At 43.8% G+C, this 72,089-nt stretch overlaps 1 protein-coding gene across 4 annotated transcripts; it reads right to left on the bottom strand.

The window, feature by feature from the left end:
• Positions 1-224: 224 nt before the first annotated feature.
• Positions 225-34,306, bottom strand: atp2b1a (ATPase plasma membrane Ca2+ transporting 1a). Of its 4 annotated transcripts, none has more exons than XM_034578022.1 (22): positions 34,133-34,306; positions 24,590-25,077; positions 16,914-17,111; positions 16,487-16,744; positions 16,152-16,277; positions 15,127-15,288; positions 14,920-14,958; positions 12,973-13,128; positions 12,645-12,859; positions 12,096-12,338; positions 11,770-12,011; positions 11,010-11,247; positions 10,119-10,298; positions 9,944-10,031; positions 9,736-9,842; positions 9,433-9,624; positions 8,749-8,962; positions 8,445-8,656; positions 8,170-8,277; positions 6,989-7,177; positions 6,288-6,377; positions 225-3,544 (listed from the first exon to the last, which is right to left on the bottom strand). In XM_034578022.1, the coding sequence occupies exons 2-22, from the start codon at positions 24,780-24,782 to the stop codon at positions 3,158-3,160; spliced, it is 3,837 nt and encodes a 1,278-aa protein (XP_034433913.1). In that variant the 5' UTR covers positions 24,783-25,077; positions 34,133-34,306; the 3' UTR covers positions 225-3,157. The 4 variants fall into 4 exon arrangements, with proteins under 4 accessions (XP_034433913.1, XP_034433915.1, XP_034433916.1 ...); XM_034578025.1 differs by having other exon boundaries at positions 3,362-3,544; positions 6,200-6,377; XM_034578026.1 differs by having other exon boundaries at positions 3,396-3,544; positions 6,196-6,377.
• Positions 34,307-72,089: the final 37,783 nt, after the last annotated feature.

Here is a 72,089-nt window from a genome sequence, read left to right on the forward strand (position 1 = left end):
AAGTTTGCAAAGACTTTGTCAGTTTATACTTTATTTAACACTGATTTATCTGCTTCTGTTCATGAGCTAATATCCACTTGTTATAAAACAGTTGGAAATTGTGCAGTTATGCAGAAAAGCAGCCGAGAGAAAAACTCCCCTTCACTCGAGACTTTCTGCAAACATAAACAGAAATGTAGGATTTCCACTGAGCACAGAGACAAAAGACAACATGGCCCTGCAGGTAGGCTAAATACATTTTTTATTTTTAAAAACCATACACATTACTCGACAAGTTTCAAATGTAAATCCAATCACGATATCCATTTAAAATGCTCAAGATAAACAGACATGAAGTACTTTTATTTCCAAATGTTAAAAGATAAAAAAATAATAATCCATAAAACAGATGGAAAAAAAAAAAAACATTCGTTCCCGTTACAGGAAGAAGCTACAGAACTAACTCCTCGTGTAGATTCCGCTCGACTTTTTCCTCACTCTGCATATGTATATCCTAGCTGCTGTTTTGTCATCTGTAAAACAAGAGGGGAAAAAACAAAACAAAACAAAAACCCATCTCCTCAGAGAACGCTGTGATTTGAAAACATTTTTTGACCTCCATGTTCTACCCCCCCCCGTCCACGGCCCTGCAGGTGGAGGCGTCCGGGAGGCTGCAGGAACAATCTGCAGCCTGCCGCCGCGACTCGACCCTGTGTGGTTCGACAAGCACCGTCCCCCCCAAAACAGTTAATTAAGCAACAAACAAAAGCAGAAGCCTGTTCTCTTTCACACCATTTGCACCCTGAGATGAATATTCCAGAACAACACACATTTTAGTGGCCAAACCCCCTCCCCGTAGAATGTGATTGGTGTCAAATCATCCAAAATCGCTGTAAGTGCGACGCAAAGGTATCATCAGTATCGTCATAAAAATACAAAGGTACATCTTTTATTGTGATTTGTATCAAAATCCCTTTTTTTTCTCTCCCCACCCCCCCACCGAGGAACGCTATGAAATAAAAGTACCCTGTGCTGTTAGATACCAGTGTATGCCTATAGTCTTTATTCTTGAAAAATGCACATGACCAAATTCTTTAGCAATTCCAGTACATCAGGTGTCAAAAATATCTCACAAACGGATCAAATGCAGCAACATGTATTCATGATGGAGTCTTTTTGGGACAGGACTGAAGAAAAAGAACAAAACAAAACAAAAAAAATATTTTTTTCCTCGGTTTTTGATATTTTTTCAAAAGGTCAAACAAGAAGAAGTTAGAAGAGTTAAATAAAGTTTTGTTTCCTAAAGTGTGGATCGAAAAGATTGAATGAAATATGAAAATAATTCACTTGCTTTTCTTTTTCTTTTAAAACCAGGACGATGTTTGACTATCTAAATACACTATCTAAATATCTGAAGTTAAAAGGTTTCTTTCTGTCTTTATGGATTTCTTTTAAATTAAAATACTTTTTCTATGCCTGAGTAAACAAATGTAAGTGTCGTACGTTGGCCCGACGTTTTGCTGGGAAATAAGTAACAAAAAATTGAAATAAAATAATCCACAGATCTTTTTCAAAAACTGATGACAGGAGCCATATTTATCAAGCATCCAGAGGCAGGAAATCCTAAAGTTTTAAGAACGAGGTTTATTTGGTTTGACCTGTTTCTTGAACGTGGTGAATGACAGAACCAAGCATCGTCTAAATTATTGTTATCATTAAAGCCAAGGCACATTCACGTTTACTCCAGGTGCACTGGATGAACAGTTTGTGATATAGCGCAACTTTCAACTATTGGTTTAAAAAGCTATTATTAATTTTTTTAAAGCTAATGAAGTGTAAAAGTCGTTTTAATGCTTTTGTGAGTTTTGGCAGAAACAAATTTTTAGCCTTAATGTTTTAGTTCAGCGATTTTTAATTCTCCGCATTAGTAAAACTAATAACAACTAGGTGAAGTTGTAAAACCACAGAAATCTAAAAAGGAAAACCTGGACTTTGTGCTGAAAGCAAGCGCAGGAGGCTTCTGAAGGACCTGGTGTCCGACTCTGAGGTAAGACTTTGTCTCCCGCTCCCATTTTCAGCCGTAGCTCCGAGATGCTTGTTAAATACGGGGCCCCGGGTTAATTCTCCAAGAAAAAAATAACAAATCCCTTTTAATGAGTGAACCTTTCAACATGTGGAAATTCTCAAACACAACATAATGAATGAAAAAGAGAATCCAGAACTCCAGAAGGTTTTGTGCACATGAAAAAACTATCGAAGAAATGGAAGTAAATATTTATAGCGATGTTAGTGTACAGAGGCCCGAATCGTCTTTCCCTGTCCCAACTCTCGTGAGAAGCACCTCGCCCGGTGGACCTCTTTTCTATACAAGCCTTAGTGTTTATCGGTTTGGCTAGAGGTTTCTATATTTATCTACAAATATATAACAAATAAAACTTGCAGGCAAAAATAGTTAAGTTTCAATAGAAACACCCTTTTTCCTGAAAATACAGCAGTATCTGAAATAATCCTCTCATTCATCGTTTTTTCTGTCCCACTTTTCTGCATCATACATCAGGAAGCTCTTTTGCCTACAAACAGAAAAAAAGTATCTACAAACTTTGTAAACAGACCTGCTTTTTTTCCAAAAAAAACATAAATAACTCAAAATATTAACAGCCAATGGAGCAGAAATACGTTTTGAATGAGCAAGGGCCAAAGAGATAAATATACAACACCATTCAGATAAAAGAGAAGCTAAGGTTCTTTCAGATTTCTTACAGACGATCTTCAAGCCAGGAGGGAGCGCCTCCCCTTCTCAATTAAAATAATAATAATAATAATAATATTAATAATAGAATAAGAAAAACAGGTCACTTTCAATCTGAGTTTATAATCACCCCTTGTTTACCGAGAGAAACAAAAGTTGTCAGGAGGGAGGGCTGGAGTCCTCGTGTGCGGGGTGTTAATAAGAACCAAAAAGAAAAGAAGACCAAAGCATCCACACCAAGCCGTACATTCCTCTGAATGTTTGCTGTTCTTTGAGTCCAGCCCACGCCGAGCTCACACCGGACTCCCCTCTCCGTCTAGCCCTTCGTCTCTCCACTGCGAGTGTTCCTGCGTTCAGTCCGAGTCGAGCTCCTTGGTGGTGGGTAGAAAAGTGGTGGTGACGTGCAGAGCGAGGGAGGGCGGGGTCCGATCAAAGGGAGGTCTCCAGGCTGTGTAGGGGGCTCCCCGGGGCCGAGGGGGTTCCTGATTTGGGGCCCTCCGGGAGGAGGTGGTTGCTGCTCTCCACAGCGTTATTGTTCTGGTTTGGGGAGGGCGAGACCGGCGGGGTGGGGGCGGCAGTGTTGCTGGGCGAGGGTGAGGGCGGCGTGGGCGAGGCGTTGCGGGGGCTGGCGGAGTTGCGCTTGGTGGGAGCGTCGTCCTCTGCGTCTGTGTCGTCTATGAGGGGGATATGGGGCTCAGAGTCCTCTATCCGAAACTCGGGGTGGGTCATGAAGTTGTGGATCGATGATCGCGACTCTGGCTTCTCCAGCCCCTCATAGAGGGAGATGGAGCTGCGGAATGCATTCACCACCCGGATCTGGGAGGGAGGGAGGGAGAGGGGACAGGGGCATACGTTTAGTCTCATTCAGCAATGACACACATGAGCTATTCATTTCAACACGTGGATTTTAAGCACAGATTTTAAAAGAAAACCTCAACACGGGTTTTTATTGGGTCAATAATAGGTGAGTTTTAGGGGCAAAAAAGATCATCAGTGAGGGGGGAAACTCTCAGAGACACGTGCAGGTCTTGTGCAGTTATTTCTAGTAGGCAAATTACAACTTAAAACCAGTTAAGTGTAAGTTGTTTTACCCCTTTTCTACACTAAGTCAGCCTCAAAACAACAGTCGAAGTCCTCACTACTTTATATTTAAAGTGAAAACAGCAGAAGCCAAACTCCTTCAGTTCAGGTTCACTTCTGTGCTGCTGAATTTATTCATTCTCCAGTACAAAAATGAATGGATATTAAAATGGCATTGATCTAGAGTCCGTCCACAGGCCTGAACCCTGACGCTAACGCACACAGCTAAAGTCACAATGACATGAGCGTCAGTAATGATTGACATACTGGACTGTGAACCTGTACCGAGCCAGCATTGGTAAAAATAAAAAAGTGTTTCTGAGAGAAAGAGAAAACCTGCGAGAACAAACCTGACACCTGACTATTAATTCAATGCAAGGTAAGCCGTTTTGTTTAGGAGTGGTAGTATTTCACAAAAACACTTTGTAGAGGCCTGTGTCTGATTAATCAAAATGCAAAAAAAGGTAACCAAGAGACGAGAGGAATGCTGCTCTTCAGACAAGAACACATCCAGAGAGAGAGAGAGAGAGAGAGAGAGAGAGAGAGAGAGAGAGAGAGAGAGGACAGAGAGAGAGGGAGAGAGGACAGAGGCCGGACACAAGAGTTTACTGTTGTTGGACATGCTTAGGATAGAGAGAGAGAGAGAGAGAGAGAGAGAGAAGGAGAGAGATGGACAGAGACAGAAAGAGAGGAAAAAAGGGGTGGTCAGTTACAGCTCATGTTTGTGGAGTCAAAACAAAGAAAGCTGCGGCAGCCAAGCATGTCTACAAGCCGGTATACATGTCCAAAACAGCACAACGAGAGAAAACTCACAAACGAGACCAGAGACTTTGAACCCATGCAGAGCGCGGCACTACCTTGGTGTTCAATGGTAGTAAACCTTTGAGTATAGCCCATGACACATTTCACAGAATCTAAAGAAGAATATGTGGGGGGTCAGTGGGAGTCATTCTTTTAGGGTCAGGTGGACAACACACAGATTCACACAGAAGAAAAGATGTCAAGGTAAAAGTGGCTGTTTTCTAAAAGCACCTGGAGGGAGAAAAGTTCAGAGTTTAAATTGGGAACAATCGTCTGCTCACACAAAGGAACACAGCACCTGAGACAGAGGCCGACGTATGACATCATTTTTTTTCAGGGAAACACAATTTGCTGTTAATGTGTCTGGGGAAAGTCCCACATGTTTACATTCAAGAGCACAGTCATTTATTCCATTAAGCTTGTAATGACATCTGTTAGACATTTAAAAATCCGCTGCTGCTGCTCGGGACGCTCCGCCTGGGAAGATCTGAAAGAGAGAACGAGTCATTGTCGACACGCACACGCATTCCTGCTGCGGGCACGATAGCGAGGTGGGGGGGGGGGGGGCTTTTGGAACTCCTCTGCACACAGTCGTCCACACTCAAAGGGCACGGGTGTTAGAGCTGCCAGACCCTGAAAAAACATAGGCACGACCATGCTTCTAAACCCACCGACAAACTGCTGCTGGTTACCCCGCTACTCATGAGAGCAGGCACACGCCAGAACGACCACGCCCCCCCTTTTTGGGTGAAACCAAACACCGTGAAAGCGGCGGCTAACAGTTGAAAGTTGTACCGGTACTTTGCATAAAAGCAGCGGCGTTGCAATACGTAAATTTAAATCTGCCGCCAGTCAAATCAGAGGATCGGTTTTCACCCACAAACGGACGTGGACATTCTGCTCTCATCTATGAGAGGTGTTTTTCTATAGGCCTCTTCTCTGCCACGCCACCCCCCCCCATTTCTTTTCACACAGCAAACTCCCAGAGAAGAGCCACGGCTGGAGGAGAAGTCTTCATTATTTCACCGACACAGACAATCCACTGACGTCCTGGTTTACTGCGTCTCTTATTGGTTTTCAGTGCCGTGATCATGGGCATATACTCAAAACATTTACCCAGCTGGTCTAGAGAGCTGCGACACAGACCCATGGGCACTACACGGGGGCACAGAGCAGACGGAGGCAGCTGCAGACAAACCTGGCGACTGTCAATTTAGAATTTGTTTGTCAAATATGAAATGCAAATCATCCCCCACCCCCCCTCCCCTGAGATAACTGTTAAACCTTTCAAAGCGGAAGCAGAACAGAAAACATGATGACACAGAAAAAAGACCTTGGCGCCAGAAGCGACCTGGTTACAGGGAACATATATATACACACAGCAGTGTTATCGAAGCAATATGGAAGATGTTGTATATTTGGTGCCATTTTTTGGGGGTGGGGGGGAAACGGGGAGAACATTTGGAGGAGCATGAGAGAGTAAAAGTGTCAACGTTAGGTGAGAAGAAGAGTGGAGGAGATGTTAGAAGAACAGAAGAAGTAAAAAAATAATAAAAGTCTCATGCACTAGAGGAGAACACGCACACTCACACCCCACAGTGGCAGAAGCGGAGTTGGCGGCAGTGGCAGTAGTGGTAGTAGAAAAGGCTACATGTGTAGGGCTAGAAACATTGGTTACATCGTGCTGTTGTTGGCTGGAGTTGGAGGCCTGCCGCCTTAGAGCCCCCTGAAAGGAAGTTCCACTCTGGAACGCACTCACTACATCCATCTGCAAAGAATCAGACAGCGTGACAGGAGAAAAAAGCCCAGAGGAAATAAAACACAACACAGCCAGAGGAGAAAAAAGAAATAAAGAAAAGGCACCAGTAACCATAGAGAGAAAATGTCACTTGGAAAATTGGATTCAGGTATTAAAGTTAAAGAGAGAGGGAAAAGGTTGGGTTTGGGTTTAAAGGCACTGATCGGAGAATGACCTCACTTTCACGCTTTTCTCTTCAGGATCCGTTCGTACTTACAGCTAGAGCCGCGCCAACAGTCTGTGAACCGTCAGCTGTTCCCTCCTGCTTTCTATCCAATCCTAAATTCACTTGCTGCGCATCAGTACCTTCAAACTAGTCGTGTTTTTTTTTTTTAGCAGATAGATTCAGGCCGAGTCAGAAATAGGCACAGGACCCTGCTTTAGCTCTGAAGCAGAACAGAACAAATCAGAGGAGGGCCGTTTTTTTTAAGGGCACAAGCCATTCTTTAAAAAGTGCCAAGTGAAGAGAACAAAAACATAGATTTTAAGCTGGAAGAGCAGTAGAGTTAAAGGGTTTATGGCTTTTGATTCCCTTGGTGTCGGGTGCAGTGTTTCGTGGGTACGCAGGGTTGGTTGGTTACCTGAGTCTGGATGCGATTGAGGCCTCGGAACCAGAGGATCTGGCCCCGGCGAAGCTCCCGCTCAGCGTGGTCGATCTCCTCCATGTCATCCAGCTCCTCCAGCTCCTCGTCCGGGATCTCATCCTTCTGGGTGCCGTGGCCCGCCGTTTTCAAGAATTTTAAGCGGCTGGTGGGTATTGTGGAGATTACCTGGAAGACATCGCAATGTACATGAGAAGCCCGGCCGGCTGGTGATGTCACGCTCCTCGGCGAGGGGGAAAGTGACATTTCATTACGGCAGGACGATCCACACTTCTGGGTACATCGCCGACATTAAGCAGCCAGTGACCCGGAAAATGAGCAGCAGTGCCAAAGGGCTGGTGAGAGACGGTCGGTTTGACGTCATTGGGGTTTGTTCCGAGTTACACACTTGGATGTCAACGTTCTCGGAAGCGGAATAATAAAAAGCAGATAATGATGGTGTTGTGACGAAGTACTTAATCTTTTTAACGGCTGCCGACACGTCAGCCAACGATCCGGTGATAAACACAGACACAAGACCTTTTCTTCTTGGCGTCTATAAAAAGCTCCCTCCTCCTAACTCGTTTTATATCATGATAATACATCATATTACAGCTGAGAAGATTTATCTTTTGATCAATTTGTTAAGTAAAAACTCACATTTTTTTAAGCTAAATTTCCAAACATTCTATGATTTCATCATCTTAAATTTGAAGATCTTTTGCTTTTCTGCTTCACAACTGATTTTCCACCAAATTACTTTTGCAGAATTGATCAGATGCAACAGGCTCTATGATGTTGCCACATTGGCCTCTGGGAGGTTTTCCACTTAACAACAAACTAACTGGGAAAATAATATGCAGATAACAAAAACAATTGATAGTTGCAACCCTACATCATATTTAAAAATGACTTCATTGTCAATGGCCAGGATATAAAAATATACATATATCCTGGAGGAGATGAGAAACAAATAAAAAAGTAAAATACAAACAGCTTAGTACAAATCAGGTTGATACATAAAAGTTTAAGTTATGTACTACGCACTATTATAAAACCATTGTCTCCCTTCTGTCACAGCCTCCTTACTAAGCCTATTCCAACACTAGAGGGCAGTACAATCTCACACTTTCTTAACTGGCAGACTTAAGGTGGAACCGAGCTGCACTGTGTCATCGTACCTGTCCCCATAGTAAGGAGCCGAAGCCTAAGAATGTGCACCACAGCCACTGGTCGATGGACAGAGCCACGCAGCTGAATGGCTTCCCTCCAAACTGCACGATGACAATCTAGAGGAGCAGGAAGACAGGTGGAATTCATTAGAGAGGAAAATTCCATTTAATATTTACAGGTCAACACCTTGTGGTGAGGATAATCTCTTTTCATATACGAGTCAGAAGCACATTGACCCAATAAAAAGTAGGTAAGTTATCAGAAATCTGCAGTCGCACTTTACCTGGATAATAAAGGTACCGAAGACGATACTACAGAAGATGAGGTTGTTGAAGATGCCATCGAAAACATTCCTTTCCCCGTGGATCTTGCGGGCGTTGATCTCGTTGAAAAGCTGCATCATTACAAAGGTGTTGAAGACGATGGTGTAGTGTTCAGAGGGCGGGGCGTGGAGGGGAGCGTTCCTGCCACTGTCTATGTCAAAGATTTTCTCACCTGCAGAAAACAATCAGGGTTTGGATCGATTTTACAGAGAAACTTCACTGGCTCCATTTGCACAAAGAGCTACGCCTGTTACAGCGTCTTACCAGCAAAGAGCAGAGAGAAAATGATGACGAGCTGGAACACGCCCTGGCCGAGGATGTTCTTCATCATGGTGCGGGAGATGAGAGGCTTGTTGCGGCCATATGGCTTCCTTAGCAGCAGGGCCTCTGTGGGGGGCTCCGTGGCCAGAGCGAGTGAGGCGAAGGTGTCCATGATCAGGTTGACCCAAAGCATCTGTACGGCTTTGAGAGGAGAGTCCTGGCGGAGGAGAGGCACAACCAATTAGGTCACCTTTTTATAACTTCTCAAAATATCATGAAAATCTGGAGCATCTATAGGAGACGTTCGAGTTGTCGTGAACCAAATGTTTTGATATGAGAGAGATTTGGTTTCTGTGAGGGTTTGTGGTTACGTGACTGGATTCTTTTGGAAATAAGATATTTAATGTCTTGAAAAAACTGCAGCGTTTTTTATTGGAGACACTCAAGTCACTCCATTAAGCTTCAGAACACATCTACTGTCGACTGCAAAAGACATATTAAAAAATCATTAAGGAATTTAACAGGTGCTTATGATTGCTAATGCATGAGGAAATTAAAAGGAATATGCCTCATTAGAAACAAAATACAGCGAATGAGACAGTTCGAAGGTGCACGGCGTGTATTTCTATATTTTATAAAAATTATATCAGACCCGGTGTAGCTTCTCGGATTTGATCTAAGCCTAACCTGTGTGATGCAGGCTCCGGTAAACGCCACGATGACAGCCACCACGTTGACGGTCAGCTGAAACTGGAGGAACTTGGAGATGCTATCGTAGACGTTGCGTCCCCACATGACGGCTTTGACGATGCTGGAGAAGTTGTCGTCGGTCAGGATGATGTCAGACGCCTCCTTGGCTACATCTGTGCCGGCAATACCCTGGAGACGAAAAGATGATGATCAGGGACGCATCTGTATCTAGTCACAACGTATTTAACATCGTTACGTTTCTATATTTTTTCAGAATCAACTGTAAGAGAGAAAACTCACCATAGCAAAGCCGACATCAGCTTTCTTCAAGGCAGGACCATCATTTGTACCATCTCCCGTCACTGCCACCACTTGTCTCCGTTCTATTACTGTGCTGTCTATAATACCTAGAATAATAAAACGAGACAATTTTTAATTAAACCTCAAAAGCCGCCAAATAAACAGTGACAATGAAACACTTTTTCCAAAACAAGGAAAACAGAAGTACCTTTCACTAAGGTGTGTTTATCTGTGGGTGAGGAGCGAGCCAGTACTCGTAACTTGGGCCAGATCTTGTCAATGCGTTCTTGTTCAATCTAGAAACAGGAGAAAAAAACCTAATAGAATCCCGACAGCACATCTGCAACAGTCTCTCTGAGGTACAGTGTTTTGCTGTGGCCCACCTCTCCTTTCTCGTTCCGTATCCTTCGGTTGAACTCTTTTCCCTCCAGGCAGATGAAGTCGTCTCCGGGCAGTAGGATGCCACACTTGGTGGCGATGGCTCGGGCTGTGCCGATGTTGTCCCCAGTCACCATTCGCACTGTGATGCCAGCGCGTTGGCATTTCCTGATGGCGTCTGGGACCTGGAGGAGAGCGGAAACACAATTAAGGAGGAAATGCGTGTTGGTTTTTTTTGCCTTCATCACTGGGGATTTCAAAATTTAAGCTCGGCTACGCTTTTACTTTCGTATTTAAACACTGAAATAAAAGATTCTTTGTGTTGTGAGGCAATCGTTGCTGACACGAAACAGCTTTTAGGATTTGGTCGGGGTTTAGATTTATAGAAATTGGGTGGCGGATTCTCGCTGCTAAAACCTGTCCCTTTTAAAAACAACATGTGGTTTGTTTTCTGCAAAATAGCTGAGTGTTCGACCTGAACAAAGTAAATATGCGATGGAAGAAGAAAGCTGAGCATCTAACAAACTAATGACCCAGTTCTTTTTCATTTACTTGTCTCACTGAGGAGGCAGCCCCTTCAAATGCCTGAATATCTTAATTGCTGCATTATTTCAGATTTTCATGCTTCGTGCAAAAGTGGTGTCGCATCTCGCTTTTAAAAAAAGCCTGAAGCAGCATCTCCTGTCATTCAAATTCCCTGCTTTACTCCGCCTCAGTGTCTCACAGTCCACTGGAGCTGCTAACCCCTTTAGCTGCCAGTGTGCTTCTTCAGAAGTGCTTGTTGGGCCGTTTAGGTGTTCAGGAACAAGCAAGTCTAATTTCCGTTTTTAGCGTTGTTTAATGAAGTCAAATTCTTCCAATTAAGACAATTACAATGTCTGCGTGCAGCTGCTTACCTCGGGTCTCACGGGGTCTTCGATGCCCACCACGCAGAGGCAGGTCAGTCCAGTGAGGATGTCGTTTTCATTGTCCCAGTCAGGCTCCCCCTCAGAAACAGGGAAATCTCTAAACGCAAGGCAGATGGTCCTCAGGCCCTCTGAGGCCATGGGCTCGATCACTTTTTTTACCATGTCATCTCTGTCCCGTGGGCGAAATATCTTGGCCTCACCGTTTGCCAACTGGACTTTATAGCACCTGGGCAGGGAAAAGAGGATATATTAATATATAACCGTATATCTAGAAGGGGGTAAAGAGACAGAAGGGAGAAGTGGGAGCGAGGCATTAAGAGCGATGGAGTGCAGAAATGTGGATGAGGAAGATAGATGCTGGATTGTTAAAAGATAATGAAGGTGAGACAAAGGAGTAAAGGAAGAGGAGAAGACAAAGGGTGTGAATGATGAGCTGCAGTAGTAAGGAGTCACACTAAGCCCTGTGGGTTAGAAAGAAGCCTGCTTGGTTAAGAGGCTTACAGAGTTGTTACCGGCTCATTTTCTCAGCCCGTTTTTAAGTTGCAAAGTAAGGGGCTTGGCTGGGATGGACTTGAACTTCTTAGCTGCTTAAACCACAACACATATCATTCACGGCAGAGTCTGGCCAGCTGGAGCAAGTAAATACCTACAGAATAACTTTTTATTGGGTATACACCCACCATGCAATCCAGTGTACAAAAAAAACCCCACAAAGGATTAAAACAAAAGACAAGAAGTGTGTTCTTACTTTTTTAAGAGAATTTCGGAGGCTCCTTTGCTGAACATACGGTAGCTGCCATCAGCCAACTTCAACACGGTGCTCATAGACTTGCGGACCGAGTTGAAGGTGTAGACTTTGTACAGTTTCTCCTCGGGGATCTCATTGCGGATGGCCTGGTAGTCTCGCTTCAGGTCATTAGAAAAGCCAAGCAAGGCACATTCGGTCTTGTTACCCACCTGCCGTGGCAAGCCTCCTTCTTTCTCCGGAGGCTGCAGATAAATTGAGAAGACGGTCAGTGTTTTCCTAAAGCCAAATAAATAACAAGGCAATACAAAAGCATTTCACAAGCCTACCATGATCTTGGTGGTGTAGGCGCAGTTGACTGCAATACCCAGAATCAGGACATCTAAAATGGAAGCGGGGATGTTGTCTGGTTCCGGGACTTTCTTGTGGAACTTCTCAGCGATGTAGGCCTGCACCACGGTCATGCGGTTCATTGTGAGGGTGCCGGTCTTGTCGGAGCAGATGGCGGTGGCATTGCCCATCGTCTCACAGGCGTCCAAGTGACGCACAAGGTTGTTGTCTTTCATCATTTTCTGTAGGAAGATAAAACAAATCATTAAATGATTAAAAGACAGTGACTGTAAATTAAGCTTCACGAGCAGAAAGGCACCCGCAAATCTCTACTTGTCGTAAAAAGAAATGTGTGCAAACGAGTAAAATGAATAGCTCCTTGATGGGATGAAGTCCTCTATTGGCAAACAAGTTAAGCAGATGGGATCATTTGCTTTGCTTTAGGGTATCAGTTAGCCAAGTCTTAACAGCATGGTGGCTAGTTTTAATAGGCTAAAGTGCAAGCTGGTCCGCGCTAAGCACAGGTCGCTTTGGCAGGAGGACTTTACCTTAACGGAGTATGCCAGGGAAATGGTTACGGCGAGCGGCAGGCCTTCGGGAACCGCCACCACCAGAACAGTGACGCCGATGATGAAGAACTTCACAAAGAACTGAATGTAGATGGGAGTGCAGTCCTTGTCCCAGGGCAGATTCTGGATCCAGAAGGTGTCGACTACAAATAGCACCACCAGGATGATAACAGTGATGGCTGACATAACCAGACCTGGGAGGGAGGTGGGAAGAAGACAGTCAGGGAATTATGAGGATATCAACAACATGCTACTAATAATGGATGATTTTTTGAGGAGAAAAAGTCCCAGTAGAACTACGGCTCACCTGCTTTGCCGATCTGTACAGCCAGTTTGGTCAGTTTGCCCTGGAGAACAGATTTCTCTTTCTTTGACTGGTTGGATTTTTTCTTCTCCTCGGCCTCGCCTGCCTCGTCACTGTTCAGAGGCTGCATTTCCATCGCAGCACCGTCCTGTGCTTTAGCTGCAGCAACAAGGAAAAGCTGTTAAATGAAACGCTCTTAAAATTACACTAATGTACTGGCTGTAACATTTTACTGGTGTCAAATTGAATGTCTAGATTTTGCCTATTTGCTTAGATTAAAGACCAGAAATAAAAACGTTTTAGCCTCGCACCGGTGATTTAATAAACTCTGTGAGGTCAATAAAAAACTATTATTTATTTAAGATTTAAAATATTTCACCTTTTCATTTGTTTTATAGATTTTCTGGTGTTAGCTCAAGAAAAAGTAGACTGTTTTCTCTGATTTTATCCCCATATTTTATTTGTATGTGACAAAAATAACAGATTATGAGAAAAGAGGAGGAGATGTCACATCACTCAAAATTATAGGATGCTTTTTTTTTTTACTTCCCTTTTATCCATGGACCTGTTAGCAGTGATCCGACTGCAAAGTAATTAGCTCAAAGATTTATAAATGTAATTACCATCCTCGCCCTAAAGAGATTTAAAGAACAGGTTAACTAGCTGGTAGCACCGGGATCTGTCTGAGGATTCATCTACTTCTTCGACAGCGACCACGGCAGTCGTTGCCAGTTAAATTCCAATAAATCTTCTTCCTCAGCAACCCTCCATGCCCCCCCTCTCCTCTCCCTGCAGGACTGACAGGAATCCCAAACCCACATCTAACCAGGTAACCTTGGAGACGCAAAGCCTCTAATGGCAAAAGGAGGGAGGAGAAGCAGCCAGCGGGGGCCAGTCCCTGTCGTGTCACTCATCATGATAAAATTATCAGTTCTGCGAGGCACAGAGGCTGCAGGAAAAACTGACATATCTCTCATCCCCCAGTTAACTTTTCCTAACTGCAAACTGCTAAATCATTATGCAGGAGCCCTGTGTAATTTCTGCCTTGTTGCTTTTCAGGTCTAATTTGTGCTAAGAGCTGTGTTTACTATGGTATGGACAGCGGCGTGGCACGGTGTCTGGACGTATGCGGCAGGGAGAGGAGGGGCATTAACACCGCACTACTGCAGCTGCTGTGGACTGTGGCATGTTCTGCACTTACATGGCCTGTGTAATCTCAGTCTAAAGGATTACTGTTGATTCCTGGCAGGCAGAGGGAATCTGTGCACCAGGGACTAGCGCCAGGGTTGTGGTCACAGACCCGAGCACTAGTGATCATGGCGTCCCAGGAGGACTGCAGGCCTGGCTAGCTGGTTGAGTTACCACTAAACAGCCTCATTATCATTGTTGTCAGTCTGATATCGCAGCCGGTGCAAGTCTCGTAGTTTGACTGTGAACAGTTCGGATTGGGACACCAATAGGAATCAAACTGTGGGGGCCGGGGCAGGGGGGGGAGAGTCGGTGAGAGAGGGAGAGATGGGTGGGAAAGCAGATGTTCTGGCCCCAGAATTGTTGCATGGCTTTAATCTCCTCATCACTAATCGCTATAACTGGATTCAGTAGCACCTGCTGCTCAAAGCGCAATGTGCCAGGGAAGGACGAGAGAAGAGGAGGGAGAGACAGAAGGGAGGGTCGGACAGTACAATGGATGGAGCAGGAACATCCCGTACCAAGAATACACGCCGACACGGGGTCATGCAGAAATATGCATCTCCTCATTACTTGCATAAAACCACTGCAGCCAATTATTAACAGATTGAGGCTGTAACGTACATCTGGCGCCGTTCAATGGGGAGGGAGCCGCTGATTAAGCTAAAGGCTTAGATGTAAAGGTAGGCGCTAAGCTGTGTGTGTGTGTGTGTGTGTGTGTGTGTGTGTGTGTGTGTGTGTGTGTGTGTGTAAGCAACTTACCTTTCTTACGACTTTCCGCAGCTGCATCCTGCTTTTTGACTGCAGAGAAAAAAATACACCATGGAGTGAGTACTTTCATACTTTCTTCAGTATATACTTAAGGAGTAACTACTATGCTTTTTTTCACAGTCTTAGTACATTTCTCTTTTAAATATATAAAGTCAAAATGGAAAGCAGTATAAGAAATAAGTAGTAAGAGACACTAACTTTTCCTCTGTTTCTTCTTCTCCTCCTTTTCCTTTTTCTTCTCCTCCTCACCCTCCTCGTCATCCTCGCTGCTCCCGAGTAAAGTGAAGATAATTCCAGTTTGAGAGTTGACACCCACAGCAGTGACCACCATTTTCCCTGAGCCTTCCATTACATGGGTGCCTTGAGACGGAGGAGGAAAATAAAATGTGAGTCAATAAGGAAAAGGGAGGGAGAGGCTATGTACAGAATCTGACTAAATCATGCATGCGATGTTTCCTCTGTTTCCAGGGCGACATATGCCCTTGTTTCTGTTTATACTGGAGCAAACATACCTTCCTAACTTATTTGTCGCTCTGGATTTTTCAATTTGGTTCAGACTTAATGTCGAGCTGCACTCGTTTGCCTTCTGACAAGGTGGTTTAGCCGAGCTTTCAAGTGGCATTTTCAGCCACACGCGAGAGGGAATAATAAATGTAGGTTCTCAAATGCAGGCAATAACTACAAAAGGAATGGTGCACTTGCAAGAAAAGAGACACTGATGCAAATTCACTTCAACCCTTTAATCAGCAGCCTTTAATCAAAAGCCAATTGTCAGTCGGGCTGAATAAAAAGAAGTCTCAGATGGTTTCTCCGGCGATTAATACCTATGACTCGCTATTAAGCTGACAACACAGGAAAATTAGTTTGATTTATACAAAAAAAGAAGAAGAAAAGAAGCTGAAGTCAAGAGTAAGGGGAGAGTGACAACAGTGAGAGGCTGAAATTTAAAAGTTCGCTCATGCTTTTGTTAATTAGCAGGATGCTCTTCTTTCATTAGTGAGAGTGACAGCAGAAAGGATACGGGCCTGTGCTGAGGGGATTCAAAAGCAGTGGTGGAGCAACACACACACACTCACGCACACCCTGAGCTGCACTGAAGATCATTTAGCTAAAGCTATGGTTTCAATAACATCTTTCAAAATGCACAACCTTCAGTGTCTTCTGGTCACAACCAGCGAGGACATCTTTTTAAAAAATTGAATGAAATGGAGGATTCTTGTTACCTGATAAAAGCATTGGATCCTTTTGTTGTGTTTTCTTGACGTGGTCCGACTCCCCTGTGAGCGAGCTCTCATCAATCTTCAAATCGTTGCCTTGGATTAAGACGCCGTCGGCAGGCAAGAGATCGCCTGAAACACACGCATGGAAAAAACACATTTAATTAGGAGCAACAGCAGCAAAGAAAACTAGAACATTTGAAATGAGAGCATTTATCTGTGAATGAATCTTGCATGATATTCATCTTAAGCATTTCGAGTTGACAGACTTATCTATTATCCATCAAGTCAGATTTATATTTAACTACATAAGCCAATTAAAAAGAGACTGCTCCTCTTACCATATTTTATTTGTGCAATGTCGCCGACTACGATCTCAGCCACGGGAATTTGGATAACTTGTCCTCCACGGACGACTGTAAATTTCTGTTCTTGCTCGATGCGGCTCTGGAGGCCCCTGAACTGCTTCTCTTTACTCCAGTCGTTGAACGCCGTCACCAGCACAACGCAGACAACTGAAAGAAGGATCGCCGCACCCTCGATCCAGCCCGCTTCCGCCTCATTCTCATCCTCCATGCCTCCAGCAGCCCTTCCACAGTCTGCAGGGGGACAGGGGCAAGTCTTAATATCAAACCATTATCACACCATCCCATCATTCAGGCACATTTAAAAGCACAAACTATAACAAAATAAAAAGACTGATATCCATTAGCAGCATCAATTACTACAAAGTACAGGAAATAGAAATGAAAAATGTGAAGTACTTACTATCTCTTTTGGCATCTGGAGGTTTATAAAAAGAAAGGCCTAGTGAAACTATGGCTGCCACTTCTAGGATAATCAGTGTGACATCCTGTAGCGCCTCCCACACTAACTGTAAGAAAGTTTTGGGCTTTTTGGGTGGTATAAAATTTTGCCCAAACACTGTTTTCCGCTTCTCGATGTCTGCAAGCTGTCCGCTTAGACCTGGGGAGGGAAACAGAGGAGAAAACAATTTCAGCATTTGTTTCATTTTAATGTAAATTGTGTGATGAAAAGATATCGGTTTAGTAAATATATGGATGATGCACAGAAACTAAACTTGCTGTTTACGTACAAAACATAAAATAGCCAGTAATTTCGAGAAAGCCTTGGAGAAGAAGCAAATAGCTCTCTTTCCAAGACATTTTATAGATATTTAATAGTATTTCAATTTGGATTTATCTAGATTAAATATATGTACGTAATGAGATGTTAAACTTAAATCTATCGTGGAATTTTATATTAGATTACAAATGTTCACATCAGAGAAGGAAAGACTTAATCGTGTGCTGGATGATTTGAACACAGATGGATGCAGTACTGCGGACAATTCGCTCCCAAGAGGAGAGAGTCAAACAAAAGCGTTTGTCGGCGAGTTCGTCACCGGGCCTCTGGGAAAAGAAAAAAAAAAAAACATGTTCCCCTGAAAGGAATCAGCGTTTTTGACAGGAAGCTGTGGAGGCGACAGCGCCGCACGGCAATGACACACATTCTGTGGGCAGGTCGAACATTTTCACCTCTTTCAGGTACGCCACCGCCACAGAATGTGAGAACAGAGGTAAAATCTAATCCCATCAACTGCTTTTTTTTTTTTTTTTACACAATGACCGAAAGACTAGAGAGGTTGAATCAGCTGTACGCTCGCATACCACCGTCGTCCTGTTATAGAGTCATCTCTTTTACACATCGCATGTCTGGTTGGCCAGAGACCCATTCATCCATGTGCACAGAGCGCATTCTGCAGCCGCCCATTCAAATGCCTCCACATTCAAGGCACAGTCATATATTCAAAAGGGCCTTCGCACATTTGATGATGCATGACAGTTTTTCAGCTCTATTCATGCTGACTGACTGTGCGTGGGTGGCTGTGCAGACTGGATGGAGCTGTGCGAGTGCGCGTGTGTGCGGCTCAGAGGAGGTGGAGCAGAATTAGGGGCCAGGGAAGAGTGACTGTGTGAAACTGCTACTGACAGACAGATGGGGGTGGGAGGGTGGGGGTCGGCGGTGAGGGTGCAAGGGACTGAGGCTATTAAAGAATAAAGCCACTGACGGCGGAAGGGAAGCAGCACTGGGAATAGCGGCGACTTAATAGGGAACGAGATCAGGACGGCCAGCGTAGGGACAGACACAAGGACGAACACACACACACACACACACACACACACACACACACACACACACACACACACACACACACACACACACACACACACACACACACACACACACACACACACACACACACACACACACACACACACACACACACGCAGCCTAGAGGTTTAATAAGAATTATGACTCCACATTTGTACAGTGGCAACAGCACAGGGAGGAGTACAGCACATTGTTCATGGGGGAATGAGACAATTCACCATCTCGAATGGGCTGAAATGCTGCCGAAATTCTAAATAAATGCATTTTGATTAGTTTGTATGTCAAGGCAAAGTGAAAAAGATACCGCTTTGTCAAACACTGCCTGTAAACAATTAAATTATAAGTGGTGAAATTGAAGCCTTTTTAAGAACATGATGAATAAAATCTAAGGCCTATATCAAGTACGACAGATATGAAGGACTATCAGGGTCCTAGAATTACTTACATTTTCCCAAAATTGAAGTAGCCGAGTAGAGAATAACTCTCGAAAAGCAACATTATCTTCCCAAACTACAGGCAGAGACCGTAAGTATAGACTTTCCCACCGCCTTGAGGTGATTAGTTCCACGCTTCCACAGCTCAGTGTCCTGATTATGTTTCTTCCTTTTCACTACAACGTCGTGCAATCTCTAAAGAGCACTAAAATAACGAGTCAGTGAATATTGCCAGAATCAGCCATCATACAGAATATCAAAAAAGACAACCAGACATTACATAACAGCAGCTGCTATTCATTTGAGAACCAATAACTAATACAATTCAAAAGATTTTTTTATTCAACTCGGTCCGTCTGTTTACAAACCCCCTGAACTTCAATCTATAGGTACGTTCTGATATCACTATTTTACCTTTGACTTACAGAAAAAATGTCTGTCTCAGGTTTTTGTATTTTTAGATGGGTTGTTATGAAACTGTAAAGGTTATCACATAACTAACGAATCTGAAACTGATTCTTGACTCAAGTATTTACTTATTTTATTTATTCATATGATGGAAATCCCCTTAAGTCAATTCTCACAAATAAGTGACAACTGTAATCCGCTCATTATCCCATGAGCTCTAAATAATTTGAGATACTTAAGTTTAATAAAAAAAAGGGCAATGCATCTGCAGTCAAAACAGGCTTTGACAACAGGGCTGCACTTTGCTCCGGAATTAATTCCTTCAATTTATTCCTAAAATTGAGAAGCGGACGCTTTAGATGCTAGGAGCATGTTGTGAACTATCAGGGTGTAGATGTAACTTAATTAAAACACGACCTCTTGGCTTTATCTTTAATATGTCTACCCGTTTATCCCTTTAAACGACGTTTAGTCTACGTCACTGCAGAAGAAAATAATCCTGTGCCACTAGTTACAAGGTTAATTGACATTACAACCTAACACTAACACATACTCTTCTAAAAGGGAGGTGAGAAGAACATGGATGACTCACCAGCACAGCACATTAAAAAGGATACGGGGTTTATCCTGCATAGCTGCCTGTTGCTGCTCCCTGGCTGTCTCTCACCGTCTGCTTTGATTCTCTACGCCCTCTAATGAAAACATGCTGACGGCTAATACTCCCCCTCCCCTTTCAATTTTACACCACCTTTTCCCTTTGCATTAGAGCAATAAATACAAGTGACACAGGGCGATCAACACGTCGTCCCTCCGTCGGATGCGCAAACAACAGAAAATAGGTCGGCCTTGGCCCCCTCGCATCATTTTAGCGCCCAGAGTGTGTCTCAAGTCAAACAGCTAATCATTAACCATTTAATTTGGATGCCTGTCCCCGGCTGACCCCTCTCAGTATTGTCATTTGAGCCACTCGAGAGGGGCTCAGGGTAAGTCTTCGCTTTGAGCCTGACACAATCAGATGAAACAGAGTGACAGCCTTTACCTGCCTTCACGTTAACTGTGCAGAGAAAGAGAAGTGGTAACACGCTGTCCAAGACAATGAGACAAATCCCTGGATGGACAAGCTGTTTGAAAAATATCTCAGACGGTTAACAGAATGCCAATCTTATTTATTCCGTCTGTAAACTTCATGAGACACTGAGGATCTGGACCCAAGAACTGGACCCACGAGTTACTGCAAGAATGACAAGACCGTGTGGAGTCTGCTCTGCTTTGCCTTCTCCTGTCTGACTGACGGTGTGTAGCATTTGGTCTTTATTGGTGAAGCTTATATACAAAATCAGATGTCAGGGCATTTATCTTCTGCTTTTCAGTTTGCGTAAAAATATTTTTTTACGTAGATTAATTTGCTAAATAACTGAGCAGATCCTGAGACGTTTAACTTGACAATTTGTTCAAGCAAGTGTAAAGTCATTCTTTTTGGATGAATGCTCCCAGTGTCCTTTGTGACACATGAATAAAATGTTCAAACCAAATCTGGGTATGTTAATATATTATATTCATCGAAATCTAAGCTGACGGTCCAATTATCCTAGAATGAACGATGGGAAAGTTAAAGTATTTTTTTATCAGGCAAATACTTGATTTTTCAGATTTAAACAAATGGTACCAAGAGTATTTGTAGAAAACAGTTCCTTTATCAAGGGGAACAATGACAACAAAAAAAGCTTTTATAAAATGACTCAAATGCTAAAGAATGACGTGGTGAATAGGACAATGCTAAACTGCAGTTGTTTTTTTCAACTTCTATTGTTTTCAAATTTTGCAAATACCAACAAGGCTTCTGTTTTTCACTATTTTCCAGCGATCAGGGCTTTTTGGGGGTTGTTGCACATAAGCAGATTCCGCACTAATGAGCAGGGCTTTGCTTAACGAATGGAACAGCAGTTCCATATCCTCATTATTATAGCTGATCATTCCACTTCTAAAAAGAGCACATCAGATAGATGTTTTCATGCACTTTCATCACAGCATAAAGAATTTAAGTTTTTTGTATCTCAGGAATTCTGAGAAAGGGAGACCATGTTCTACATGAGACTGGAGAATGAGGCTAGATGATTAATGAATTAGGTCATCAGTTACTTGAAGTAGCACAAGTTATTTCAATTTCAGGTTTTCAAATGTTATCTCCTTCACATATTAAGGTCAATAATAAGGACAATAGGCACAATTTCCACAGCTGAGGACAAACGTGCCAACCTTTTATGACTACACATAAGGAAACACAAAAAAACAATAGTTTTCACACCTAACACCGAACAGCAGAATCTGGCCATATGCATTCTGCAATCTGAGGCCCATCTCAGCACATCACATTGAATTCAGACACGAAGACAAGCTGCGCCAGCCCCCTCTGAGTCACAGAGAGTAAACTATCATTTAACAGTCTGAACCTTCCTGTTGAATGAGGGGGTGTGGAGTCAGCAGTGACAGATACAGAGAGCCTGTCAGCTTCTGAATTGCAGTCCAATTGCGGAAGCCTCTCAGCCCGCAGTCAATTGGATCGATAGGCTGGATCCCAAATATTTGACTCCACTAAAATAGCAATCAACAGGGAATAATTGTGAGAGGGAATAAATGGGGGGGGGGGACAATGTCGATAGTATTGACGCAAAGTGGCTGTGCCCATTTGATAAGTCTAATTATGCAGGGGAAGCGGAGGATCCCATGGGGAGTAAAGAAATGCTGCTGCGTGAGTAGGACGAGGACGAGCTGAAAATATTGATGCTACAGTGCGATTTTATCTTTTCTAATGTTACGGACGGAAGTGACACATGCCCACAATCCTCCAGGGCTTCTACTCATGCTCGAGTTGTCCAGACCTTATACAGCTTTTAAATAAAAAACTGATTTGGGTGCCCAAAAGAAAGCAACTCGACAACTAAAATGCAACATCTGGGGACACTTTGTCCGACAATACCATGACCCTGAGCTGTGATATTCAATGCTAAGAAAATGTCGTAAAAGAATGAAAATTTGGGTATAACAGCACTCCGCCGATTTAATGCTATTATTACACACCGCAGGAGGACCCGTGGGAGACAGATTCAAAAACAAGAATGATCACAACTGATGCAGAAGAGGCACAGATGTCCCGACTCTTCAAGCAAGACCATGAAAAATAAGTAGAGCAGCAGCACTTCCCCTGACTTGACTGCTAGATCTGCAACGCTCAAACAAGAGTCCTTCACTTCCCATAATGCACTTTTCAATGGACTCTCCCTGCCTAGTAAAGGCTGAAGACTTCCTTAAGCGCCTCAAAGAAAACTACATGTCTACTTTGACAATCTGAAATGTTTCTCATGATGGGTTAAAGTTATTTAGAGGAAATGAAATTGTACAAATAAGACCAACTGGGCGACAGCCAGGGCCTCAGGTATCGGTGAGCTCTCATTCAAACACACACAGGATTCCTCACCACTATGGAATCGGGGTTTGTTTGACAACTACAGTGTACTAACAAAACTAAAGCGACACGAGTAAAAATCAACATAGTTTGTTAAAAATCTCAAGTATTAGTCTTGATCTGTTCCATCAGTGACGAATGCCCTTCAGGTTTCACTCGTTATTTCATTACACAGTCAAACAGACAAATGTAACGTCTGAATAAGCTTTTGCTCGTGCTCATTGTCACAGTTTCGAAGGCACATTGCACAATGAGCATAATTAAGTCTTTTCAAGCTCAGCGTTGGTATGTTAATTACCAAAATCAATCTTAATCACAGCCCAATGAATTGAGAAACCTTAGGAGATATCCAGCCTTATGTGGCAGTGCTGTATTAAATCTAACTTAATCCAAACAGGCCAGGCCTCTAAGTCTTCGAATTTGAAAACTAGCAAAAAGTAGAGTGGTACATTCATGCACAGCTGCAACACGAAAGTCCAGTTAAACTTTTGGGGTGGAAAAAATTAAAGAAGAAAAAAAAAAAGCTTGGAAACGTGGAGGATTAGCAAAGGATTGTCCTAAGAGGTTCCAGAAATGACCAAGCAACTAATCAGAAATCCCTTTCCAATTGTCAAGCTCCTGTAATCTTAAATGATGGCTTAATTTCACAGGCCAGTGACGAATGAGCTGATTGCCAGTGTCAAAACGCGGTGGCTGCCGACCAACTGTGCCAGCACCTGCTGCAGAGGGGAACAAACAGGGGCCTATAGTCAAACCATTTGAATGTTTCTATTTTTTCTAAAAGCTGCCTTTGCTTTGCAGGGTATTAAGACAATTTATCTGAATATTTGTTTCTACTACAAATTTAGAAACCAATGATTCCCACTCACATCTCTCTGTCTGAAAGTCAGATTTGATCATCTGAAATGACTGACGATGTAATACTGAAGTAGTTTGACAGTCGCCAACTTGCCAACTGCCACACGCATGTTTAGACAACTCCCCCGCTCTGACAAGACAAATTCCAACTCAGCACTTTCTTCACAGGTCACACAAAGGCCTATTCTGGAGCCTAAACTCCAAATGAAAACAGCTAAAGAGACTACGCGTGGTGAACACAGTCCACAGAGTCAATACATGAAAGGTCAAGAATTAAAAGGCACTGTACCGATTCTTGAATGAGAGTTGTTACATGCCGTTTTATTGCATTTCTAGCATTCTTTTCGGTTAGGGAAATATATTCGCTTGCTTTGAGACAATGCAAACAGGGGACTGTTGCTGCTGCAGTGAATATGCGGTGCCGTTTTAATCTGGGATCAAACTGAAAATCCCCTCCCGTAAGAGTTCAGTCAAGGTCACACTGGCGATTAGGCAGACCGTCTATAGAGAGACAAACTGAGACAGAGCGAGAAACGAGTAGCAAAAAAACAAAACGCCAGAGAGCTCCTGGCAACCACAACTGCCCCAGTGGAGCTTTAACCTAACTGGAAATTGCTCCAGAACTATTAGCATGGTCCTTTCTTCGTGGTGACTGGTTTGGTTGTTCGCCACATGTGGGACATCGACCCGGGCAGCACCACAGCAACAACCTGCTACTATGTCCAGGCAGACAGCTGGTCTGTCTGAAGCCTGCACACAGAGGCACACACACACGCACACACACACACACACACAGAGACAGAGGTGAAAGGGAGAGATGAGAGGGTGCGGGGGACATATCCACAGGCCTTGAAATAGAGCAGGACTGGTCCAGGTCAGAACCAGCCTGCCTGGCCACCTGTCTGGCTTATGAGTTATCCAAGGAAGTGATGTCAAGGTATCCACAATGTGGACGACACAGCCAATGACATGCCTCCTAAGCTATGTGTGCACCACATTCGCATTTCCCACAAGCACTGGCTACCAGCACTTCTGTAAACACATCCTGTATTTGATGCAGTTAAACAACAGCCATTGTGTTGAGTGTGGTGGAAACGGTACTCTACCATCTATAGGTGAAGATTTTAATCGGTTGCAGAGTCCGTGAGTATCCCCATACGTTTCAGCGACTTTGCTTATCGCCTCTGTGCCTCTCAGTTCCATAAGGGAGCGCAGATCTTTGAGTGTGCAGCCAAAGTCTCCATCGTGGTTGGCCTCCACAATGGAGTTCTTCACCCCACTGTACGAGTTGTTTGCCATTGTCTCAGCGCCTCCCCACACTATTGCAAAGCGTTGCTGCTTTGGCTTGACAGCCGGGGGCAAAAAAAAAAAAAAAAAAGAAGTTGTCCTGGAAAAGCTTAAATCCTCAAGAGTGTGAACCAAGTAGTAGTTTCCATAAACAGCTGATGGGCCCTTCACAGGCAGCTGGAGTCATACGCCAGGTAGCAGGGCAGGGATATTACAAAACAGGCCATTTCCCTTGGAGAGCCGAGTTCCTACTCTTTCATGGTGACTGAGGATCACCCACAGAGCCGGAGATCACCATGCATGAGATCTGAAAGAGAGAAGCAAACGTACAAAAAGGTTATCTTTAGTGACGAAGTGTTATTTCACGTACAGCAGGGTTGAGGTTTCTCGAACATTTTCTGAAATCACACAGACATCGGATGAATAATGTTTGGGCAAAATGAGCAGGAAAACTTCTGTCTGCTGGGCCAAGTGGCTAAATAATTGGCTAAACTGCCTAAGGCCATTGCGAAGAGATTATGATTAGCTGCACTTGAGTTGTGTTAAAATAATTATTATTTTGTCATCCAGACAAGAGTTTTGTCTGGTTCTGTGCACTCTGCTTCCTGGGTGGAGAGTGTGAGCAGAATGGAGCATTAGTATTCAATAATCACTTCGCTCCGAGCTGCTCCCAGGGCATTTACGGCTTTTGGGAATTTAAAAATCTGTATTTTCTTCCTCTACAATGTTTATCATTAAAACCAGCTCTTCTTAAAGCTGAGTCACAGTTTCCTCCCCCGTTTCCTGCATTTCACAATGTTTGGTTGTGTCATTCGCTGCTGTCTGACCGGCTGAAGGATGCGGGTTAAAACTACTCAATGCACATAACACACAAGCTTAATCACTTGCCAAAATGTGTTTGCTGGCCTGTGGCTGGTAACCTACTCATGGACCTTAAACAGTGGCAAGCCCAGTAGAGCACAAGATTAAATTCTGTCTACAGCGAGTACCAATCCGATACCAGTGCTGGAATAAAACACATTTTAACAGCTGTATGTTACTAAACCTGGGTGGAAGTGATGATTGCTTGATTGCTATTATTGTTGTATGACCTTGCTCAGGTTGAACCCTTTGTAAACATTATTACATCATCTATTTTGACAGTCATATTTGAAAAAAGAACCCAAATAAATAAAACTAGGAGTACACAACATTAACTGTAAATAAAGGTTAAAAGTGTACTGTCTGCAAGCTCTAAAAACACTACATGCCAGTCAAAGTACAGCACAACTGATATTTTGAAGCGAAGACGAAGGCGTGATTCCCAGAAAAAGATAATTGCAGTTTTATCTGGTTAGACAAAGATGTGGTATCCAATTGGTACATAGATTCAAGTATCACCGATAATCGGCCTGGCATTTCCGATGCTGGTATCGTAAGTCTCTAGTTTTCCTTTTCTAGTTTGACCAGATGTTGAGGACAGCATTATAGCCATGACAGCATTACGTAATGTTACATGAGCACCCTGCCAATATCAAACACATATACGTACAGTAGGTCGGAGAGGAGGAACTTTAATCAGAGGCAGTAATACTGGGGGGGGGGGGGTCACGTCGTGAACAGGCACCAACTGACTGATTACCTTAGGAAAAGCCTTCTGTTTAATCTAATTAAGACTATCTGTGGCATCAGGGAGCTCCATGGTGCTCTACATGGGGGAGTCCATTCTAATGAGGTTGCTGTCCATTCAAGCTTTAATCAGCCTAACACAATGAGGCTGATTCATTCACGTCAGATTGGATTTATTTGAAAGATTTAACAAGATGGGCTTGATTACTAGTCTGAAACAATTTGTGAGACACTATACTGTACTTTGAGCTATGTCAGCATATAATCTGCATTGAGGTGAACCTGGACCAGACAGGGATGTTCTTCCATGTCTGGAAAAATGCTGCAGTTATCCCTCCTGTCTGGCTATAACACGAAGATCAGAACATATCTTTGCACCAAACTTCAAAAACACGAACAAAATCTAAACCAACCCCAATAAACCCTGCAACTTTAAACGTGGACGCAGATGCCGAAGGGGAGAAAATGTAGCCTTTATCATTGCTCACTGCACAAACCAACGCTCGCAGCTTATTCCACTGAGATTCTTGGAAACTATTCTGTCACATGTTGAGATTCTATTTGGAGCCATCTGCTGTGGAAAACGGGACAGAATTTATTATTTATTACACAGCATAATTGCAGGGCCGGGTGTATTGCTGAGGTGGGAGAGTTCGTAGAAAAACCCTTTTTTGGAGGGAGGAAATACAGCTTTGTACACACACTGACCCTAAACCCACAGATTTAAGGTCTTCAAGGGTCTGCATGTTGAAGCGTCATTAAGAAATCCATTATTCCGTGGGCTTGAAACTTATTTCTGACTTCTGAATAAGTATATGGTTTCACCTTTTACTGACATTTTTCTTTTATCATTTTTTATTTATGGTTTTATTCATTCATCTTCAAAAATCTATTTTATGTCATTTAATTTTCAGCAGTTTGATTTTCAGCACATCAGTCAATTGTGAAGCACTTTGAAGTGCCTGTGTGAAAGGTGGGTTACAAATTAAGTTTGGCCTAATACCATAAATTATTATTATAAATATTAACACCCCAGGTATGATTTCCATAGAAAACATAAAAAGGAATATTACTAAGAAGAGCACAGGAAACGATTTGCTTGTGATTCATCTCTTCACAGCAGAGTTCGTTCCATGGACTTCTGGGCAAGTTACACCTCGCGCAGTGTGTCAATCATTGGACATGTGAGAAATGAGACAATTAACTGGAGTTGAATCCCAAACCACGTTTCTTCACTCATGCATTATCTTGGTATCACCCAGAGACTATGTTTCTTGAAGCACAGCTCATCCACAGACTCCTTCAAGTGAATGTCATGTTGCACCTTGCAAAGCATATGACTTTTTAAATGTGTGAATGAACCCCGTGGGACTTGACTCTTGCCTCTGGTACCACATGAGCAGCGCACATGTGCGGCAGCCTATGATAATGAAAGCAATTCTCTGACTTCTCCATTTCCCCGTCTTTGTGTCTTCCTCCATGAGCCCTCACCCACGTTCACACTCCCTAACCCCACGAGCAGCAACAACGCCAAGCTGAAGGAGGTGCCAACATTTGCTGTGCTGCGACAGTTTCGGGTTGCGGAGCAGGTCACATGTCACAACAGTGGAAAATAATTGTGATTGGATCTCCAAGCCAACAGCTGGCATCGTATGGTTGAATGACAGAGGCGGAGGTTAACCCTTTGTAGGCAGCCGCAGCGAAACCCATCGCTCAGCATGAATATGTGCTGGTCTCGCCCAAGGACCGGAGACAAAAGATCATAAGTCTCTTCTCTACCCGAGCTATTTAAGGCTGCTATCACACATTAGACGCACACTAACTCCTCTACCCCAGAAGGGCTGAGGCGAGTGGACATAAGTCGACAGGACAACAGTGGTGGTCATCTCAGAAATATACTCAAGTCTTTGTTTCCACGCTAAGGAAACCCTCTGGCAGTTTGTGCACCTCTACGTGCCAACAACTCGATGCAAGTCGAGGATAGCAATTCTAGGGATCCCTCTGCAATGGAGCTGCCTAATGCGAGGGGTGGTATTTTTAGCTTCCCCCAGACTGCCCCTCCCCCCACTGCTAGCCATTGCTGAACTGGGTCAGGCCATGTAAATGTGGAGGGTACAAGGCAGAGACACCCAGCCCTCCTTGTGCTGCATGGCTCGCTAGCCGAGGGCGTCTCTTCACCACGCAGACTGGAACCTCAACTGCTGTCAGGCTGCCAATTCAAAAGAACGCACAGTCAGAGGTGTCGGCGTCAACACACTTCTCTTCATCTCTTCTTACTTCATGTGGTAGGGACGCGAGATGGTCTCTAACATGAAAATAAACCATAATCGTTTCTCTCTTTAATAGGAGTGAGATGTTTAACGGACAAGTAGTCAATATGTATTCTTGAAAATATATTTCCAGGATAGTTCTATAATTTATCTATTTTATTAAGGCCATTTAAATATAAATTGTCTTGTTTCATGTGACACAGCAAGTTTTATGCTAATGAAAACAGTAATGTACTAAATTTGTTTAAAGAACTGAGCTGTTCAATATCCTTCAACAAAAAATGTAACATCTCATATGATTTTCGTAATAAAAACAGTAAATATAATGCTATGTTGCCTTTATATTCAGGTCAAATATTTGTAGAAATTAACAAAAAAATGTAAATGTCAATTTCTATTCTCTAGCTAAATACATCACACCTCATCCACAACTGATTAAAATATACAGAAGGAGGCAAATATACTTAACATTGATAGTTTACCGTCTAGGCCGTGATCTGTGCTGACATTGATGTTTTCGTGACAACTGCCTCTCCATGATGGATTTGCCACAAATTCCCTTGTAGGAACTAGACTGAGTATCATTCCATTTTTTTCTAGTAGAAGGTCTTAGAATCTCGACAATCGAGTTGTCTGGAATGCTGCAGAAGTCACAACATGAAGTGCAGACTAGCCTGAAAGTGGGGCAGGAAATTGGCTCCTCGCAAAAAGAGCAGATAGAAATTCGAGCATTTGATCCACAAACATTCCCGAACCTTTGCAGTACAGAGGCATTTAAATAGCTCAAGAATGAACAGCAGGTTGCTGCAGAGTACTTGTAATTATATTCGCCAAGGAAAAGGGCCTGTACATAAAAAATCCCTACATGCTCAGGTAAAGGTTCCGAATAAATGTGACCTTTACAAAAAACGTTACTTACAATAAAACATAGCCACAGCCATTTCATCATACAGCAGAAAAACGATCCAGTGTTTCTTCACATCATTACAACTTCTAATCATTGTGAAGATGTCTGTGCAAATGTTAAGAGGTCATATGGTGTAATCATTTACTTCTAATTTGCTCAACAAGCTTTGCTGTGTCCTAAAAGGTTATATTCTTCTTAGGATATAATCCATTCTGTCACCTTTTCCTATCATTAATAAAAAAAGACATTTTCTTTGAAGACCAAATGTATTATAGACACTCTTACTTAGATGTGTCCTAGTCTTAGTATTCAGGACTGTATAGTCATCCTCAAACTGTGAAATTAATCTCTTTCTATCAGAATCCCACCCGACCATCATAGTCCTCAATCTGCTACATCATTTATCTGTATCAATAATACAACTGCATGTCTAAGTAGAGACTGTGAAAACATATTCTTTTTTTCATTCAGAGATTTTAAAAAAACAGGAAGGATTTTTTTTTTATCGTTATTTTGCCTTGAGCCGAGTCCTTCTTGTGCATAGGATGGAAAATATTCTAAAACGAAGCATCTTTCATCAGGCCACTTTGAAGATGAGAAGCTCTCTGCGGCCTTTGTTACGTCTGATTCCTTTCACTGCCACAGTCTGACCTTGTTGTCCTTACAGTTTTGGGACGCACCAGTGTTGTGCACTAAACTCATTTTACCCAGTCTGTAAAGGGGAATGTAATTAGTGATAGAAAAGCATATGCACAGAATGCTATTATTGACTAAGACAGGCAAGTGGGTGGAAGTAAATGTAGTCTGGGAGCTACTGCTTGGATGCTACACAGCAAACATCCATCCATCCTTTGTAAGTCAGCCAAAACTTGCAAGGCTAACGTTTTATTTTTCCTTCTAATGGCTATGTCATAGTCAATATCAGGGTAGTATTTTACGACTAATTAACATTTACATTCACGTAGGCTGCCTTTATCCAGGAGGAGTTCAAGCCAACCATCAGTGTATTAACTGTCATTGGATCTGGCTTCACTGTGACGGAGCCTGCTTCAATGGCAACATCACTAGACACAGCAACAGAAAACAATAATTGTCACAATATCATTTTTATCAAAAGCACAACCATTTAAGTTAAATATATATATATATCGATAAGTTGCTTATGCATTGTTCCAGCACAGTGAGGAGGTATTACACATCAACATGTTGCCCAGCCCCATCTGTAGATCAATTAATCTATTGATGATGAAAATGTGTTCAGAAGATGACAAGAAATGTGTTTTTCCATATTAAATGTCCCTCAAGTTAATGTCATCAAGATCTACAAAGTAACTCACATGATGGATTTACAGGAAATATATTCAAGGAGAACTGGTTATTGTTCAGTTATTTGGCTAAAGCTGTATGACATGGTGGCCACTGGTCTGTCTCCAATTGGCTGATAGTGGAAGGTTTCGAAATTTATCAGAAACCATCTACGATAACATGTGTGGAGAAGATGACACCAGTGTAGGACCAATGCCAAAAGAGATACTGTTCACCAGAACCAACAACAAGCAGTAGGGCTGGATTTTATATGATGTTGTTCCTTAGTTTTATTAGAACATATATATTTTCAGATACACGCAAACTTCTAAAAAAGCTGAATTTTATTTTCAGAAATGCCAAAACCAAAATAAATGTCCGGCAGACGTCTTGGAGCACTGTCTTGATGACTAATTCATGATATTTTGCAGCATGAGCCTCAGAGTTGTTTTAGTGTGCAGGATCAGTTTATCAAATTCGTTTTGCCAGTTTCTCCACATTATAATCCACAGGGTCTCCCTGCTAATATAACATTAACCCAATGTTTCTTTAAATGGCAGATTCATTTCAGTCACACCAGGGTAATTCATTTTTTTACTCTTTGCTTTGTTGGGTCACATTTGAACGAATGAGAAACTTAATGAAACCTAAAACCTCTGGAATAACCTTGGCCTTGCAATCCACACAGAAAAAGAAAGATAAGCAAAACTCCATCGTGAGTAAATAATACCATAAATACATTGTACTTAACAGAGTAAAACTAGAGTATATTTAGCTTTCCATGCCAGTTTCCATGAAGCTCAAAGTCACCTTAATGACCTACAGTGGCTTACTCTTTAAACAATGGTTTATGCTAAAAAATGTAACCGAAAAACAGAGACTGAACTGAGGGTAAGCATTAGCTGCTGTTACGAAATATATTTTTAAGCCTGTGTGTGTAATTGACTTGAGTGCAGAGCATGACAATGAAATGAGTGGACATATCAAGCAGCTGTAAGGGGGACTCGTGCGTGATGAGCTGGGTACAGACATGACAGGCGATAACTGCCTGGAAGAAATGTGTGCTCGGTGTACTGCTTTACTTCACAGTGACAATCGCTCCACGGCCATAAACAGCACTCATTTTAAAGAGCAAGCAATCATGTTACGTCGATAGAAATCACACGAATCGCCAGCGTGCCTGCATATAGGAGCAAATCCTTGCGTGTTGGTCTACAAATGAAAGGAAAGGACCAACACTATCCGGCAGAACCGCACGGCCAAGGAGGTCAAGTGATCTGGCCTCTGAGATAAACAAAAAACGAGTATAACAACCCCTGACTCATATCCTCTGGCCAGGCCGAGCAGTGCCGTCAATAGCCCAGGCCGTTGTGAAAAAGCACGGTACGGCGAGGAATAAGAAGATATTTTTGTCATTCTTGAGTGACAGCAACAGTCCCGAGTTCAAAGGGCTCAGACAGAGCAACAGATTGCGTTACTTGACGGTTTCAGTGAATCATTAAACAAACTCTGAATCTCCTATATGCTGAGCTGGAAAGCTCTAATAAAATATTCTCTGGGTTTAGCAATGAGTGATCATTTCCAATGTAGTAGAGGCAAGAAAATCCACTGAAAACTATACTGAGCTCCAGCAATAACGCAATGGCTGTTAGCTTAGCTGTCATTTTCTTATGTAATACAGACAGGACTTGCACACCTCGCGTAGCTGAATCAGTGTTTTCACTTGAAAGCAAATATGTTCTGGTTAAATCTACAGTGCTGCTTGCTGGAGGATCACGAGTTGTAATGCACAAAGAGAGAGGGAGACAGTGCTGGAGCCGCAGCCAGCCCGGTGCTGTTTAATTGGATAAGGAGTGATCCCTTCAAGTACACACCAAAAAGGTGCTGGGAGGCTGCAGCCTGGGAACTCGCAGGTGATGTTAGCGAGTGCACATCACATTTCCCGGCAGAAAAACAAGCGTGCACGGTGAATATGTGCAGTTTGCATGACCTAGAAAGCTAAGCACACGGTTATATCACATGTGTGCGAGAGTGTAAATGGAGATTTCAAGTGTCAGGGTTTTTTTGGGGGAAAACTTCAAATCATTGCCCCGTGTGCAGGAAAGGAAAGCGAGTGTGGTGTGTTTTAAATAGCACAGATTAAAGTGTTACTATGAGATTTAAGCTTCTGTGAGTGGTTTGAGGTTAGAGATTAGGAGACAGGTGCCCTCCCTGGTTGAGGTGAGGGTTGTGGTTTAGGTGGATGCTACAGCTAAAAGTGAAACTCGGGGGTGACACAGTATAAAGAATTCGCCGATTATAACCGACTGGATGAGTCCTAAATGACTGTGTGGAGACAGACCGGTTCACCCCCTCCGAGCACCCGGGAGCGGACCGCGTGAGGAGCCGCACTGCGCGGACTGCAGCACCCGAACGCACCGCTCCGGGGCCGGTGCATGTTTTTTTTTACCCACACCGTCGCCGGCGAACTGCCATTACCTCCCGGTCTATAGCGTGAAATGTGCTGGATGACAAGTCGGGAAAACGCCGCCCGGTGTAAACTGGGGTTCGTACGTTACAATGAAACACGGGCAACTTTCTCGTAGCTCCACATTTCGGCGTGAATTCAGAGACTCGCCGTCCGAATACCCCCGGAGACGGTGAGGGGGGCGACGTTTAAAATACATCCAGGCTAACGCACAACGTTAGCCAACGTAGCCCCCCACCCCCAACCCCCCCGAGCGTTAGCTTACGCTGATGGTAAAGACTGGAAATAGACAAACGCTACTTCCAACAGATTGGGGCAAGTGGAAAATTCACACAAAAACCCCCCAAAAAACCCCACAGAACTTAGCCCAGGGTGCCGCTGGAGTCTCGGCGAGCAAACACGGAGCGGACGGGGAGGGGGGGGGGGGTGAATCTGGCGGCATCCTGCCCTGGATAGTGTCGGTGCGTGCGGGGAGAGAGAGAGAGAACGAGACGCCCAATGTCAGCGCCGGGATCCGGGATGTAACGTTAGCTTAGCGACGTTAGCTTGGTTGAATGCTAACTACCCGAGGCTGCTACCCACCGCTGGCCCTCGCCGAGCCACTGCACAGAAAAAAAACGAGGACTCAACCGCGGCGTGGTGGAGGAGGAGGAGGAGGAGGGGGGGGGGGGGGAGCGGTGGTAAATGCAACGGGGCCCCGGCGGCTGCACTTCATCTTGCGGCGTTTCATCGCGTTATCACAGGGGTGGCGGGTGGGAAACACAGCCATGGAAGAGAGAGGGAAGGAATTAGAAAAAATACTTACTCGGATCTGTGGAGCGCTCCCCGGGTCCCGTCCTCTCGTTCACTCACCCTCAGTCTCACCACGGACTGAACTCTCTCCCCTGCTCGGAGGTGAGGTCCCGCCCACTGCGCTGTCACACAAACCACGACCTCTGCCGCGCAAGATGGTTCCCCCCCTCCTCCTCCCTGTTGCCCAGGGAAACCTCCGACCACGTGACCGGAAAGCAGCGAGAGGAGAGGAAAACACACACACACACACACACACACACACACACACGCGCTCGTGCAACTGTTTACACTTGGCCGCAGCTAATGCTAACGGTGCTAACGGTGCCATTCAGAGGGATGGGTGGTTTCATCAAAGAGCAAATGCAGACGGACAACACCCACTTTTTTCTCCCAATACTTTACATATACGTGTCTCATACCACCACCATTAAAAACATATGATGGTAGATGCATAGAAATTAAAATGCAAATAGATAAGTTAATGTAGGATATGGATATTTTTTTGGGGGGGGCGGGCGAACCCGGAAGTACGAGGGGGGCGCATCATCTCGCCCCGCTCGCCTCCCTCCTGTCACCACACCGCCGGGGACATGTGATGCGCGTCAAAAGGAGGATGGGCACGGAGCCGCTGGTGTGGATTCCCATTGGACCAGCCGGCATATCAGTCGCCTATGGAAACGGTTACGTCATGATCCGTACTCCCTCTTTTTCTCTCTTTTTTTTTTTTGTACCTCCTCGCTCCCGTGCACGCTCTATAATAACAGGATTGTTCAACAAGGCCCCCCCCCCACCCACCCACCCACCCCAACCTCTCTCCCATATCCCCAAACCATAGCATAAGATGCAGCCTGCAAGAAGAGGAACAAGAAGCCCCCCCTCTCCACTGCCGCATCGTCTCTTGCTGTCTGAACTCCACAGAGGCTCTTCCCTAATAATACTTGACGTCATTCTTTCCATGACGTAGTGCTACTTCTACTTCTTCTTCTTCTTCCTCGGATTCACTGCCTGTGCAAGTCTGAAGTCCTGGTGAGAAAGGAGTCGGTCTCACTGTCACTGGAGCCAAGAGTCAGTGAATTCCCCCCCCCCCCCCCCCCCAGATTTCTGCTTTTATAGAGAATCAACTGCGCATTCATAACGTGCAAAACAGCCCAGAGTCAGCAGGAAAATCCCCTGTGATCACCTGGCATGCTGCTTTCAAGAGAGGTTTATGCACAGGAGAATACAAAAGTGATCTCAGTTTTATAATTTCACATTTATAATTAGTTAACCGTGATGATTGATTGTAATCATGATGGTGGATTGTGATTTTGATGGTAGATCGTGTTGGTTGATCACGATCGTGGTTGCAGCTGATCGTGGATTATGATTACACCTAGATTGCTTAGATATAAAACAGGCCTTCTCGCATATACTAACATTATTGGCAACACCTCTATAATAAAAATTGTCTTTTTTTTTTTTTTTTCGTATAAACACTAAACATTGATACAGCTCTCCATTTATGTTAGGCACCGTCTTTTCTCATGCGACACACAACATCTACTGCACTTCTGTCCATCCTGGGAGAGGGATCCCTCACATGCAATTCTCTCCGAGGCTTCTACATTTTCTTTCCCCTGTTAAAAAAGGGTTTCTTTTGGTTTATGACCATGATGGACCCTAGGTTAAAGAAAAGATAAGTGGTGGTAGATGATAAACTGAAAACAAACCCAGCGGAGGTCAAACCCAGGTGTTATATCCTTTCTTCATATAATGGGATTTATTATTAACAAAACATCCCTAAGTGCACGGGGAGGTGCATTTTCACCTCTACAGATTTGTAAACAAGGGAAAAGTTCAACGTGTTTACGCCTGTGTGCAATTTTCAAAAAAGAAACGTTGGTTCAGAACTTCTGAGTCAGATCAACGTAGAGGGGAGAAAGAAAGAGGAAGAGATGACGTGGAGGGGAAAAGATGATTTAGATCCAAGTTGACTTGTGCAATCATCATTTGCCTGAGTTGGTTTCAGACAAAAGCATAAAGAGGAACAATCAGTCAAGATGCGCAAAACGTCTTATACAATAGATCACCACAAAATGTACTGTACCAGTGAGTGTTTTTGACATCTGTTATTCCACTCAACATCCAACCAGTCTCTTCAAACCATCGACTATTTATAAAGATGGACGACCGATCTCCACTTTCTCCAGAAATGAAGCCAGAATATCCTGGATATGAACGCTGCCATCTTGCAGATTTGAAGCCAGAGAATAGGCTGTAGCGATGGAGCCGAGGTCACGCTGATACATACTCTCGACCAATCGTGAGTCAGTCTCAGTTGGCAATCATGACGTTTCACATCCTCTTCATATAATCAAATAGTTAATCAAAACCAAACTTACTGCAAAAATGAACACTGGGACAAACATCACATAAAATGACAGAAACCATCTTTGAGAAAAGTTGATTTGACGTTCCATGAATGGTCCATATCCCATCCACTAACACGGAGGAGGCAGGGTTTATAACCTATACTGTAACCAGTCACCAGGTGGCCATCAAGATGCTTGGCTTTAGGGAACAGTCGTGGCGTCCATCTTTTTATAAAGTCTATGGTTTAAACTATCATTTCTTTGACTCACCTGATTAGTAAATATGCTACAGTACTGTAATACATGTGGTATTTAAAGGGTATAAGTACATATAAAGCATCCATTGGAGAGGTGATGCAGTCAGCTGGGTCTGGATGTCACACACGGACCCCGCACCCGTCTTCTGTCCTCGTCAAACTGGAACCATGTCAATGTTTTTCTGGAATGTCCAACGGTAACACAGGCCTCAGCTGAGCTAGCGCCGATAAACAGGTGGACCTTCTAACCGTGTGGTGCCGAGGTAGAGGCGAGACCGAATTTTTGTGCCAGTTCACTGTGGTGTTGGTGGTGTCTTGATTGGCAACCTGCAGTGCTTTGCGTTTGGCCGAACCCCGAGCAGATGTCCCTAACATGACACTGACCATGTCTCCCTCACTCTGTCCATCTTCGTCTGCCCATCAGTCTGTGTATCTTCCCACCTTCTTTATCTCTTGCTTGTTAAGATACTGTGGAAACCAGGACGCACTCAAAAATCTAACAGGAGAATGCAAATGTCACCTCAACGGTTATACTACAAAGACAAAGAATACTATGGTTAACCTGGGTCAGGCCTATTTGTTCCCTCCTGTTTCTCGTCTTTGTGCTGAGCTAAGCTAACCAGTCGCTAGCTGTATATTTAACAGACACATATGCGATTGTGGTAGCAATCTTACGTAACTCTCTATAGAAAGACCATATCCCAAAATGTTGAACAATTCGTTTAATATACACTAAATTTCAAGATAATTTCAAGAACGTTGATAACATGATAGGAAATGCAGTGAAACGTTCAGAGATGACTCACTATTTCACCATAAGCCCTTAAAAAGATTTAATCTGCACGCTGAACTCATCAACTTTCCATGACATTTTCCTTCCAGTTTTGTGGCTCATGCGTCTTTTCTCCATCTAAATATGACGGACAATAAACTGGAATTTTCGCCTTGTGTCCCTGCTGACTGTTTATTCAGTAGAAACCACTTAACCTCGGCCCCAATCCATTTAAACACTTTGGGGCCGCAGAACTGAGCAAGATGGTGAAACCCCACACAGAGGGCTTTTTTCAGAGGAACACACGACAATCTGGAAGCTATTTGGTCATTGGACTCTTTAATGGAGACAGAAAATGCACTCGTAGAAATAAAAAGACTGCATGAATTGGCAAAATGAAGAATTATCTCAGAAATTTGCCTCTGCAGACAAACAAAAAAAGGGAAATCTTTGCAGACACTCACTGAGTCAGGAGTTTTGCTGAGACTTTTTAAACTGGGGGCGGGGGGGATTTTACTCTTCCGTTGACTCAGTGTCTGCCATATGCTCCGGAGCATCTTGTGAACTACAGTAAATGTCAAGTGTCATTAGCCCTTGGGCATGCTAATATGTTGTTTATGCTGTCTGGGTGAGCATTAGTGACGAGGCATATACCAACAACTCTCCCTAAAGGGGGACGTTGCTCTCTGGGCAACATTTGCATTTATTAAAAACACATCCAAACTGACGCACTCTGTTCATTTAGGTGGAGGAAGAACACATGGTCTCAGAGAGGAAAACAAAACAACAATAGTTAGGCCCAAAGTGTTGTCACATTTGAGAATAAAAAAGAAAGCTGTGGCTGTGTGTGTTTATCCCAACATAGAACTTAAATTACTGGGGGAGAGAGACGCACACACCATGAGACAAGATAGCTTGACAAATAATTGCAGGTTCAGTCCAAGAGTGTCTAGCAACTGGCACCCTGGGAGTGTGTCTGCTTTTCCAACAAGAGAAGAACTAAGTTGCAGACTCTGCATCTTATCATGTTTTCAGATAGCGCAATGCTGTGAGGTGATTAAGACGTTTGCACAAGAAACAATGCAAAATGGAAAAAAAGGACGACGGGGAGTGGAAAGAATAAATCATAAGCCGCAGAGAGAGATTAGCAGTAATTTCCTAAACATTTTTCAAAATAAACATATGACTGCGGTGGGAAATGCCTATAGTGCGCTCCGAGATCATGCGTCGCTTCAGCCGAGGCGAGCGGGAAAATGCGCTCGCAAAGATGTCTCATTAGGACGACTTGCACAACCAGGTCCCTATCAGCGAGGACACGCTGTATGAATATCGCTTCCTCTGGTCAACCGATCTTTCTACACCACTTTGTTTCTCGAGCAGATGTCGGATTTTCCACTGGCTCAGCACATTGGCAAAGGGTTGGACATGTGGGGGGGGGGGGGGGGGGGGGGGGTGAGGGCGAGTGAGGGGTGAGGAGGGCTTCCTCCTTTTGAAGAGGAAGAGGAAAAATTGTGTTGCACACTCCAGAGAGAGTGAGAGAGAGAGAGAGAGATCTGCTGATCGGGTTTGATGATGTGTGAGAATTTTCCAATTGCAAATTAAAGTCTTATTTTTCACTTTGGTGAATATCTTCCATTCATTCACATCAGCCAGTTTCGACCTATCATCCAAACAGGACAGTGGCCATATCAATCAGACAAAGTTTATATTAGGGATGGGTCCTGCACATCGTAATGACAAACCCTCCTCGTCCAACGCGTCATTAGTCCGCCACAATCACTGTAATCACATTTTCCCTGAAATCCACAAGAGTCCAAACATTGGTTTATGTCTCGTGGAGGAGTCCCCAATTATACGATTAACATCCACACACTGCTGACTGAGGTGGAGACACAGACTCATGAATTACACCTACGGTGCAGGTAAACGTCTGAGAGAAGATCTGAAGTGAGACCTTGTGAGGCAGTCACACACACACACACATACACGCACACACACACACACACACACGCACACACACACACACACACACACACACAAAGGCCCTTTTGTAGAGAGAGAGGTGGCGGGTAGGTGCGTCGGTTGTAAAGGAGGGGTCTGTCATGACTGAGCCGCTTGCTCCAGGCTTGTGCATGTTTGTGTTTCCAGCTACCTCTGGAATTTACTGCAGGCACTGGCGAGGGCAGCCGCTGAGAGGTGAATGGCCCACAGGATAAAGGCCAGAGTTGTTGGGAAAAAAAGAGAATCAGAGAGAAACTAGGGCTATGTTGTAGCACTGAACGGGCCCGAGCACACGCAACTCGGGACCTGTTGCTGTTGGTGGAGAGAGCGATCGGCGAGCAGGCACACGGCTCCGCGTTGCATGCGTTTTGTGCACTGCGGGAAGGATAAACGCTTCACTTCCTGCGTCTGTCACGAGACGTCGATCCTTACCTGCTAATTGTGCATTACGGTCCACGGTATCAATTGTATGAAAATTGTATGTAAATCGAATAATAGCGAATAAAAACAAAGCTTACTTTCTGCTGCCAGTAGGTGGCGCCATCACTATTATTACATACAGACTAATAGATCTGTTCAAGTAGGGGCTCTGATGTAGCGTGAGCAATTTTAAGTCGATTGGACAATGTTACAACAACTTCATTTTCACACTGATCAGTAGGTGGCGCTATGACCCTGCACTAATATTAATATATGGAGCTGTTCAGGTCAGGATTGTGATTATAGGTCAGCATTTGGGGGCCGGTTGGATAATGCAGAGTGGATTTACAAAGTACTTCCTAGCCCATTGGGGAATCAGTAGGTGGCGCTATGACGCTGAGGAAATATTGACACATGGAGCTGTTCAGGCTTGGTCTCTGATCATGAGACAGAAGTTTGGTGGTGATAGGACAATGCACAGTGGAGTTATGACAACATTGTCTCCTTTGGCGAAGGATGAACCTTCGCCGCACCTCAATGTTTACACGGTTTGAGGAAATGTCACAATTCTGACCATGGTCCTATGACTTGACTGAGCTCTTTTGAGCTGCATATTGTAACACAGCCAGGAGCAGCGCATCAAAGTATGTCACTTCCTGTCACCAGCAGGTGGCGCTGTAATGATGAGTGAATATTGACACATGGATCTGATCAGGGCGGGACTGTGAATGTGTGAATGAGGTTTGAGGCTGATAGAACAATGCACGGAGGAGTTATAATAAATCCCTCTTTCTTGGCGAATCATCAAGATTCTACGCCACGCCACGGTCACACCGTGTTATGAAATCGTATATACCGAGGTAGTTTATACCTCCACGGTCACACCGTGTGACAAAAACACGAGATTCAAGGTAGTTTATATCTCCATCTTGTTGAGATGACATTCATCTCAATATGAAGTGGATCTGATGAAAGCCCTGGGACAAGTTCGTCAAAGTAAAAATGTGGAAAATGTGGAAAATGGCCACTAAATCCCAAATGGCGGGCTTCCTGTTGTGTTTTTCACAATGCACCACTAGACTTTTTTGTGCGTCTGGTCATGATACACAGGTGTCCCGATTTTTGTGAAGATCGGTGAAAGCTAACTGAGGGGCTTTTCCTTAGATGGCGCTGTTGAGCCATTTTGCCATGCCCATTTCAAATTACTCCAGAATTCAAATACTTTTTAGGGTTTCGAATTTCCTGCAAACTTTGGTGAGAATTTGAGCATGTCTAGGCCCTGAAAAAGCCCCAAAAGGGAAATAAAAAAATCCTTCGAAATACAATAGGGCCTCCCACCGGAGGTGCTCGGGCCCTAACTAGGGTTGTGGATGGAGACAGAAGCGGAAGATGGAGAGAGAGAGGGCAAAAAGAGACAAGGCCCTATTGTAAAAAAAACGGAAAGAGTCAGCAAATAAGTGTGAAGTGGAAGTAGAGATGGTGTGTGTGTGTGTGGAGCATGTGTGTGTGTGTGTACGTGCAGAGGGAAGGAGACAGTGGTCTTACTCAGCCCTGAGCCAGCAGCACTGAGATTATCTGGCCAAGTTTCCACTCGCAAACAATAATTCACCTCAAGTGCCCATTGAGGCCAAACTGTGTCAGGACAGCGACCCACCCAGCCCTACATGTGGGTGCGTGTGTACAACTTGTGTGTGTGAAGACGTAGAAGGGCCATAGAAGGGTGTTGGTGTGGGGGAACGCCACTACCCTCATGTTTTCCATCGTCTGTTTTCCGTCGATATCTCCTGTATTTACATTTGGCCCTGGCCAGCGCTGGGGCTGGAGAGTGTATTTCATTCAGGCCAGTGAACATTTACGTGTCATAAAATGTAGGGCATATAAATAGACTTGATTCATTTACCTCCGAGGCAGAGAAACCACCTGAGATTCAACATTTAGACTCGTGGAAAATGTTTCCATTACAAGCCAAACGAGAATGAAAAGTGGAAATAAAAACATGCAAAGGGGAAAAAATACTGCAGAATCAAACGTATTCTAGGAAATTAAGTGCACAGGAAATCGTTACGCACCGATAGAAGGAACACATTATAACAGAGGAGCTTTGATGGGGAGGGCTAGTTAGCTTTCTGGCAGAGGTGACTTTGGGTAAATTAGTGGCGACAGGCAGTAATTAAGAATCGCTTTCACTGTGTTTAGTTGTTCAGTTAGGCGTGGAGCCCATCAGCCCTATAAATCTGCTGTTCTCTTGCCCCCAAAGTCTGTGACTGCCAACTGGGACCAGGCAAAACAATTAATGGCGATTTAATTACAGAGCCACATCAGATCTTTTTTTTTTTGTTTGATTGTGCAGAGAGCCAGAGAAGAGGCACATTGAAATTTCCTGCGTTTACTCAAGCCGGTGCACAGCCCTTGCAACGTCGGAGTGGCATGGACTGGGCACAGATGGGGCATAGAGGAGTAGATCCAATGGGAACTCAGTGCCCTTTACACCCCATTTCTTCCCTTTCGCATGGGGGCTTTTCCCCTGGGAGGGAAAGAAGGCACGAGGAGGAGGAGGAGGAGGAGGAGGAGGAGGAGGAGAGGCAGGGCTACAGACTAGGACCTATGCTTCTCTATGGAAAAGAGCATGAGTGTGTGCACACAATCAAGATGCACATATAACTTGCCCTGCAGTGCATAGTGGCCTTGACCTCCCTCCCATAGAAAGAACGAATGGACATGTGTGTGTCATTGGGCAGGAGGAGGTGAACGTTTTCAAAAGAGCGACTGTGTGTGACGTGAGAGACAGAGCGGAATAAATCAACTGTGTCTTCAACAGGTCACATCTGATGCTGAACTGCAAAATATAGAAACATAAAGAAATATCCATAAATGAAAGTATCACACGTAGGTTTGAGTCATCCTGCAGTGGCCGCAGGTTTGGTCCCACTCACTCTTCCCATTTCCCACTTACTGAACTACCCATTAAGGTGAAATGCCCAAAAATATCTTCAAGAGAAGTGTAAATAACTCTCAGTTATTGCAAATGTGCATTCTGTGATCAGACAGTTATGGATTTAAATCATAATTTAGCAATTTTTTCTTTTTTCTTTAGGCAAATTCTTGTGCAACTGCTTTTGTTTGACAACGATGATGAACAATTGAGAACATTGGCTCCTTGAATGAAAAAGGACTTGTCGAAAAAGATATGAATATTTGTTCATAGGAAATTTGTTGTCTCTTACAGAAACTCAGGTATTGTCCTGGTGCTTGTGGAGAAAAATAAATCAAACAAGGATGGTACTCAGAAGAGCAGTTTCCCCCTGAATTACACACACTCATAGATATCAGCACCCGAAATAGGGTTGATGTTTTTCATTAAATTGAAAATATTTCCTGGGAAATTGGTAAAAGCTAGTTGCAGTGCCTGTTTGGAATGGGCCGTTTGTTTTGAAACAACTCTAAAACTGTAAAAGTGACCTGCAGTAAAGTAAAGACCGGCTGCTGGTACTCAGTCCACAGAACTCTGAAGCCACCACCGCTGCACAAAGAGCTGTTCACCTGTTAATTCAAAGTACAGTGAAGTACGACTCAGTACGCAGAATCCCAAACTAAAGAATCAGTCGACACAAATGTGCTGAACTAGTCCCAGCCGCCAATGCTATAGACTGCTGGTTGCCTGTTTATTGAAAATGTATTAAAATTCATGTATTGCGTGTCCAAGTCGCACCAAATTCAACTCTGCACTTCCTTGGGCCCATAGCAATACCCATGTCAAGTGTGAAGCCAGTTAGAGGAACAATTCATCAGAGAAAAACACGTCCACACTGTTAAGGTGATTAGGAAATAAAATCCTGGCCCCTTTATCCAGATCTTGGCCCTTGTCCCATCCTTCCACCAAGTTTCATGGAAATCCATTGAGTGGTTCTTGCGTAATTCTGCTGACAACCAACCAAACGCGAAAACACAACGTCCCTGGCAAAGGTAATGACGCCGAGCAAAACACAAAAAGTATGAAAAAGGTATTTTAAAGGTAGATGAACTGATTCTTTAAAAAAAAAAAAGGCAAGTTGCATGCAAACTGTGGAGGATCTGTTACATGTGGTCAACAACAGAAACAATCCATAAAAGAACCAATCATCCTGTTGGGATTAAAGGATTTTAAGAATTTCAACTGTCTTTTTTCATTTCGGTGCACAGAACCGGGCCAATATGACATGTTCCCACAGAGGAGATGTAAATGGGGGTAAAATCATAGCCCCGCTTAGTTACCGAGCTGTGACCAACCCCGTGATTACATGTCATGTCCCCATCATCATTACCACCGGCACGGCCCCTTACCCCGATTTAGAGAGAGAGCGAGAGGCAGGAGAGGGAGGGAGGCAGATCCAGCATGATCCTACCATAGCAGATGGATATGTCAGATATGCCTGCTTGGGCTTATGGAGATGCTTAGTGGTAAATGTAATGACCTATGTGGGTATGTGTGTCTGTGTGTGTATGTGTGTGTGTGTGTGTGCCTACCCCGCTATTCACTGTTCCAATTACCATGGGTCTGTCTGGGGACAACTCAGTCACTTTGCTGTGACAGAACGGCAGGATGGAGCCAGATATAACGTCAGTCTCCATTCCTGGGTGAGAGAGAGAGAGAAGTTTTGTCAGTGTGAGAGAAAAAAGTTTTGTTTCGTTGATTCAAATGAAAAATCGCTGGCTGCCAAGATAACAGGGCGGAGAAATGACTTTAAACTCTCGTTTAAGGGAAAACGTTCAAGGTTAGCGTCGGGAGCGTTATCGGCTGCGTGACTCATTTGGAAACGTTATGCGTGACATTTTATGGCTTCAGCTCTGACAGTTTGAGGAAGAACGACTCCTCTTCAGGCCCCGCGCAAAAAAAAGGAAGCAAAAGAAAAATGTCCGTTCACACCCGTCAGCTGTCCTGAAGGAGGTGACCTGGTTCACTGCAATTCAGGAACTCTACTTAGGTTTAAAAGGAACACACTGTGCCCTGCAAGTAAATTAGAGAACACACTGGACTGTCATTTAAAAAAAAAAAAACTTGGGCCTTAAACATTTTCCATTTGCCTATTCTTAATTACAAGCTTTCTATGATTTATTTAGGCGCAGATGACCTATTTGTGGGGATCTGGTGGATGTGAAGCCTCTTTCATCCGTCCTCTCTGCCGGGCATGTTTACCTTTGGCTACTTTTAGATTGCATAATTCGCTTCGCAAACATAATCAGCGTGTTTAATCTTTTCTCTGTAATCTTGCGATGAATCTGCTCTCTCTCGTCCTTCAGCCGTCCCTCTCCGCTAGAGTCAGAACCTTCAGCTGCTCTCCAACGGTTAATGGAAACTTTCCTCTGTTAGTGTGTCATGTGAAGGGCAAGGACGCAGTTTTCCAACGCCCCGTCTGCAGAAAACCCCAATCACTCTTGTTGGATGCATCGGGAGCCGGGAGAAAGGAGGGCATGTTTGTTGAAGCTCCTTTGGTGGGCTTCCTGTTTTGACCTGCAGCAGGGGAAGGCTTTGTGTGTGTGTGTGTGTGTGTGTGTGTGTGTGTGTGTGTGTGTGTGTGTGTGTGTGTGTGTGTGTGTGTGTGTTTGTGTATATTCTATTGACTGTATGTTAAGATGGACGACAAGTCCCCACTTCTTCCCATTGTACAAAATAAAGCTAAAACATCCCAGATTTGTGTGTTTGACATCATTTGGAGGAAGAGTTTGTGCGGTAGTGATCAAGGTGTGGAGCGAGGTCCCGCCGATGCATGTGCTCGACCAATCGCGAGTCAGTATCGGCTGTCAATCATGGTGTATCAAATAACTAACTAGAAGGGCACTTATTAGACAGCATAACGCTACCAAGGCCCAACAGTCCCCTTATGAAACCACATTCAGAACTTTTATTTGGATCCACTGATATATATCTGTCAGATTCTTTTCATCAAGATCCATGAATTTTCCTCGGAGAAATCAATGAAAATATTGAAAAACTCCTTTAAATGGCTAGTCATCACGGGGCAATCAAGAAGACTTGGAATCACATTTGGGGAGCTGTATTTATTGACAGTCAGAGCACGTTCTCTGACGTCTCGGCAGCGCCACCTATGCAGCTCATTGATATAACGCCTGCAGCCTCAAGTCACTAATGAGTATCACAATGACACACAGAATAACTTAAAAATGTCAGCGCGGAATGGCTGACGCCTGAGGTTGCACTCTCCATCATCCTACCTCTGCTTGGTATTTGTTAAATGTCGGCCAGAGCAGCATATCCAGCCTTGTCTATGTAAAATTCCACTCAGATCTCCAGTATGTGAGAAACCATAGAAACAGACTAGCCTTTGTTTTTCCCGTGCTCAGGAAATTGTCCTGTGAGCTGAACTGAGTAATACTGCGGTGGCAGATGACTGGCCCACTCACACACATTCAGTGTCAAAGCAAGGAAATATATTTAAAAAAACGGGTGAAAAATAAAAGGTGTGACAAAATGATGGGCTGAGGATGATTTTTTTCCATCAGCTCTTCTTTCTGATCAACTCCTCCTTCGGGCAGAGAATCTTTGCGACGCTCACACGCCGGAATTATAACGTTCTCGAATACATGCAAATCTGTGATGAGTACTTTCTGTTGCAGAGTCTGTCATAACAGGAACAGAGCAAGGTTTTGGAACATGATGCTTATTTGCTTTCTTGTTATGAGTAGAGACGATCCCTGTTGTTATAGTACAATAAATACGCAGCTACGACGGCAGATTATCTCATCTCATCTCAGCATAAACACTGGAAACAAAAATCTGCCCACCAGCACCTAGAAACCTCGCTAATTAACATTTTACATCTCGTTTGTTTAGTCTGTGCAGAAACTATTTCTTGGACTGGACCAGTTGCCAGGCAACCAGCTGAGATGTACTCAGTTACTGGTACCAGCTGAGAAATAGTCCGCCGCACAACTGGTGTGATCTGAACAGTGGACTTTAACTCCACGCACAGAGCAGCGTATATCGAACTGGTTGCATCATGCTGACACTGTTATAGACGATAGGAATTCATGTATAATCAAGATAAATGTCTTTGTGTTATAGGTTTTTATTTATATAGTTTATGTGTTAGTACAGTTTGTATTCTATTAATTAAATAAAAATGTATTGTAATGTGTGAGGGCACCTGTGGATTTCTACTAATATCTATCTATTGTTCATTCACATCTATTGTATTGAATCTCTCGTATCTACGTTATCTCAACTATCTACCTTTCTATCTTCTTCATCAATAATTTCTTTATACTCATTCATTTCTTGGGAAAGATATGTTTTGTGCGGCTGTGGCTCAGGAGATAGAGCAGGTCGTCCACTAACCAGGTCAGTGTCTCGATGCTGAAGTGTCCTTGGGCAAGATACTGAACCCTAAATAGACCCTGACGGCTGTGCCGGCAATGTTGAATGGTGTGAAAATGCAGAGTATAGAAGCGCTGCATGAATGTGTGAGTGTGAATGGGTGAATGTGGGTTGTACTGTAAATCGGTTTGAGAGGTCGATAGGACAAGGAAACGCGCTTTATGACTAGAGTCCATTTACCATGCTTTAAAAGAGAGCTACAAGTAAGACTACACAAAATCTAGTCGACACAAGTTCATAGAAACAAATGTATGGACCCCAGCCCAATTCAAAGGAGGAGGAAATGCAACTTCATAAATAGACTGTGGCCACCTACATCACACTTCTAGTAGTGTGTGAATATCTGTGTAAGGTTTTGACAAATTTAAAAATAGTCCAGATCTAATAAATAAATGCAATTTGGAGGAAAGGTTTACAAGATGCGAAATCGTCATTGAGACGGATTGGGAGGCAGTATATTAAGAAAATTGATTAAACTATTCTCTGAAACATCTGCATTTCATCAAGTCAGCAGTTGGAATAAGTTTTTGGAGAAACTGAATTTAGCCTCGTTGGAGTGACCAAACAACAGGAGACCTAGTTGTAGTCATCTGCATGTAGCCTAGTTAAGGGCTACCCTAGTTTCAGCTCCCATAGCCCAGTTACAAGAAACCGCAGCAGAGGCACACTCTCCGTGAGAACACAGGCCGAATAAGTAATGGCCACTCGGAGCTAATGCAGCAGCTTCCCTCACTCTGAAATAAAGAGGGAAGATTGGACAGAGTTGTGACACGGAGCCAGGAACCAGGATGGGATATTTTCAGGCATCTATCAGACAAACCTTTTCCTGAGTGACTTACAGGGTCAGGCAAGCCTTGACAAGACACATGGCACTGGCTGCAACAAAACCTGTGAATGGGATGTTATGGGATGTCACTAATAATAATTCAGTATGAGTCTGGCGTCGTGTTCCTCCACAAGCCATAAACCATCCAAAACCTTGGAACTCAAGCCAAATACAGCGACTAGAGAATCTTTGAAAAATACGTAGGAAGGCCTTGGTGTATAATTTGACAAAAATATCAGACTTTCCCCGTTTTATGTTCAACACATTCTGCAAAGTATGTCAAAGCATTTGAAGCTCCCCTCTTCAATAACAGCCCGTCCAGACGTTTTCAAGGTCCAGTTGGCAAACATAAGCCAAGACTGCTGATGTGCTCCAGGCTGGAACGAAAATATGGGTTCTTTCCAGTTTACTTCCCAATGTCAAACAAGTGCCTCTCCACTGTCAAAGGCAGGGGAGCGGTGACTAAATACATTCCCCAGAGCAGATGCGTTGAGGAACTCCTTGCTATAAAAGGGAAGAGAACGGACAGAGGGCCATCATTAATGGTGTTATCTGGACCTGGGCTGTGTTGGATGTGCCGCGAGCAGGCGCCGAGCCAGGTTCAGAAGACACTAACTGCAATCATTGGGGAGGGAGTGTTTGTTTAAGATACAAACTGTGGAGCGCCGATGTGAAATGGAAACGATCAACCGATGGGAACACCGAGCAAGATGAAATAAATGCGAGGTCTTGTTTTGGGAGTCTCCCATCATCATCTTCATCATCTTTATGATTATTGCTCTGCGTTATATTAAACCATCCCGTCTCTCCACCTCCTCCTCCGGAGCTCATCCCGGCTCCTCGCTCATGTAGGTCACGGCCCAGAGCCTTGATGAAGAAGCCCCAAGGGTGGTGGAGGTATCTGAAGGACGGCGTTGCTGTTTGAAAGGGAGAGCAACGGGACCGTCGGTTCCGGAGCCATGTGGCATTGTACCTGCTCATCCATAATGTATAAGGGGCCAGTAATAATGGATGAGGCTGGTGAGTAACCTGAGGATGCGGTGGGACATGGAGCCTTGCTTTGGCCCTCACCTCCTTTTCCTTCTCCTCCTCCTCCTCCTCCTCCTCCTCCTCCTCCTGTTGTCGGCCAACGAGCCTTTCTCATAAAGCACGGAACATGATGTTCAGGCGGACACCGCTGCACTGACAACAAACATGGGTGCACTCAAATAAATCCATATTAGCACTCCAGCAAAGAAGATAGCCAGAGATACATTTATGAGACGGGTTGGGGTCTTCGTTATATATCGTTTTATTCAGACAAATGTTGTTTATTTAATTGTTTAACCATAAAATAAAAGTTGGACATTTATTTTTAATCTAATTCTCCTGGTAATTATTGTTTAAAAAAAAAATCTACAAGAAAACATTTTTTGAGAAAATAACCCTGATGATGTCGTAGTGATGTCATCAGGGTTATCATTGGACTTCAAACTTCAAACTTTGTTTAACAGAAAAAATGCAACGGAAATGCAAATTCTGTCAAATGTATTTATTAGCTATTACTACTTTTATGGTTTACTTTTACCTCCACCAAGGACTTTATGTTTTCCCCACTCTCTATTTCTATGTTGATTTAATTTCTTTGTTGATTTTGATTACACAAAAACTCCTGAACAGATTTCCCACTAAAAGTAAGTAATCTGGAGTACCCCTTTAAAGGCAGTATTCAATTCAGCCAGTGCTCTGCACATAATTTGAACTGGATGGGATGAATCAGCCAGTGATCCACCAGCTCAGTGTTAACTGTCCATGATGAGATCTTTGAGTCAGCTGGCCCCCTACAAAGGGAGCACTGTACCCAAACAGCTGCGGCTGCCTACACCAGCCTCATAGTTTACCGCAGTGACTCGAAATTCAATACCCGCCCGCCCGGCCCATCCCACCTTACAGTAGCAATCAATGACCAGCACTTTTGACAGGCGACACTGCTGTCTGCTGAGTACAGGGTGACAGATGGGGAACAGGGATGACTCTGTGTGTGCGTGTGTGTGTGTGTGTGTGTGTGTAGGAGGGAGGACGGGGGTGGACTAGTGAGCTAGTGAGGCTCATCCTCAGTCACACTGACAATGGCATGCTTAGTCACACACCTGATGGACTGTGAGAAAGAGTGTGTGTGTGTGTGTGTGTGTGTGTGTGTGTGTGTGTGTGTGTGTGTGTGTGAGGATCATTTTAAGTAAAGACCTTATGGAGTGAGGACATTTTGGCCTGTTTTAAGGGTGGGCCTTTATAAGTTAGGGTTAGGGTAAGGGGCTAGAGAATGCATTATGCCAATGAGTGTCCTAACTAAGATAGAAGTACAAGAGAGTACAAGGACTCAGGATGTTTCAGAGGGCAACTTGAGTCACGGTTTTGCCGAGGGTGGGGTTTCCCAAAACACCAAAGCTTATACCGCCCACTGCCCCCATCCCTTTTTACTGGTTTTCTCTTTTCCGCCTCAGCCCCCTTCCCCAACTTCTGCAACGACGTGGCCCCATTTGCTTAATTAGATCTCCCTCTCTTCTAAGCGGCTGCCGATTGATTTCTGAAGGAACAAACAAGCAGAGGCGATGTCACTGGTGAGTGGGCCAAGAACTGAAGAACCTTTAGGTGTTAAAGTAAAAAAGGATTTCCGACATACTTTGAGTGATTGCATTTCAAAGCTTCTGGCTGTGGGGGTGCAGGCACAGATCTGCCAGAAAAAAAAGGAAAAAAAATCAATCATGTACTGGCAACATAATATCAAATGAATCACGAGTCAGTCAGACACTGGCGTTGGTGCGGAGTGAGTGTGACGATCAGGGAAACTGAGCGAGAGATGGCAGATACATTTACAGCTCGGTGGATAAAAAGCAAACTGTAACAATGGGAGAGTAATTCACAAAAAGCCTGTGATGTTCGGCGGAGGAGGCTGTGGAGGAGGAACGTGACATCTCAGGCATGGAGCTGACACATCTAAACTGGAGGATTTACAACCCCGATGTTTCAACTCATCGTAGCGAGTCAAGCTCATCCCAGGGCTCGTAAGCCTCAATGTAGAGACTTCAATGGCATAAACTCAAGTCAAGAACATGATGGTGTATCCAAATTTGACAAAAGACTGCTGATTAGTTCCAAATATACAATTTTTATCCGGCACGCTGAAAGCTAGAGATGCTCCAATACCATTTTTCCCTTCCCGATGCAGATTCCGATCCCTTAACGGCCAAAATCGAGAACCAATCTGAAACCAGTGCATTTAAAAAGTGAATAAAACAAATATACTTTAAAAAGAAAAGATCAGTACATAGATTTGCGTACTCGCGGATGCCTCACCCGTAATCTTCGATGGTATCGGAGGCATTTCCGATGATACTATTGGAACAGCAGCACGGCATTTATCACAAGAAGCACTTGGGTTGAAACTGAAACACTAGGTAGTCGTTAGCGTTGGCAGCCAAAGTATTAATATCAAACACAGGCAGGAAAAAGACTGACCCTCATTTCCAACTCCTACGGCTCCACCTTTCTATGTAATTGCCGTCAAAACAGAAATTATCTCGAGGAAGCACAGTTTATAGCAGTCTTCAGATTGCAGTTGCTGCCGCTCATGATAAACCTGTGATCCGTCGTACGACTATAATAAAGTGTCCCCTGCTTTCCGCCCTTTAAACATGCATGAGCGCTTAATGGCCATATGTGGTCCTCATGCACATGGGATGCTCTGAAAGTCAAGGGGAAGGTCAACAAACTATGCGAATAAGAAACAACACTATTATTTCATCTACCCCCGCGATATAAAAAAAAACCTTGTTCTGTTTCTGCTGCGGCGCTGATAATGCGAGGCAATCAAACCTCGCTTCCATCTGACACCTCGGATCGTACATTCCGTCTCGTATCAGGGAAATGATTTTCTGTAAATCCATTTTCCCAAATCGGCGCTGACAAATTGTGTCGCACCCCGACGGATACAGCCGGGGGAGGAACTTCATCATTTCTCTTTCGGCTGAACCACAAACAAAAAAAAAAATACTGTTATATATATCGTATAGAAATACAGGAATCCATCAAATACAACTTCTATTGATGTGATTTGTCATTTTAGAAGCTTTAGAGTTTTTTCGCTGTCGCTGCATCTGCGCTTTAGTCGATGCTTGGCTTGATTAAGACGTCTCTCATTGACCAGTCCCCAGTTCAGAGGATGAGTCGTTTCATTGATCATTAGGAGCAACGTCCTGGATTAATTAGAGTCGATGTCATTGATAAGCCGACAGCGTTTCACACTCATTGTTTTTCAATTAACATTTAATCCATGTGGTAATTTTGCTGTTGCACTTAACTACTCTCTGAAACTGGCAGCACGAGTGAGTTTGACTGAAAGTCGGGAGTGGAGCAGATCTACTCCGTCAAACCATGTGGTAACTTTAAATGATAATATCCTTGACTAATGCATTTAAAAAAAAAAAAATGTTTAAAACCTCTAATTCATTTTAATGTCTCAGGGTGTATAAAAATATCTTGATTTATTTTTGTCCAAAACCCCAAGATATTCAAATTCACTGTTTTAAAGGACTCAGAATCAATCAATCAATGAATCTATCAATAAATCAATAACTAGATCAACAGTTCATTATGTGGGCTAATGTTTGAGTTACTTTCAAATGACCTACTTACCTTTGAAAGTAACTTTTGAAAGAAGTAACTAGTAACTGTAACTGCTGGCTAATGAGTAATAAACTAATGAAATGAAATCAGGATAAATACTGAATCGAATATGTCGTTTTACTACAACTGCTGCTTCCTTCTTCAGACCTTCTAGTGAGGCTCTGTAATATCAGTGAGTAAAGCATGATAATCACCAGTAACTGACAACATTCATTAGATGTTGTAAACAAACTTATTTATTTAATTACATTATATCCCACGGGCTGTAAAACACTCGTTTGGCCCTGAAAGGATGAAATATTTTGCTCAGACACCTGAAGTCTGATTAAACAGGAAGATGAAATCTTCTACCATCAATCTGATTGGATGTGACAGTGGCAAGGTCCCTCTGATTGGATGTTTAACAACTGACAGTGACTGATGAGTCATCATCAGGCAGAATCGCGGCGGTGGCTGCGGTGGCGGCACCCTTGGGTCGATTCCTCTTCTGATAAAAACACCAGCTGAATAGTGGGTAGACATGGATGGGAATAACTTGGAAGGGGCCAAATTCATTTAAATCTAAAATCTTTATTTAAATGCAGAACGGGAAACGTCGGCGGGTCTCGTGATTGTAAACGATCAGACCTCCGAACACACTAAACTACCCAGGTGCAGAGATACAGACGCCGCTGCTGCTCAACCCTACAGGTCATTTCAATTCAGTGGTAAGCGACGGCTTAACGTCCCCGCTTAACTGCTCCCTGCACAGCCACCTCAGCTCAGCCAGTCCAAACACTCCCCCTCCCCCACACTCGAGGATTTGACACAGAAGCAGCAGAGCACAATATGAATAATTCAAAAAAAACAAAAATAAAAGTTTACTATGTAATTGCATCAGCATGAATCATCATATTTTACAATCAGAATCTAGTGGATGAACTCTGCTGCAGCAAATTTGTGAAAAATAAAAAAAACTGTAATATTTGAATAACCATGTAAGAGCTTTGTGAGTGTTTGTAAGTGTGTGTTTGTGAGTGTGTGTGTGTGTGTTGTCGTGCAGGCCAGAGGAACAATTTGTAGGACAACAATAATTCATAATTCTGTGAGAAAACATTTGATGCGTTCTGTGCAATCTTTCACGTTCCTCACACGACTGAAAGTTTCGACAAGCAGACTGCCTGTGAATTCTCGCTCTCAAAAAGTCACAAGTTCTCCGTCTTCAGACCAGAACGAGCTGCAGCAGGGCTCCTGGTATCGAACACAATGAATACGCCGAGGCGTAGACACACTGATCCGCTCACATTAGACACATCATGAGAAACGTTTTCACTGTCACCAAATCCCCCCGGTTAATTTTCAATATCTAATGTCCTGATGGGGCGCGGCTGCGTCTGGTAATCCACAGTGATGTGATTGGTGAATATCTCAATATAGTGACCTATTTTCTAATAAGTTAACATGGCTGGCATGCCAGCATGGCTTAAGTGATCATATAAACCCGTAACTGGATGGTCTCTTGTGTCGCAAAAATGTAATTTGTGCTGCTGTTTTAGTGCACGAGACTGTACAGAAGCAGACTGTGTGTATGTGTGTGTGTGTGTGTGTATGTGTGTGTGTGTGTGTGTGTGTGTGTGTTTGTACTCTGTTTTGTGATGTTTTCCAGCATAAACACTGATCTTGTCGGGACCAGTGGACCTTGCAGGGACCAAAGCCAGGTCCTAGTGAGGCAAACCTTAATTTCTGAGCCCCTAGTTAACATTAGGATGATCCTGCTTGGTGTCTTGTCTTTCTTCGCAGTGCATCTGTCCACATATACAGTTACGATTAAGACAAACACAGCACATGGCTCCAGGGAGGAGAGTAGTTTGTCCTTTTATTGTATGCAGGGTCGCCATGGCAACACAACAGGGAGCCGGTGAGCCCGTGGAGAAAATATGACCCCTGTGATAGAATCAAAGGTAGCATCACTCACTCACATCTCCGTCTGTCTAGCTCTTTCTTACACTCACACACACACACACGCACACACACACACACACACACACAAACAAATCTCATAGTGATGTTGAAACAGTCAGAGTTGCTACATGAAGGGAAATATATCTGGACACAGGACCCCTGACGGACACAGGACAACCCTGGAAAGTAACAGGATAGGGGGGGAGTTGCACGTACCCTTGAGCACAAAACACTTTATAAATAACTAAGAGACACATGCCAGTGGCTCATTGACATTATCATTCCAACACACACACACAGACACAGACACACACACACACACACACACACACACACACACATGCTCAAAACGTTCTCGGACATCCATTCATTAAAAAAGAATCATCAGAATCAGATCCCAGTTTCTGACGTTTACAATAACCGCACACTGCAGTGTGAAAGGGAAGTGCTGTCTTACACACTCTGTACAGCAGCGAGGCCAAGGCCACAACTGCAGAGACAGAGAGAGACACACAGAGTAGAAAAGAGTAAGAACGAGAGTGAGAGAAATGGCAGGAACGAAGCAGACGAGTGTCGGCGCAGCTCAACCACTGTGACTGGAAGAATGTCGAATAATAGAGGAAGGGGGGGGTGGTAAGAATGTAAAACTGTACGGGGGAAGACTGGGACGGTGCATCCGTTTTTTGCAGTATAATCAAAAAATGAATGCCCCCTGCGAGAGGCGAATAAACACCAGTTTCAGTTCACATTCTGATTTGAGTGAATTGAATGTGAACCGACCACAACCACAACAAGCAGCGATGTGCGTCCCTGCGCTGCGGTGAAATAAGAGATGAGAACTGGCAAGGACAGGGGGGCAGATGAGGGGCGGGGGGGCAGAAGGAGGAGGGAGGTGCACCCCGGTAATGATGTTATAATGTAGGTGACAGGAAACAGACAAGTTTCTTCCACTTCCAGAGATGTGGAGGAAACGGAATGCAGAGTGTAGCTAACATTAAAAAGATAGACAGACAGATAGATAGATAGATAGATAGATAGATAGATAGATAGATAGATAGATACTTTATTGATTGAAATTTAGGAAGCAGTTCGCAAATCTTGTGTAATAAACATTCCTACTCTCTTTGGATATCAATGCTGCTGATTCTACATTAGGAATTCAGCCTTGTCTCACATTCTTCTGGGGTAAAGTTTAACATTTCTGACTGAAATCCTCTGAGGGAAAATGCAGGTGACTGGCAAACGTGACTGTGTGTGTGTGTGTGTGCGTGCGTGCGTGCGTGCGTGCGTGCGTGCGTGCGTGCGTGCGTGCGTGCGTGCGTGCGTGTGTGTACAGTAGATCTCCGGGGGTCTGTCCTAAACTGACCCCAGTTAAGAGATAACATCATTATTCTGCAGCGCCGCAACCTCCACCGGCCGACCTGCCGTTTCCAAGGCAATGAGCCGAGCCTCTCACATTCCACCTCAAACGCATTACAAGATGTGTGTGTGTGTGTGTGTGTGTGTGTGTGTGTGTGTGTGTGTGTGGCTTGTTTGTTGTCTTGACCATTGCACGTTTCCATACAGTACATGTGAATGGTCGTATCTGTCTGCAGTTTGAATGAGAGTAAGCCTTTGTATGCACGAGCACGTGTCTGCAGCAGGTCAGTCGTTCACGGTTGACAAACCACGATGCTCGGTGAATCCACGCTTTTTCAAACCATTGTATGTTCTGAGTTGTAAAATGTATTGAGGGTAAATACTTAGTTGCGACTGTGCATCTGTGTGAGTATATGACCCTCTAATGGAGGACTGAACAGAAATCTTTATCAGCGGAGGCCGAGAGAGCCTTAGGGCAAAGACAAACACACACACACACACACACACACACACACACACACATTGTGGCAGCTAAAATACAAAGCCCAGATATATGTAATACATTTGTGCAACTACCCCCCGTCCTCCCTCCCTCCCTGTCAGCTGCTGATACAGGAATTCAGGGGACATTTTACAAGGCGCTGTGCTGACACTGAGCCTTTTCCGCTCAAAAACATTTTTAACCAGGTCTCAAATTAGTGAGAAGCCACCCATAAACATATTTCTGTGTGTGTGTGTGTGTGTGTGTGTGTGTGTGTGTGTGTGTGTGTGTGTGTGTGTGTGTGTGTGTGTGTGTGTGTGAGGGCCTGGAAGCTCCTGCGAGGTCCCCAGGTAACGAGAACCAGGGTAATGAACATTATACACTTGCTTTAGAATCTTTATGATGGATTTAATTGGACAGAACAAGCAGGAGAAATGTGTGTTTACTTGTGTGTGTGTGTGTGTGTGTGTGTGTTTGTGTGTGTGCGTGTGTGTGTGTACTTGCAGGCTTCCTTTACAGCTGTGTGGCTGGTTATTGATCAGTAATTAACTGAGGTTAAATTGCTAGAAATGGCCCGTGGAGCCCGGCGAGCAGCGCTTATGTTCAGTTGGGGAAAGAAAGCAACTACGGTGCAAATTAAATGCGTGTGAATGTATTCAATATCTAATAAATAGGTAAGTTAATCGAGTTAAATTGAAGTTCATACCGATTTGTGGGTGCTGAATCACAAATGAGATTATGCAAATATGAAGATGAACTCGGAGTAGAATTAGGAGCTTGTGTTTAATGTCTATTAACAGTGTTGCCAAGGGGCTGTGTGTATATGAGGAAGCACAAGACCCTTGAATAACCTCCCAAAATTAGATGATTAGTTTATTGGCAATAATTTTGAGAAAAAGTTAATTGCATTAGTCATTTTTAAGCACAAATGTCAAACATTTCTAGAATATGAATTTTGTATGCTTTTTTTTGTGTGAAATTAATATTTTTAACTTGTATCCGCTCAAGCTTTCACACCAGTTATGGAATTTTGCTGAGAGATATTGCAGCTTTTATTTTTTCAGACCAAGGTCGATTATTCCAAGGTTTGGCTTCCGTAATGTTCACATTCAACCAGTCAGAATGGGTGTTTTTGCCAACGTCATGTTTTGAAGTGGAAGTAGAAGAAAAGCTTCCTCTTCTAACAAGTCTGATATAAAGTTTATATGTCAATTTATTGAATATATTTGTCTTTATAGGATATGATGCAGGTGACTTAAAGCTAAGATCATGCAACACATCACACAAATCCAGTCAAAGAAAATTAATGAACCAAATGTGCACTGCAGGGGCTCTATACAGACACACATCAATCGTCCATCGTCAGATGAGATACTGAGGAAAAGACTATGACCCTAGTGTCTGTTGCAGCAGCTTTTCAAACTGTCTAACGGATCCTGAAATACGTGAAGTGGATGAAGTATAAGCTTAACTTAACAGACAAATATGCATCATCCAAACAGCAAGAGTGTGGTGAAAGAGAGGCGACGGAGCGAAGAGACAGAAAAGACAATGCTGAGTTTGTTTGTCTCTCGGTGACAGCGGCCGCACAATACAGGTCGGTTCTCATTGAGCAATGGAAAAAAACATGATGTAAGGCCAAGCAGTGTGTGCGAGAGTGTGTGTTTGTGTGCAGGGCAATGTGAGCACACATCAGAGCAAACAGAAAAATACATGATTCAGAAACTATAAAGCAAATAAGAATAGAAGGCAGTGGAGGAGAAAGAAAGACAGGAGATGAAACAGGAGCCGCATCGCAACTCCGGCTCTGTTTGCTAAATGACGTCAGCAAAAGTTCGGGAGTCAAGGTGGGAGCAGGCAAGACTTGCAATACAAGAAAGTAAACAAAGCCGCCAGTGTTCGAGATGAACAAGGCGGAGCAACTGCAGAGTGGCAGTGACGGATGTCGACATGACCAACAGGTGCAGGCCTACTGTATTTTGGCTGTGGAGGCTCAAGGGGAGAAGCAGGACAGATGCCTTAGCCCCAGCTGGCTCTTTAGACAGCACATGCAAGGACAACATTATATATATATATCTCAAATGCTATGATAGTAATTAAATATAGGTCAATTCCCCCCCCCCCCACAGTAAAATGTCCAGAAAATGTCCCAGTGAGAATAGAGCAGGAAAAGCTCCAGAGAATTTATAGTCAGCGCGTTGATGAGGTTTCTAGCACACAATGGACCTTTGAAGAGGCAGGCAAAGATGTCAACGTGAAGAGACAATGAGATTCAGGAGCTTTAGACGATTAGGGCCGACATCGTTGGTGATGAGCTGTAAACGAAAACACTGTGTTTGCATGTTGAAGCTCTATCCAGACGCCGCCCCTCGTCTGAATGTTACGAACATTTCCCCCGAAGTTGGGAACGCGTCCGACCGGGACAATGTCCTGCTACGTTTTTCATTTGTTTGCCTTTGGAGATAAAGCTCTCTTCCCTTTCGTGTACCAGTATTTCTAAACGAGTTTAGATTTGTCTCTCACATATGAAGAACGAAAGGCAAAGAAAGAAAACTATATTTAAGGACATCAGGTATAAAAACAACAGTAATTAGTTTGCCCTTGGAGATAAAGTGCTTCCCTATTGTGTGCATGCAGGTCTTTCAGAGCTGTCACAATAAAGCGCTCATGCTGAATGTTCACTATTTTCCATCCACATTATCTTGTAGCATTGTGAATATCGCCTCATACAAACAATATATTCTATGTGTGTTTAAGAGCTGTGTCATCACATTGGAAGTACATGTTAGCCCGTGTATCAACCCCCTCTGTGTACATCCTCTCTATGAACGCTGCTGATGAGAAGATGATGACTGGTCCGCAAACAAGCAGACAGCAGGTAGGAAAAAGACACATAACCAAGGTTGGGCAACAGCCAGGCATGCTGGGATTGGCAAACAGATGTCCTTCCAGAGCGGTCATGGCGATGAGGACGCTGCTAAGCGAGGAAGAAATGTGCGAAAGAAAGTGAGAAAAAGCAGGGAGGAAGTGATTAAAAAAACACACATGGGAGGTTGTGATGATAATGTGTCGAGCGCCAGAGAAGAAAGGACGTTCACGTACGGGTCAACTTTGCTCATCTCACTTTGAGGGAAATTGAGGTTTAAGACCGTCAGAAAAAACTGAAATCCCTCATCTTACTTTTCACCATGGTACGTTACCACCATATACCAAAAATATATATCCTGCTTTCTGTTCTTTTATGAAATCATGCACATTGTTGATCTTAATAAAAGCCCCCAGTGTCAGTTTTCGCACATGTAGTTTTTGCTGTTTGCCTTCTAGGGAACTTTCCACAGATTTAGTCTGCAAACTTGACGCTCAGCAATTTCTGCAGGCACAAGGTTTATATAAATGTCGAGGAAAGTGGATAAGGAAAAACTGCAGAGGATGTTAGATTCAGCTTGGGTGGCAGATCTGTGAAGACGCAGCCCGTGGCAGTGTCCTGTGGGCCTCCCACACAACTAGCTGTGTAGGAGTGAGATAGACTGATTGAAATTGGCCTCAAAGCGCCGCTCTGCCTTTTCTGACATGCAGAGGGTCGACTCTGTCTGATTACTTCATGAGGTGAAGAGAACAGGCTGCGCTCGCCGTCGCCCGACTTTTTTATGCGCCGCTATTTAACGGACTGGTTGATGTGTGCGCCTTGATCTGTGGGATGCAGCGTATGTTTGTGTGATAGGAAGGAAAGCGTGACACATAAACGTGCAGAAAACAAAGCGTGGGAGTGAGGATACAAATGATGGTAAGAACATGTAAAAGCAGTGGCTGAAAGACTTTTGCTGACTACTCATAGTAAATTTCTCAACTGTGACTGGTTTCGCAGAAGCTTCTGTGCCCTGTCCCTTAAAAAAGACACTCAGCTGCTTTTGTGCTGGCCAGTGATTCACCCTTACTCACAGGAAGGCTTTAGCAACGATAAAACGTCAGGAAGTAGTGTCACATGGAATTACAGTGTTGCAATGGAAGATCGTGTGTGGTTGCGGCCGTGCATTACTTCAGAATACAACAGAAAAACGTTCATGACCACAAATACACAGCCTCTTGGGACTTTTCCCAGCTGAAACGTTCTGGAAATTTTAACTAGCTGCTCCTCTGACCCGGGAACCTCATTAACTGTGTTTATTATCATCTAGAGAAAGTTTACCAGTCGGTGCATGAGAAGCACATTTTCTCTGCCTTTGCTCACTCTGTTCCTCCGTCTCTCCAACTGTTCGTAATCTCATTTCATCCGTCCAAGTTTATTTATTTTCTATCAAATACAGAACATTAACACCTTTTATTGGGCCCCGGGAGTTCATAGAGGGCTCCTATTAAACGTATGGTTTAAATTAGGGCGCCGGTGTGCAAATGTGTGTGTGAGAGGGGGAGACGGTGCAGACAGAGATGGCACAGCTGATTATATCACAGGGTCTACTTCCTCTCCACGGGCTTTCTGCTTCCTGTTGTGTTGCCATGGTGCTGCATACAAAAGAGGACAAGCTACCCTTCTCCAGGAAGCCATAAATAATTGATTGGCAAGTGGCTTAATCAGCCCTGAGGCTGCCTGGCAATTCCACAGCTAATTCCACAGCTGGCTATAAATAACTCATTACGCTAATTATGGTATGTGAGCACAGAGCTAGCCTGCAAGCGCAAACACACTCAAGCATGACTACTGTGGGTTCTAGCACGGTGTCCGTATGGCAATGTTCAGGTTACAAAAACCGCAGCAGCAGCAGCAGCAGCAGCAGCAGCAGCAGCAGCAGCAGCAGCAGCAGCCGTCATCTCTCCTGCAGGATGGAGGAATGAGAGGATGCTGCTCTCACTTAAACCTGGAGACTGCATGAAAAATAAAATCTTTCTTGCTCACGGCGGCCGAGTTGAAGATTATGTTTAGATTATGTCTGTGACAAATTATCGTTTGCTAAAGATAAACTGCTCAGATTCCGGACAGTGAATGTGATTCCCTGTGACATCGACCTATCAGAACTCTCTAACCGCGGCGGGCATCTCCTGCTGGGACTCTGACACGTCTCCAAACCCGCTCTCAGTTTTGATGGAGCCTGTCTTCTGGACGGCCGGCGGTGACAAGTGGATTCAAACCATAGTAAAGTAGGAGAAGCACTTAGGAGACCTGGGAGAGGTCTGTCTCCTCTGGGCAAAGCAATAATGACCTTACTGTCTCTGTCCATGTCAATAGCACTCCAGTCTATTTCAATCACATCCTGACTTCCTGCTAATGACAGGAAGTGCTGGTAATGCACAGGAAGGAGTCGTACACCGAAGGCTGCCTTTTGGAAGCGCTCCCAACTTGAGATGCTGAAGACTTGAGGGGAGACGGGGCACAAATCCGCTGACGTCAGCCGTTTGGTTAAGGTTGATGGAGTGACTCCAAAGGCAGCACACACACACAAACAAACAGACACACACAACCTTTTAGCACAGTTCGTTCCTGGGGCAATGTGGTCGTATACTTGGAGACCTTGTATTATATTCTGCTGCCACTAATGCAGCCTTATTCCACAGAATCACAAGGTCACCTACCCTCCACTATTCATCCTTCACTTCCTTTGACAGTATTTAAGGTGATGGATTTAAGGAGATGGGTATTGTGAAGATTTTAACAGTATTTTTTAGGTACTCAAATTTAGCTGAACTTAACCTTAAGCTTATTTGTTCATAAAAAGTATTTGGTTTAATATCTTGCCCTGATGATTGTCTAACGTGAAAAGCATCATCGTAGTATTATAATACATCTGATAACAACCCATCACTCTGAACCACATTTGCAACGTGCTGGTGACATGAAGTGATGAGGGTGCATCATCTGGGAACCATGAACGTCACCGCATTAGATGAGGAAAAAAACATTATTTATTGGAACGAAACAAATAAATGAAAAGTCCCATTAAAACTTACTTTTCTGTTCTTTACAGTGGGAAAACTGTTTCAGAAGCTCCCCGCACAGTGAATCATTACACGTTTCTACTAATGGCTAAGAGTCTTGCTTCCTGTTGCTTCACTTCTATATGTATTTTGTTTTCACAAGTTTCTTCAGTTGTCACATGAGATTGTTCGAGGCTCTTAAACTCTGCGCTTTCACTCCTTATTACAGATTTCCTAATCCTGGTGATGTGCATATTTCAGCCGATTCTGCTTCTAGTGAAACTCAGCGCTGTGAAATTAGTCACACAATATGAAGGCGCTGCGCCATGTCAGACAGGTGTGAAGTGAAGATGGCATAATGCCTCTTTATCTCCTAACGCTAACCTACTCATGTGGTCATTGTGCCCACTCATGGGGAGGAGGTGTCGGGGGTGTAACGCCGGAGAGGCGGTGACATGAGGCCGGCTCCACGCCAAGCACTCAGTGCCCACTTAGGTTATCTGAAGTGGGTTAAAACAGTTTGAATGGGAGAACTGGTCTAATTGTCGGGCTGGAAAAAACGGAGTAGGATGCTCCAAAAAATAGGAACAGTATTGTTTGCCTATAAAGTTGGAGGTTTGGCCGGATGGTGGCACCAGTGGAAACCCGTGGTACCAAAATCAAACCAGTATATTGATCTTTTTTGGAAAAATTCATGCTCATCTTGTTTGGTTTAACTCTATAATGGCAGACTCTGGGTCTGAGCTGGTGGTCGACAAGAGGTCACCAAATTCATTAAGGTTCATCCTCTGGGGATCAGGGCAGCACTTAAACCACAAGATAGACGATAGATGTGGTGGACGTGTTTCACTCTCAACCAAAACAGGCTGAAAAACTGACTAAACCAACACTGCCTCCCTCTAAGTTTCACTCCAAGCATCGATCTGAAATGTGTAAATGATCCATCTTAGCAGAATAACCCATCGTTTTATAAAAAAGAAAAAAGAAAAACTGAACAGGAGACTGTCGGTGGCCTCAATATTCTCCGAAACATCCATCATCAGGCCTGGCTTCAAAATGTTTGAGGTCCGTCTTTGTCAGCTCTTATAAATGACCCCCAGGTGTATTCGGATGAGATGAATAAATCAGGTTGACACGACGCATCAGAGGATCCACAGCGCTCTATTAATCGACACCACTCCATGCAGTGTGTGTGGTGCGTACGAAATAATTACGCAACCATACTCGATGACCTTATTTCACGACGACCCCGCGGGTAAACAAGCCCTCCTGCAAGTTTTGAATAAACATTATTTTTTAATAGATTCAACTCGCTGAATGGCCTAACCACCGGGGACGCATTGTACATGACTGCATCTTAACAGTCGTCTCAGAAGCTGGGTTGCCTCAGATTCTTCTGACCATAAAAGTCATTTCATTAAGGCTTTAAAAAAAAAAAAAGGAAGAAGAAGAAGAAGCCATTTGATGTTTATCTAAATGAGGACAAAAGAGCTTGGGGTTAAGGGAGCTGTAGGGGGGGTGGTCGAAAATAACCAGCAAAGACGGGAGGGTGACACGAGAAGAGTTATTTCCTTTTCCTGAGGTCATTGCCAAATACGGTCATGCAGCTAGAAATAGGTATTTTCCAGCTCTTTGCAGAGATTGTTCCGTCAGTTGCTCGGGTAGAGGTGCATTAGAAACATACAGTATATCCAGAGTTATTTTAAACCCTGGCAAATTGCTGCCAGAATGCGGGGCTTCAAATTACCCATCCTGCACTGTGGCTCCCAAAAAAACAAGGCTGACCATGTCTCCATCTGGCACCGCCGCTTCCTTCCCAGGGTGCACGGCAGCACGGGGGAGGAGGGAAGTGTGGGTATGAGGTGGTGGGTGGAGGTAAGCCTCAGTGTTTACTGGTATTTGGTCGTCAAGAGGATGTGCATCAAAACAGGAGCTGCACACCCAGAGCGCACACACGTGCGTTAACCCCCCTGACCTTTCTCCCTAGTGACAGTTGTGTTCCTTCAGGACTCACGACAGGCTATGTGTGCATTTGTGTGCTTTTGTGCATGTGTGTGTGTGTGTGTGTGACGTAACATAAGCCCTCGCTATGCCCAGATTCTGCACAGCTGGGCTTCTCAGTATTCCAGATTACAATACGTCACCGCTCCGCTCTCTGCCTCCCCACCCCCCACCCCCTTCAGCCCGGCACACGCTCCAGTACACTCACATCCACTCTCAACACATGCACCCTGACACAACGCAACTTCAGTGATGTCACTGAATATGCTCCTCTCCTCGCCTCTCTCTCCATCTGCCTCCCGATCTCGCGCTCTCTATCATGCGTACAGATTTGTTTACCCTTCCTCCCGTCAGTTAGGATCTGAATATTTACCCAAACTCCCCTCATCCCTTTATTTCTTCTCAGATCTTTTTTATTTTTTGTGATGTTCCTCCCTCTCTCTCTCTCTCTCTCTCTCTCTCTCTCTCTCTCTCTCTCACCCACACAACGATGCCAGAAAACCACTGGCCAGATGTCGAGCCTACTTGCACCAAAACAGATCCTGGGAAGGAAGAAATACTTAAAATCCAATTAAATTCTTTGTTTCTGGAAAAGAGAGACTGAAAACACAAGTTTGAAAACCAAAGTTTTTTTTTTATTATGTAATAATGCACTTGGTATCAGGAGTATATATATATAATATAGTAAATTATAAAATAATATTAGGAGAAAGTATTTTTTTTCTTCCCATCAATATTAAGGGTTGGATGTATTTGACAAATTTGACCCTTTTGGAGAAACTAAATGTGTTTTGCTATAAAACAGCAGTGGTCTGAAATATTTTAACATGGCATATTGCAGATCAGACAGTTTCTGGTTTAAGTTTTCTACTCTTTCCATAAAAAAACGTCAAAGTGGCACTTATTAGTCTCATTTGATCGATCTATGTTCAAATCATTTCTCCGATTTCTGTATAAATGTTGTAGTTGTGGGCAAAATGAGTCCATTTGTGTTCGGCTTGTGAGTCATCTGACACCTTTCGGTGATAGTCAGCTTTTTTGATTTGTTCTGCGGTGAAGAATAAAGTTCGGCTGATATTGCACAGAGGTCTTTGTGTCTTACATCATGATTACATATTGAAGTTTTGCACCTTGAAGACTTGTCTGCTGGAGGCAGGAAACATCTTCTTTTTTTTAAAAGCATAAAAGCTTTTCAGAGTTTGTCAATATCTGTCTTTTTATCTTTTTACACAATTTTCCATCTGGACTCCTTCCAGTTGAATTTTAATTATTTAAATAGTTTCCCCATTAAAAAAGTTAAGATCAGACACAAAATTTATTTGAACTTGTTCCCATTATAAACATAACCTCAGAGGATTCAGACAATGGAAACTGATTCCATTCGAACTTGTATTTGCCCACATTTAAAACCCCCTCCTTCCATTTCCACGATTGCATTTCATCTGAACAGCTACACATCTTTCAGTTTGACAAGTTAGATAGACTTCTTTTCTTTCGTTTGAACTTAAGGTTCAACTAAAAATCACGCTTAATTATTTACTTTGATCTAGAGACGGATGAGGACAGAAATCAGTAAAAACTGACTTCAATGTTGCTCATAGGTGAATAACTGGCTGAGAATAATTAATAATGATTCATGTTGAAGCTTAATGAATAATGCGATTAATACTTTTTAACCCGTGAGATATTTTGTTTGTAGTACATATACAATAATAAAAGATAAAGAAATAAAGAAAACTGGTTTGAACATCGATCACCATGGCAACAGTCTAAGCTTGGAGACAATCAGGTCACTACAGTGGCATGCCGGTGCGGTGAGTGGCTCTGTAGAGATTTATCAATAAACATATGTTTGTTCTTTAAATGGACAAAACTTCACGTGTTTCATACACAGAAATTACACCGTAAATTTACTATTAACACCTTATTTCTTTGATGCTTTCCTCCCTTTTTTCCCCGTCTCGCTTTCGTCACGGTAACGTCCGTGCATCAGAGAGAACACGCTGCTGCACACATCTATTTTCTACAAGATTAGACCAATTTTGCAGAGGATCGTATCCATTTAACCCTTCGAGCCGTCTCCTTTGCACGTAGCGTCACGAGCCTTCAGTTTGCTCGCAAGGTCATTGTCTTCTCATTGTACCCTGTTGTGACAGAACACATCCACTGGAGGAGGAGGAGGAGGAGGAGGAGGAGGAGGAGGAGGAGGAGGAGGAGAAGTGGAAAGATGACACGGGCAGGTGAGAAAAGTGGAGGAATAGACAGGGAGGTGATGAATGAGAGAAAATAAAAAAGGGTGAGGAGGAACCTGTGAGAAACAAAAAGAAACTGACAGAAACACACACACGCACACAGTGTAGACTTGTTGGCTGAGCCGTGCATCATGCCAGGGAATGGGATGATAGTGGACTGCAGGGGGTTTGATAGAGGCATTTGGCTGGTCTGATCCCTGTGTGTGCACGTGTGTGTGTGTGTGTGTGTGTGTGTGTGTGTGTGTGTGTGTGTGTGTGTGTGTGTGTGTGAGAGAGAGAAAGAGAGCACAATCGTCTGCGAGTGTTACACCAATCCTAGTATGGAATACTGCAGCGCACACAAACACACACACACACACACACACACACACACACACACACACATAAATCCTACACCATCAGACACCATCACCATCAGGATTATACTCCTATCTCTCTTTCTCTCTCTCTCTCTCTCTGACACACACACACACACACACACACACACACACACACACACACACAGTAGCAGAGATTACAGTGCCACCGCAACTATGTTCTATTGGTTTTCGAGGCATCACGAGAATCATGCGTATCAAACCATGATGTCATCTCTATTGTACAACCGCACACACACCAAACACACAGACACTCACGTGCACACACTCACAGACCCACACAGGAGCAAACATGAGCATGCAATTTTTTTTCTACAACCAGCAACATAAATGTAAAAATGTACTTAAATATTTTTTTAACTAAATTATACTTTTATGTATTTAACTGACATGTCATTTCAAGTAAAGGAAAACAGCTTTTTAAAACTTAAATGCATTAGTGTGGATGTCCCCTTAATGAGCGGGGGGGGGGGGGGGGGGGGGGGTCCTCTGTGTGCTGAAGAGGACAGAACCAGAACGACAATAAATCAAACTGCAGTCTCTCAGGATGGTGTTTTATTACACGACTGTTTTGGTACAAACATTTACCCGCAAGTGTGGCAGCGTCTCCTGAGATTTACTCACCAGGCGGAAAAATCGACCCACATTTGGCTCCGGCCGCGTGTTAATTTCGGACCCCGGACACACCTAACTTGTTAAACGTTGTAAAAACACTGAGCCGCTGTTCCCATCTGAGCCCACGTGCGTGCTGCTTGCATCCTGCATTCTTATCTGAAGAGAGAGGCCTTATGTTTGGCTTCTTAAACAGCAGCATGTATGCAGAGGTCCAGGTTAAGTAGCAGGAGTCAACAGAGGCGGCCACACAAACAAACAGCACTGCCGGTGCCACTGAAAGAAATGCTTGATTGAATCGGGGGGGGGGCAACTGCTCGCCTGCACAAACACACGCGCTGTCTTCTCAGCTGCACCGTGCGTCATGTTCACACGGCTCGTGCATGTTTACCTGGATGCTGTTTGCTGCACCACTGGAACAGCTGGACAGTTGTAGGACATTTATAGCTATGAAATATCTGTTTTTTCATTGCTGATTTTGAAACTTGGTGGAAGGATGCGGTATTGGCAAAAAAAGAAACCGTTATCTTTTGGAGCATATACGATTAAGGGGATGGATAAAGTTATTTTCACCTTCTTTGACATTCCAAGATTTGGGCATTTTCCACGTTTTTGTGAATTTCTCGAGGAAAAATGCAGAGATCGAGTACGGTGTGGATATGGATGTATCTGATCTCAATACAACGCATATATGTAATATAGTCATAAATTGGCCAGTCAGACTCAGCGGAGGTATGCGTTCTCTCTGAGTGCCGCTCTATGCCAAGAAAGTTATGTTTTTTACGTGTTTGTTAGTTAGTTATAGGATTGCACAATAACTAAAGGATGGATTTCCATGAAACTTATTTCACTTTTTTTAACACAGTGAGATAGGGCAATCATTTTCACCAATTTCCCAGAGAACAATTCATCTGATATGAACGTGTGTAATTTTGTGCAGCTTGATTGAATCTTTAGGGCACTGATGGGCCTCGGCTCAGACATGTGCTCTAGTGCCATTCAAGTATTAATTGTAACAATATGAGTGACACAACTGAAGATACCTCCTTAACACTCGCTGGTGGCCACCAACATCTGCTAACATTCACTGTGCGGTGGAACATACAAGGGATATTCTCCATCTTGTCCTATGTTCGAAAAATATAACTTACAGCAGCTAAAAGCTCGGCTACTTACACATTGTTCATTAAAAAGGAAACTCAGTGAAGGGTGAATGCTCTCACTTCCAGTCTGCAGTGTGTCTCAGCTGCATGCACAGTGACAGATTGTGCTGGACATACAACAGATGTGGCTGCCCTCTTGCATGTGCACACACAGATGTGCACATTACATTTAACCACAGCATTATACACTTGTGTGCGTTGGAATGACAATTTTCACGGTCAGTGCACAATCCTTGAATAGGCTTCGACTTTATTACTTCAATGTAGTAAGGAACAAAAAGCACTTGAACAGGGGCACTCGGGCAGAGAGAGACAATTTATACAAGTATAAGGCTCTCAGTGAACTGCGGCTGAATGGCTGCTTCTGCATACATTTTCCTCCAAACGTGAAGAGAGCATGTTCTGACACACAGGAAGTCCCATTATCCTCTCTTCCTTCATCATGCTCACAGCGTCCCCTGGGTCCAGTGGCTAACATTAGCTTGCACACACTCGACATCTATCCATAAATACTGAGAGAGGGAAAATGATATCACAACAACAAGCTGTGGCTCGGAGCGACTGCAGGGAAGCTTACATCATTACCTGTCTCGGTGCCACGGCTCATCATGCTGTGCTCGTAGGGGGCGGCACAAGTGTTAACGTGTTGCCACGGAGCGGTTCTCACTTGTCGGGACGTACGGGGTGGCAAGCCTGTCATGCCCCGACACAGGCGAGCGGCTAAACTGTAAGTGCTGAGTGAGTGGAATGCCAGGGTCCGGTGAGCCCCCGGGGCAATTAGGGGAAGGAAATAGAGATTCTACCAGGAAGTAGGAAATTGGCAGAGCTGGGAGTTCCACAGCTCATTTTCAGCCAGAGAGGTAACCGGTGGACGGACGAGTTCATGTGTATAGTCAAGACGAAGAGAAGGGCTCAACTCGCCCGGCCCCACACAAGAACACGGCATATTCCCACATAAATCAGCAGCAGTGCATCCACACATGCCGGCACAGCCACTCACTCACACACACACACAGACCAACACTCATGCACCCTAATCCCGTCCCCTGGGAGAAAGCCAGCCACACCAATTATTCCAGACTATGTGAATCAACCGAGCAGAGAGCAGCTTTTTCAAAACTTCTTTTTGCGTGCAGAGCGGTCGGGCCACCACTTTGATCCAGACTGAAATATTTCAACAACTGTGGAATTGGACTGCCACAGAATGACGTCCAGACTTTCTGGGAGCCAATAAACTTTGGTGATTCTTTTTACTTAAATGTGTCAACAACTTGGAGATGAATTGTCATGAAACATTCATGGTGCCCAGAGGAGGAATCTTTATGAGACACTTCATCGCTAACAGCCGCTCAAAGTTTTCGCCTTTTCCAGTTTGAGACTGAGAGACATTCTTTCTTTTTAAAGACATTCATGAAACTCAGATGACGAATCCTAAAGACTTTGTGGTTTTGAGTAAAATGTCTCATCAACTGTTCGATAGACAGTCATGTAATTGTTTTAAGTGCTAATTAGCAAATGTTAGCATGTGTTGAAACTCAGATGGTGAACAGGGTAAACATAATAAAAAACTGCTGCTGTGTCCGAAATCACTTACAACTCACTCTAAAGTCCACTGTATAGTGAGATTGCCATTTCGTATAGTGCTGTAGATGTTTGGTCTGAATTTCCGTTCCCTATATGGTAGAATCATTGCATCCCACAATGCATAGCGAAAAGCGAGCACGATATACCATCATGCATCTATTCATCATGGAAATCAATAAACAGCCTTCACACAGAAAACAATGGAAGTCAGCGTCAAACAGAAAAGCCTTGAATGAAAAGAATGGATAATTTCATAAATTAATCTGGGAAAATACACTTGTTATAAAATGTACCGACCGATGTTGATGTGGTACATTTTAATTCTACAACAAAATGACCCCAGTGGTTTCTGTTCACCCTGGTAAACCCAAGTCTATTAAAATTAGATAAATAATAAATAAGGTTAGTGGCAACAAGTTGTAATAAACACTCGTGCATCATTCCAAAAAGAAAACACTGTACAAGTGCACTGATGAACTGAAACATGGAGTTCATAAATAACCTCTGGAAAGGTCCATTAGATATTTTTTCCATAGATTGTTGATGTTTGAGTCCAAGGGGGGACGCTTTGATCAAACGTGCACTGATCTAAAACGAATCTGCTGCAAAACTTAAATGAGGGTTTGGAAAGTTAAATGAGTTCATGGTGTTCGGTCACATATTAAGACTCAGCTCCTCTCCTGCCACACACACAGGAGGCCTCGTCATCCCGCTATGAGTCAACAGCAATTGGAGCACAGGGATATTATGCACATGGTTAACTAGGTCAGCCGAGGACATACTGTAGCTGTCTAGTCAATTCAACATAGAATTAATTCCATACTGATTGGGGTTAACCTTTTGCAGACTCAAAACACACCCACTTGCAGATTAAAACCACACCGACACCAACTTGCCGCGGCGGAGAAATCTTTTGCTTATTGTCGATTTTTAATGCTTCGTAAGTTATGAAGATTAGAGATTGAGCTTTTAACGGCTTATCGACATCGTGTATTAGCACAACAAGGTTATTTAGCTCTTAGGCTTAGGCTGGACTCACATCCCATCCCCCCACGACGTTCATCAAGGTTCAAAAGGGCTCATACAGCCAAGTCTCTCCAATAAACCAACTCCAGATAGATGTCTCGCCCATAACTGGGGGTTTGAGATGGAGTGGACAAGGTCAAGTGTCTGCAGTCGTTTGAGTGAGTTGACTCCTTCTCTTCTCCTTTAGCGCCATTTTTTCCGGATAAAGAAAATATTTTCCTCCTCCACACAGCCCAATAGAACTTAAGAGTAAAGTAAACAGTAATTTAAACATATTAAATATGAGATATTTTAATGGTTGCTTAAAACCTCGTGAAATATTCCGCAGCCAGGGCAGAGGAAAAAACTTGCTGGGGGAAAAAGTGAACCCAGTGCCCTGTCTGGAGGGGAACATACTTTGCCCTGAGCCGCAGTCTCTGCGTTGCCACCTTTGGCCCATGTTGTGCTTATAAAGCCTGAAAGACCAAACAGGCTGGAACAGCATCGTGCTTAGTTGACATTTTCCTTTTCCCTCGTCGGAGGGTTGATGGTGCAATGAGGAAAGGTAAGGCCCTGCTAATTGCAAGGGAAGGAAACGATTGAGTAAGTGGCTGCGTGATGAGTGAA

The sequence above is a fragment of the Hippoglossus hippoglossus genome, chromosome 23 (genome assembly GCF_009819705.1).
Source record: "Hippoglossus hippoglossus isolate fHipHip1 chromosome 23, fHipHip1.pri, whole genome shotgun sequence".
Classification (NCBI taxonomy): Eukaryota; Metazoa; Chordata; class Actinopteri; order Pleuronectiformes; family Pleuronectidae; genus Hippoglossus; species Hippoglossus hippoglossus.

Bases quoted from the DNA above. Each gene is read 5' to 3' on its own strand.
- atp2b1a (XM_034578022.1), bottom strand. From the start codon at position 24,782: ATGGCAAACAACTCGTACAGTGGGGTGAAGAACTCCATTGTGGAGGCC. The intron at 13,129-14,919 runs GTAAGTTGCTTA...TTGTTGCTGCAG, and splicing joins TGCGGAAAGTCGTAAGAAAG to CTAAAGCACAGGACGGTGCT. The intron at 9,843-9,943 runs GTACTTCTGTTT...TTATTATTCTAG, and splicing joins TAAACACACCTTAGTGAAAG to GTATTATAGACAGCACAGTA.